A 63,241-nucleotide genomic window follows, 5' to 3' on the forward strand; every position below is an offset into this window, starting at 1 on the left:
GTCTCCCTAATGATGTGGTGATTCCCCAATCATAAAATTATTTTTATTGCTACTTCATAACTGTAATTTTGATGCTGTTATAAATCAAAATGTAAATATCTGTTTTCCAATGGTTTTAGGTGGCCCCTGTGGAAGGGTTGTTAAACCGTCAAAGAGGTCTTGACCCTTAATTTGAGAACCACTGCCCTAAGGTGGTGGTGAACTTTAGCAGTCTGAATTTCTTGCTCTTGAAAACTTTTTTTTTTCTTTTACTTGCAGTGTTTCTTACCTCCACCCTATTCAGTCCTTCTCAAATTCATATTAGATACATTTTAGGCAAGTGTTCTACTATTGAGTTAACCACTTGACCCAGGGCAGTGGCATATTGGAGACCAGACATCTTGTCTGTGCTCCTGTATTATTTCCAAGAAAGGCAGAAATGAAATCTGTTATTTGCCTTTCCCAAAGAAGGCAGTGTGTAAAAATCCACATCTACATTACATTGCTCTGAGTGTTTTGTTTTGTTGTTTGTTTTGTTTTGTTTTGTTTATTATTGCTTTGGAGCCTGTCTTGGACCACTCTGTAGACCAGGCTGGCCTCAAACTCAACAGAGATCCTCCTGCCTCTGCCTCCCAAGTGCTGGGACTAAATGCGTGTGCCACCAACACCCAGCTTACATTGCTCCTTTTAATGTGAAATCCCCAATTAATCTGTCTTCTGCTATTCATGTTTCTTGGTTCACTCCCACCTTTGTTTCCCACACAGTGTCTGTGGGTAGTTTGATGCCTTGCCTTCTGTCTTTGAGTTCCAGGTGTAGAGAGTAACTCTTAACTTTCACCATGATTGTGGATTTCCTGTATCATTTCTAGGGATCAGGAGGAAGACAAGGCTGCAGCGTGTATTTGCAGTTTGTAGCAGAGTTTGAACTTTGCTTTCCTAGCTTGGTATTGTAAGTGATTGTGTCATTTCTCTTAGTCTCAGTTTACCATGCTGCACACCTGTAATCCCAACACTACAGAGGCCAAGGTAGTGAGAGCCTGGGTTAGAGGCCGGCCTGGGATACACTGTAAAACCTTGTCTCCAAAGCCTGACCCTGTGATATTAACTATTTAAACTTTGTTTTAAAGATGAAAATAGTTTAAGTGCCTAGCTTGGTGCTTGACACGTGGTAGAAGTGCAGTGAGTTGTGTATATATTACTACAGGAGGACCCTCCCTGTATACAGTCACTACCATCATTAATTATTAGTTGTTTGGGCTGGCTCCATCCCACTTTGTGTTTGGTAATAATTAGTAGCCTGGCTTTTTTTGTGGCCTTTGAATTTTAATTTCCAGTTTGGTCTGTAGCTATTATCTAGGAGGCATTATATTAGAAATTTTTCACAAGTAAGTAACTAATATTCATAGTTACTTTTTGGAATTAGTACTGTTTTATTGAGTTTATATACAAGCTTATTGCCTCTTTCTAACTTATCCTATTTAACTGACAATTTTTAAATAGAAGCCAGTAAAATTTTTCCTTCTTAATTTTCAGAGTTAGATAACAAAATTAGTTCTTTTTTATTTGTCTAAAACTGTATACATCTTCATATACTATACTGACAGGCTTTGATATTGCTTATTTCAGCTTTACCATAAAAATCATTTTTACAAAGCTTTTCCCTTTTTTTAATGACATGTCTCAGTGTTTATAGTCAGACAAAAAGTAATAATCCCACATCTCACTCTTGGACTTATCAAAAGCTCAAAATAAAATAGATCAGATCACTTTCTGAAACAAAATTACTTTATTAGTTTAGTAATAATTTGAGGTTACTTTAAAGATAAGAAGCAGCATTTGGGAGGAGATTCATTTCCTGCCTCCCGGCTTTATCTGCAAGAACTACATCTTTAGTGTCAAGAGACTCTGTATTTATAACAGAACTCTAATAAAGTCTGTCCTGGGCACACTGCACACCTGACTTGGTCATTGCTATTATCTATGGGGTCCCAAACTATTTCTTGTCTTTAAAAAGAGAAATACATTGCCAAGTATATTTCATTAAAATTGGGCTCACACAGGAAAGATAATAAGACCTTTGACTCTTTTGAGTGTGCTGGCTGTTGCCAGCATGGTTTATATTGATGCTTTTGAAAACAACTGTATGTTAACTGAAAAAACACAGAATTTTTATTTTATTGGTAAGCTAAAGAAAGTTGGAAGAGCTACCTTTCTGCACACATGTTTTCATTAAACTTATAAAATATTTGGGTTTCCATCGCTTATTTTGGTTGATATAGTGAGATATAGAAAATACAGTCTGAGTTTTTTTTTTTTTTTTTTTTTTTTCCTTTAGTCAGGTTCTTATACTATATGTATTAGAGAAGTGTACTTTTTTCATTATGAGCAATGATCCAAAACTGATCTTATACATTCCTTTTATGCTGCTCACATTTGGTTTTTCAAGACAGGGTTTCTCTGTATTGGTTTGGAGCCAGTCCTGGAACTAGCTCTATAGACCAGGCTGTTCTCGAATTCACAGAGATCCACCTGCCTCTGATCCCAGCACTCGGGATCAAAGGCGTTCACCACCAGCGCCTGGGTGCTGCTCACACTTTTTGATATGATCTTTTATCTCAGAGCAATTTTCATACAAAGCAGGTAAGGTAGTAATTTCAGAACTACATCCTTTGTGATGTTAGCACATGCAATGTGTAGAAATGTCTGTCTGGTATTGCTTCAACAAAGGCAAGCGCCATTACACACACAGCAGACTTCTTCTGAGTAGTTTCTGACAACTGTCATTCCAAGGCATACTAAATCATGACTTTTGTCCTAAGTTATCTATTAGTTCCCTATCTACTACATCCCTGATTATCTCTTGCTTTAGTCTTTAAACATACAATGCTGTGATTGATACATAATATATTATTTTTGTCTAGATAGGTTTTTTTTGTATGTTTATTTCGAGATAGGGTTTCTCTATGTAGCCCTAGAGCGAAGGCCGTCTTTGAACTCAGATCCACGTGCCTCTGCCCCCCAAGTGCTGGGATTAAAGGCGTGCACTGCCATGTCCAGCTTGTAGTTTTTTAAGTTTTACTTCACTTGTTGTATTAGAGTTTGACCCAGGACCTGATACATGTTAGGTGAGTCTTCTACCACTTAGCATATCCCAAATACCCTTATAGTATTTGAAAGTTTGAATTATAGATCTTATTTTCAGTTAACTACAACATACATATTGTGTAGAGGCCAGAAGTATATGTCAGGAATCATCCTGATTACCTTTATGCCTTATTCATTCAACCAATTCCCTCTGGATCCCCTGCACCTGGCTTATGGTGACTATTTTAAAGTAAGGGGGATGTTGGTTATCACAATCAAGTGAATGAGGTGAACCAATGATAAAAGTAATGGGCCAGTTCTTAGGAGTATTGGTTGCAGAGAAACCTCAGTTGTTCAGAAGAACAGAATTAAAGACATAATTCAGAAACAGAAGTCAGAACTAGAACATGTAAAGTCAAGCTAATAGGGTGTAAAAATCAGAAGTGTAATCTACTAATAAAAGACAAATTATAGTATAGCAGCTGAGTCTAAGCATTGTAAATAAGTTAAATTATGTCTAGATGGAGACACTGCAGTATGACTGTTTTTTTTTTTTTTTTTTTTTAAAGACCAGAAAGCAGGTAACCAAAAATAGGTGAATCTAGAGTGTGTAGCCAGAAATAGGTCAAAGTCAAATGTATGTACTACAGAGTGAATAAAAGAAGCAAAGTTGTGCACAAAATAGGAGCTCATACAAAATTCCTCACAGGGAAAGCCAGTTATTTCTATTCTTGGTTGCTCAGTGAGAAATGACCTTAGTCCTATCAAATCACTTCTAGTATATTCTGGGGGAAAATGCATATTTAATGAAACAGGGTTTCCCTGTATAGTTCTGTCTGGCCTGGGATTCCCTATGTAGTCCATACTGGCCTTGAACACACAGACATCTGCCTGCCTCTGCTTTTCCAGTGTTGGGGCTTGGATTAAAGGTGGGCAGTTTCTGACATTTTAACTGGATAATTTTTGAAATTTAGTTTCTTGGGAGTGACTCACCATATATGTGTGTATGTATGTATGTGTATATGTGTATATATTCATTTTCATGTTATAAGCATCTGAGTGGAGATGTTTTATTAGGTGTCTGTTTACTTGCAGTAGTGCCCAGGATGGTGTCTTCTACACAGCAAGATCCTCAAATGATGATTTAAAAGTGTTAAAGTAATTAAGCCATTTGAAAAATTAAGTTGAAATCTTAATTCTCTACTTCTGAAATATTACAGTATTTAATAAATTTGTGTGCTTGATCTGTCCAGGCACCAGAAACTTGAATAATTTTAAGCCAAAATTTCTTCCTCTTTTGGTGTTCTATAGGACAATTGGCTTTGTCTTTGGTCTGAGCTCATAAAAATCTTACACATTCTTCACAACTCTCAGGCTGGAGAGATGGCTCAACCATTAAAGGCTAGACTCACAACCAGGTTAATATCTATAAAAATGAAAATCTTTAGTACAGCTAAAGATTATGATTGGGAAAAAATTAATATAAATGGTGGCTTGGTGTCCTTAAGTGTTTTAGTTACACAGCCTCTTGGTGAAAGCCAGCAGCATTTGCAGAGATGTTTCTCTCACGAATCATCATGGTCCAGAAGGCAGATCAACTAAATAGTGACCAAAATGTCTCCCTTATAGGCCAGATTTCACTAAGTTCAATGTAGCAAACATTGGGTTGATTGAATCATTTTTATTCTCAAAGAATAAAATGACCATACTTGACTACATCTGTTTGTTTTTTGTTTGTTTGTTTGTTTTTTGAGACAGGGTTTCTCTGTGTACCTCTGTAGACCACACTGGCCTTAAACTCACAGAGATCCACCTGCCTCTGCCTCCCAAGTGCTGGGTCTAAAGGTGTGAGCCACCACTGCCCGGTATCATCTTTTGTCTTTAACCCTTAGAATTGTGTGATGGGTACTTGTAGAATAGGTGCTAATTTTTTATTTGAAACAAAAAGAAACAAAACCCTACTTACTTAGATGCTGTCTAAAGTGTCCGTGAGTTAAAACATTTGCAAGGTTTCAGGTTCCTTAGAGAATAATTTTTGTCTTCCTAAATTTAAAATGAGTGGTAATCTGTGGTTCGACCAAAAAAAAAAAAGTACCATTACTGAATTTTCAATTTTCTCTTGAGATTTATTGTGAAGTGGTCTTGGGCAGAATTAGAATTGTTTGTGTGCTGATGTGTTGACAGTAGTTATATATCATGGTTTTTTGTTTTCTGTATGTATAAAATCCATTTCTTCCCTTAATGGTTTGTTGTTGCTGTCTCTGATTTGTGGAAGGAAGATAAAAATCCATTTGATTTGCACTAATTAGAAAAATAGGTGTAAAATACATTGGAAGTACATATTATTCCTATAAATGTTTTAAATTGATAATCTGACAAAATATAAGGGTGTACACCTTTAATCCCAGCATTTAGGAGGCAGGGTCAGGCAGATCTATTGAGTTCAAGGCCAGCCTGGTGTACATGGCAAGATCCAGGCTAACCAGGGCTACTGTGGAGAGACTATCTCAAAAGACAAACAAGAATTTTATTAAAAGTGTTGCTTACCAGGGAAATCTGGATTCAGTGACCAATACATTTGACCACGCTCTGGTAGTGTTCCAACATTCTGGTTCCATTCTGTCTGGCTGAATCCCCAATAGTAAGATTACTGGATTACATTGTAGTTCTGTTTCTGATTCACTGAAACCTCCACCCTGTTTCCCCAAGTGACTTCTTGGCAGGACTCTGTTCCTTACATCCTTGCAGCATTTGTCTTAGATAGTAGGTAGCTATTTCAACTGGGTTGCAGCAGTATCTTGTAGCTTCAATTCACACTTTCTTGATATTTGTAATGCCGAGCATGCTTGGTGCCGGGGTGGGGGGTGATTTGGTTTGGTTTAATTTTTTTTTTTTTTTTTTGTTGAGACAGGATCTCTAGGTAACAGCTCTAGCTGTCCTAGAATTCACTCTGTAGACCAGGCTGGCCTCGAACTCATGGAGATCCTCCTATGTCTATAGCTCATTATTGTGTATTAACCACTTCAGATATATTATGTACAAAATTCATAGCCAGATTTTCTTTTCTTTTTCTTTTTTCTTCTTTTTTTAGTAACTTAGAGTCTGTTCTGATACATTACAATGGAAATGAATTTGTCTCCTGACATTTAGGGGGAAGACCCTGTTGTTAATTAATATTACCTTTTTATTTTTAACTCTTAAGAAACCATTTGCTGATCAGAATACTGGGAAAGGAATTTAAAGTAGGTAAACAATGACATTTTTCTGTCTTGCAGACCTCCGTGAGTGAGAGCCTTCAGAGGGAAGCCGCTAAGAAGCAGGCCATGAAACAGGTAGGGATGACAGCGGGAAACCTGTTTTACCAAGGGTCTTGGTACCTAGTACTGAGAGGAGAACAGAATAAATGTGTGTAATGAAGTTATTTCATTTCTTAAAATGTACAATGTTTCTCAATTTAAATAGATTGCAGACTTTATAAATTTTAAAGGAAGATACACTTAACTCTATATTACAGGCTGTAGATGAAACCAGCTTTTTGCTTTTGACTGACCAGGAGTCTGGTAATAGATTGTTGAATTGCTGGAATTTGTTTCTTTATTGAATTTTGCTTGGAACTTAACTTGTCAGAAGAAAAGCTCTAGCCGTAGCCAAAGCGATTGCCCAATTACTTCAAATCCATCTGCCAGGAAGTGGGGAGTAGTAAGGTTCCAATTGACAGTGGTCTTGTTAGGAGCACCTAGTAGCTCTACGCACATCTTCCCAGGCATCCATTTCCTTTTAAAATTCCGAGAACTCACCCATGCTTCTGACTAAGAAAGTATCAGTTGCCCTTTTGTTGATACAACTAGATCTGAAAATGTTCTGATTTCTGCTTTTAGAATAATAGCGTATCTCAGATTTTGGTGTCCAGAGATTAATGCAGAGAGCAAAATTGAGAGAGCTACCCTAGTGCGCCGTTCCCTCCTGCCGTGCTGTTTTCCCCACTTGACTGCCTCTGCTTCCTTTTGTTCCCACTTTTACCTCTGCTGCTTTAATTCCAAACTAACTTTATCATGAAGTTTGATAGCATTTACTAAATTGTAAAGAAAATATGTACTAGGAAATGAATGATACTTTGATAGTCTTTTTTTTTTTTTTCCTTTTTATTTGGACCTGAATTATACAGAACTGAAGGTAAAATGTTTGTCCTTTACCTATTTCACTAGAAAAATGCTGTATGTCATTATTAAGTGCAGCAGTTTAGTGTAATTATCTAAGTTGAAAAAAGTCTAATGCCAAGATTGTTAGCACTTATTGAATGAGTTAGTAATATATATACTTTGTGAATTTATTTCTAAAGACATGCCTGTGTGCATGAGTGAGAGAGAGACATGCCCCTGCGAGTGTGAGGTCAGAAGTTGGTCCTCTTCCTCACCACCTTGGGTGTCTTTCTAGGCTTTATCTCTAGTTCCTGCCAATGTTTCCTGTGTCTGCCTCCTACCCTGTTGTGGCAGTACTGGGCTTAGAGATGTGCACCACCACATCCCACTCCCCGTGGTGCGAGGGAGGGGAGTAAGGGGATGTCAGCTTTGCTCATCAAGTGCTTTTAGCTGCTGAGCCATTTCTCCTGTCCTACATTGTGTTTGTTTTAGTATATTTATTTAGAATTAATGTCTTGCCTATCATGTGGGCTAGAATTTTTAATGCCCCTGCCTCAGCCTCCCAAGTGCTGGGATAATAGATGTGTATACATACTACCATGCACTGCCTCATACTGCTTTTTCCAGGTTTGGTTTGGTTTGGTTTTTGTAAGGAGTATGATTTTTCCCCCACTGCCTGGTCTGGTCCTGCTACGGCGCCAGCCCCAGTTAATACACCGAGACTCTGTATTTGATATAATGCTGTTGTCCAGTTACTAGTTTCTTATCGGCTAGCTCTGTCTTAAGTATTAACCCATTTCTATTAATCTCCACGTGGTCTTATCTTACCGAGGAGTGGACCCAGACTTCTGTTCTCTCCAGTCTCCAGTCTCCATCTTGACTCCTCCTTCCTACTTCCTTTTTCCTCCTTGTCTCCTATCTTTTTCCTTCCTTTTTCCTCCTTGTCCCGCCTATCTTGCTTTCCTATTGGCCAACAGTGCTTTATTCATTAACCAGTATGAGAAACGTTTACCGAATGACATCTCCCATCAGGTTTTGGGGTTTTTTTGGTTTGTTTGTTTGTTTTTGTTTTGTTTTGTTATTTTAGTTACTACATTTGTTTTTAAATTGTAGAGTGATATGGTGTGTTTGGAGATCAGAAGCTAGCCTCCAGGACTGCTCTCCCCGTCATCTTAGTTGTCAGGCTAGGTGTCACTGAGCCCTTTCAGCTGCTCCTTTTCAGAGACTTTGTTGTTGTTATTTTTATGTAATTTACCAGCTTTTTTCAAGTTTAAGTTCTAAGAATTAGTTACAGTAAAATTTTAATTAAAAGCCCTACAAAAATGCATCCAGTTTTATAATGTAGCCATTTTCAGGGACCTTAATGACTGTCGTTGTCCTCAAGACTTATAATATGGTATTATTGCCAGCTTTTTCTAAATTTCTATAGGAGCATTGTAAGAGACAAATTAATTGTCTGGCTTTATTTTTATTACTTTTAATTATGTTTGACTGAGAATATCTGTATGTGGATATATGCATATCCTTGGGTGCTATAAATACCTAAGGAAGCCAGGACCATTTGACCTCTGGAGCTGGAGTGATGGGTGGTTGTGAGCTGCCAAATGTAGGAACTGGGAACTAAGCAGGGGTCTTCTGCAAGAACAGTGTGCACCCCTAACCACTGAGATGTCTCTCCAGCTCCTCTTGATATAATTCCTGTTTGGTTCGTTTGTTCGTTTGTTTGGTCTCTCTCTCTCTCTCTCTCTCTCTCTCTCTCTCTCTCTCTCTCTCTCTCTCTCTCTCCCCTTTTCTTTTTTTGTATTTTTATGTGCTTTGGTGTTTTGCCTGCATGTATAGCTATCTGTGTGAGGGTGTTGGGTACTCTGGAAATGGAGTTGTAGACAGTTGAGAGCTGCCATATGGGTGCTGGGAAGTGAACCCAGGTCCTCTGGAAGAGCAGCCAGTGCTCTTAACCCCTGAGCCATCTCTTTAGCCCCCAGCCCTCACTACTCCCCACCCCCACCAATATAATTTTTGTTGTTGTTTTGGTTTTTGAGACAGTTTCTTTGTGTAGCTTTGGAGCCTGTCTAGGGACTCTTTGTAGACCAGGCTAGCCTTGAATTCTCTGTAGGCTAGGCTAGCCTCAAATTCACATTTGCTTGTCTCTGTCTCCGAGTACTGGGAATAAAGGTGTGTGCCACCACTACCTGGCCCTGATATAAGTCTTTAAAGCGATTTATTTACCTCAGAGCACTCCTGTCTTTTGTTGCTTTTTTGAGACAGGGTCTTTTTATAGTCCTGGCTAGCCTGAAACTCACTACGTAGCCAACCCTGTTCTTGAACTCCAATTCTCCTGCCTCCACTCCCAAATATTGTGATTACATGTGCCACCACTTCCAAATGTTGTGTTGTAGGGTTTGGATTCTCCTGGCTAGCTTGTGGAGGGAGCAGCAGTTCACTATCATTCATTTTCTGAATATTGAGAGGTTCAGGGTGTAGGATTCTTGGTATTTTCAACAATATTGCAGATAAAATTTATTCATTTATATGTACATTATTCTAGATTCTTAAGGTTTATTGTAGAAATGTAGGAAAGACTGAGGCTGTAGCTCAGTGGTGGTGGATTTGTTTGTCTTGTATATGGCCTTGGGGTTCAATCCTTAGTGCTTCAAAGAAACCTGAAGACAACCATATAGGTTCTTCTGAATAATTATATCTCTCTTCCTTAAAAAGGACCACTCTTAACATCTGTATTAAACAAGTCAGTATAGCAGTTCAAGAAAAAATAAATATGTACAGCTCTACATTTCAGAAGCTAATGAGTTGAATCAAAAAATTATAATTGTGGAGCAGTAAAAAGGTGGTAACATTAAACATACTATTAGGAGTTCAGGGGCTAGAGAGTTGGCAGTTCAGAGTACTGGCTATTCTTACAGAAGGCCAGGGTCTGGTCCAATACACATGGATGCTCACAACCACATATTCATTATTGTTGTAGGGAATTGGGCTCCCTCTTCTGGCCTGCCGGGCACTATGTAGTGCGCAGACATGCATATAAGCAAAATAAATCTAAAAAAGAAAGTCAAATACCGCCCTGTACAGTGTTTTATCAGACTCGAACACAATGTTGGTAGTTAAATTTCTCAGAGATGGCCTCATTTGAAAGGTAGGGGTTGAGCTAGCTCTGATATTCGTTAAGTTTCTTTTTTTAAAAGATTTATTCATATGTATAAGTTTACCTGTGTGTATGTATGTGTCCATGTATGTGTACTACTTGTCTGCCTGAAGTCCTCAGAAGCTGGAAGACCATCAGATCTCCTGAACTGGAGTTACTGTATGATTGTGAGCCAACATATGGCACACGCTAGGAATAGAACCAAAGTCACTGTAAGAGTAGCCAGTGCTCTTAACGCCTGAGCATTGTTCCATCCTCTGGATAAGATTTTGATATGCCATAAGAGGAAGAACAAGATACAAACATGATATAAGCATAGTCATTGTATGATTGGTAATGTAAAAATTAATAATAATGTGGCTCCCATTTATTGCTTGTTTGGATTTTTTTTTTTTTAATGTTAGGAACTTTAATTTTTTTCAATTTGTTAGGAAACCTAGTTTATTAAGCATAACATAAAAAGCCAGGGCTGCATGTTGCTCAGTCGTGCCTATGACTTTTTAAATTTTTGATGTGGATAATTGTATATAATTCAAGATGTCATAGTGTTTATTGAGCACTTACTTCCTGTGTTATCACAACTTAGAAGACAAATATAATAAACATTCTTCTAGGTGAGGAAAATTAAAACACACAAATTGCTCAAAGCTTATGGAGCCAGGTTTTAAACCCAGGTGGTCTGCTGTAGAGTTCATATTCATGTTCCCATCTTGAAATGTGATTGTACAGTTTCTATGACACATTTCTAATGTATGAACCTTTCTAGGTTTGGGGAGGAGGGAGACATTTTTAGTGGTATTTGTTGGCTGGTGCATATTCTTTAAACCTTTTCCTTTTTTTTTTTAAAGACAAAACTGGAAATTCAGAAAGCTCTTGCAGAAGATTCTACAGTGTATGAATATGACAGCATTTATGATGAAATGCAGAAAAAAAAGGAAGAAAGTAATCCTAAACTGCTTCTGGGGAAAGACCGAAAGGTTAGTAGCTAAAATACAGCTTTTTAGAATCTAGACCTTAGCAGATATCAACTGAATTATTCGGTATTTTTTTTTTTTACCTTGAAATATTTGAAAATAATTTTTGGAAGTTTTTCTTTAGCAATTCTGTATACTAGATTTAAACTGTTCCTGGTTTGTTTTCTGATTCATTCATTTGTTGAATTAAGACTATCAAATAGCCAGGCATGGTGGACTTTAAATCCCAGTACTTGAGAGGCAGGTAGGTACAAGTTCATGGACAGCCAGGGTTAACATAATAAGATCCTGTTTCAGAAAATAATTTTTTTGGAACCAGGCATGGTGGCATATACCATTGGGAGACTAAGGCAGGAGGGTCCAAAGGTGAGAGCCATCCTTGGATATATAGCAAGTTCAAGGCCAGCTTGTACTGTGTCATGCACTATCTCAATAAAACAAAGTAAAAAGAAAAGTAGGAGCTGGGAACTAAACGTGATGGCACTGAGGAAGCTGAGGCGGGAGTATTGCCAAGAGTCTGAGGCCAGTCTGGACTGTGCACCTCGTGGGGTTGGGGCAGGTTTCTTTAGCTCTCATCTGCCTTGAACTGGCTATTAGACTGACTGACTTTGAACTTGGTATGACTGTCCTGCCTTTGACTCCCAGGGCTAGGATTACAAGTATGTGCCACCATTCCCTCTACTACACTTCAATTTATAGTAGAAACCATTTCAGTAGTAGTTTCACTAGCAAATTTATTCTGAGTTTTGTAAAGACACGCTATTTAGATTTAATATTTCTATATTAACGGATGCGACATTGTTTCCTCTTTTTAAAATTATTTTTCCCTAGCCCAAATATATCCACAATTTACTAAAAGCAGTGGAGATCAGAAAAAAGGAACAGGAAAAAAGAATGGAAAAGAAAATACAAAGAGAACGAGAGATGGAAAAGGGAGAATTTGATGACAAAGAGGCATTTGTGACATCTGCTTATAAAAAAAAACTTGAAGAAAGAGCTGAAGAGGAGGAAAGGGAAAAGAGGGCGGCTGCCCTGGAAGGTAAAAGGAGGAGGGTACGACATACAGCCTATGTGTCAGTGAACGGCAGTGTTAAACCAGACACAGCCGAACCCTTAAGTAACTGTTACTCCTTTGGGGCTTTTCATTTAGTTCTCACTTTATTACTTAAACTATGATCATTACAAGCCATTGTCTTAGAAATTCCAGATGTAAAAACGTTTGCAAGGCATAACAACATTACATTTGCCAGAAACATAAATACATTTTAAAATCTTAATTCCATATTCTAAATGAGAAAATGTTTAACACCACTCAAGGAATATTAACTGGTCAGTTAGAAAAAGAATGTCATTAATCATCAGAGGTTAAGGAATATCTTAGCCATTGAATTGAGTGCTCTCATGGTCAGTTTCTCAAGGTCAAACTATGATGTGTACTATCACGAATTTAATTGGCAAGTTCTCTTCGATTTCAAGTGAAAGAAAACTAAATCTGTAAGGTTGTATCTGAGCCAGGGAGATGGCTCAGCAGGTATGGGAGCTTGCCACCAAACCCGACAACCTGAGTTTGATCCCTCGGGCCTACATGATGGCAAGAGAGAACCAGCTCCCACAGGTTATCCAGTGACCTCCACATGCATGTGCAGAGACACACAAATCGGTTAAAAACATTGAACCTGGTCATGTATGACATATCTTCCTGCATGTGTAAAATGAAGCTGCTCTATGCTTTGCTGAATCCGTATTCTCAGTTTGTCTTTGCTTCCCCCCAGCACAATTGGATGTGACCAAGCAGAAAGATCTTAGTGGATTTTATAGGCACCTGTTAAATCAAGCAGTTGGTGAAGAGGCAGTTCCTAAGTCCAGCTTCCGTGAAGCCAGGTAAGAGGTGGCAAGTGGGATGGTTAGAAAAAAGATACCCTTGACAGTCTGGTTATGCAGTCTGACGGTCATTTTAAACCCTTGAGTAGAAGGGTACAGCATTGGGTATTTATTGTGTTGCCAGCCAAAATGATCTAATTGGGCGAGTGAGTGGAGTTTGCAGTTTCCTAACTTAAAAGCCTAAAGATTCTGTTTAGTGTGGTTTTTATTTTACAGCTCATAAAGAATTATTATTTTATATCAAAACATTTTAGTGTACAAATGTTTCTGAATATGTAAGTGCTTGATAGGATATATATAGCTTAAAGGAGGAACCAAACAAAAGTGTGGTCAACTAAAAACATTTACAGCCCTGGTGCTTGAGAACAGTAACTGCAAGAAGTGGGAGAGATTGGTGATGGATTGGTCATACAGCCCGTGACCCTACATGATCGTTAGATAGCATAAAATATGAACGTGGCTCATTTTCTTGAGTAGAACCCAGCCTCCTTAAAGGTCATATTCACTATCAGAGCCTGAAACTACCTTGTCTAATATCAGCAGGAGTCACAGGTTGAGTATTCTGATAACTTAAAAGTAAAGAAAATCTAAAATTTTAATCTTAATTCTACATTTCAAGTACTGTGTTGCTCTTTTTGGCTAATGACTGCCATACCAAACAGCTCAAATGTAGTTATTATTTCTATAGACATTTTCGTTATCCATCTCTGACCTGGTAAAAGCAAAGGATTAGAAGACTCTTAGATAAAATTTTAACATATTATAGGAATGGTAAGGTAATTATGTCATATGTACAGTATAGCTAAATGTAAATGGGAATTTGCAGAGGACATGGATATTTTAGAACACTTGACTAGCATGCTTAACTCCATCCAGTCCTCCAGGACTAGGAACAATGATGTGTGAGTGTTATCAATGAGTTAATCACCCAGCTGGAAAAGTGTAGTGATATAATTTTAGGGTCGCTGATGGCAACAGTCAGGAAGATTGAGCAGTTTCTTTTCTGTTGTGATGGGCACTGAGATACACTATATCAAGTCCACAATGCCTTTCTAGTCTTGGAAAAGTTTAATTAGTAATGTTTAGAATTAGGTTTGGTACTGTTTTCTGTTGGAGATTATCCTCATATATTTCTAGGACTTTAAAGAACAAAATGAAAAAAAATCTAATAATCACAACTTGAACTTCATGTTGTGAAAATAGAACTTAGAGCCATGACATTCCTTACTTTCCCCAATTATTCTTTGTCTAGAACTAGAAAGAAAAATGAGACCTTGTACAGACCCTTTCCTAAAGGTTGTAGTGACCTTAGAGAGAAGGACTGTATTCTTTATTTTACTTTTATCAATATTAAAATGTTCTCAACTGTTTGAAAGTACTAATTGGAAAGATAAATAGACATCACTTCTGCATGGCATGATCAAACAGGACATACTTAGTTGTAAAGTGTTGAGAAAATTCAAATGAGAATTCCTTTGCTTTCGACAATTAACAAAGTAGTATTTTATATTTACATGATTTTTCTTTTTTTCCTTTTTTAGGACTAGAATAAAGGAAGAGCAGCCCAGGGGTTACTCTGATGAGGCAAATTCAGAGGACAGACGGCAACAGAAGGGCCTTCTCCAACCTGGTGAAGAGGAGGGAAACCCAGATGCTGACAGCGATTTTGACACTAAGAGTAGTGACGATGATGAAAGGGGAGAAAATGAAGTAAACCACAGAAGGGAAGAAGACGCGGAAGCCTCCAAGAAGTACCCCAAGCATCACAAGAATCAGACCCGCTCGCGGTCGTCTAGTGAAGAGAGAGGACATGGTGCCAAGCACCATTCCAGGAGTCCCAAGTCAAGAGGACATGAGCAGAAGGGAGGTCAACACCAGGACAGGCAGGCCAGAGACCAGGAGAGCTGTCACACGGACCACGGCCACCGGAAAGAAAAGAGTTCTCCCAGGCACAGAGAAACCGATCATAAAGATCACTACCGGAAGAGGCATGAGCAAGAAGATAACCTGAGGGTACGAGGACAGAGAGAAAGACAGGACAGAGACTGGAGGAGGGACAAATACTCCTCTAGAGAACAAGAGAAAAACAGACAGCACAATGACCACGACCGACACAGTGAGAAAGCAAAGCAAAGCAAAGAAAAAGAGGAGCATGTGAAAGGAAGAAAGGAAAGGCATGAAAGTAACGGTAAATACAGAGAGAAGGAAAAACAAGAAAGAAATCGAGACAGGAGGGAAAGCAGCCCAAGATCTAGACCAAAGGATGAGTTTCTTGACCAGGAAAGATCCAACAAAATAAGAAGCATGGAAAAGGACCGTGGGGACCAAGAGAAGCCCTCTCATTCTGAAACATCACTAGCAACAAAACACAGACTGACAGAGGAAAGGCAGGAGACGGGCGGTGAGCAAGCGAGGCCCCCTGAGGCTTTGAGCAAGTTTGCAAAGCGGAGCAATGAAGAAACTGTGATGTCAGCTAGAGACAGGTACTTGGCCAGGCAGATGGCACGGATTAATGCAAAGACTTACATTGAGAAAGAGGAGGACTAATGATTGCCGGGATCTGGAATTCCATGGAAGCAGAGAGCATTCTGTTCCCTGGAACTTGCTTTAAGAAAGCAAAATGGGTGTTTTAAGTGTATCTTCAAAATTTGTGAGGTCTAAAGCTACTTCTTTCAGCTTTGGTGCTTGGTGGGACTTGTGAGATAGTTCCTAATCTGTAGCACTTTGTTGGTTGTACTCAAGAATCATACAGTGTTAAATCTTCCTGTAGATTCTTTGTGAAGAAAATTGGCTTCATTATAACCATTAAAAATAACTCTGCTGATGTTGCTTTTGAGATTTTTTTCTTGCTTTTGTGTTAACTATTTATTTTATCCAAATGGGTGTCTTTCCTACATGTGAGTCAGTGCACCAAGTGGGTGCCTGGTACCCACAGAGACAGCCATAAGGAAGCGTGGGACCCCTGGAACTGAGTTACAGATGGGTTCCGCCACCATGTGAGTTCTGGGCATCGAACTTGGGTCTGAAAACTGAGCCATCTCCATCTCTCCAGCCCAGAGGTTTTTGATTTTATTATGTTCTGCTTTTGTTTGAGGGGTTGAATTTTGGGTTGGGGGAAGGGTTATTGTTTTTGTTGAGACAAGGTCCCACTCTTGTTGCCCAGGCTGCTTTGGAACTCCTGTGATTCTCCTGTCTCAGCCTCCCGCGTGTTAGAACCAGAGGCACACAGCTGACCCCATGTCCAGTTTGTTGTGTTGCTCTTGTTGCAGAAACTATTTTGTAAATGCTGCCTTTTAAGTTAAAATACATGAATTTTGGAAGTAGAAAAAAAATGATATATGTTCTGAAATTTGCGTTAAAATACAACATACAGATAATGCATGTTGTCTAAATAACTTTTTGATCCACACCATACTTGGCTTAAATAAAAATAAAGATAGTGATGTATTCCTGCATTTAATTCACCTTTCAGTTTATTGTAAAAGTGATTTCCAGGTTAGAGATAAGGCTCAATAATATAGTTCTTGCCTAACATGCACAAGGCCCCGGAATTGATGCCCTGGATTTTTAAAAAGGCAGTAATTTCACTCATGTTTAATTCTTTGTTGTTTAGAAGATGTCACTTTATTTTGTAAGTTTGTATTTTGCAAGTTACTATGTATAAATAAATCTGTCAACTGAGAATGGAAAGATGTTTTATATACTCCAACAAGGAGACTGACACCTGTTAAAACTCCATTTCTCTGTTCAAATAAAACTACAATTTTTGAGCTAAGTCGTTGAAACCCGACACTGGCAGTAGCATACTGTAAGTTTTTTCATGGGTAAAGAAAGGATGACCACCAGACATGTTTTCCCATTACAGAAAGACCATTTGTCTCATAATACTATATAATGAAGAGTTTACCATTTTAGAAGAATAAACTTGGTCTAGTGGCAAGTTGGCTTAGATGAAAAACCATTGTATATTGAGAGACATGCTTAATATTTATTATTTTACTATATTCTTAGTCCTAAAAGAAAACATTACAAATTGAGTGTCTATATCCCTGGCTGACTTAGTAAATGTTACATTCTTGTAGATCCTTGACAAGCCTTAAAAAGCACTGATTTATACAGGGGAGCAACGTAAGTGGAAAGATGAGATCATGGAAGAGCAGGCATGATCTCAAACTTTTAACCTACAGAGAGTGAGCGAGCACATCGTTCTTTAAGATTATTCCATATGCTTGGAAAAGTTTATTATGGTATGCAATAGTCTGAGGGGGGAGAGATTATATCAAAGAGATCTGATAACTCTTTTTCCCTCTCCCTTAAGTTCAAATACTTGCACAAAGCACATTGGCTACTTTGGATAGGAAAAGATACCAATCTTTTCCTTAATCAGTTAAGATACATAAATTGTCCCTGAATAAGCAGAAGCTTTTATTTCTGCCTTTTAGTTCCCCTTTTCTGGGAACAGTATCCTGATTCTCCTTTGGAAAGCACCCAGCACCCTTTCATCTTTGTTTTCTGTGTGTGTTTATGTCCATACATCATGTGTGCTATGTGTATGAGAATACTCATAGAGGCTGTGGGTGCTGGAGACCAACCCCTGCAAGAGCTTTGGGCACAACTCAACCCCTGGGCCATCACTCCGGCCACCTTTTCATTCTGTGGTTTTTCGAGACAGGGTTTCTCTGTGTAGCTTTCTTTGGGGCCTGTCCTAGAACTCTTGTAGACCAGGCTGGCCTCACACTCACAGAGATCCTCCTGCCTCTGCCTCCCAAGTGCTGGGACTAAAGGTGTGTTCCACCATCACCCAGCCAACCTTTTCATTCTTGATCATGATGTTCAAACAGGACAAAATGGTTTGTTTCCAAGCAGTGTGTGACTCAAGCAGGCAGATCTGAAATTATGAGAACTTTCTGAAGATGTTCTCTAATAGCATCACTGCTTGAAGATGAGGCAAGCCTGAAATTCTGCAACAGAGTGCCCAGACAGAAATTCTGCAGCAGAGTGACAAACGTCTGGGCCACAAGCAATGGTGAAATGGTGAGAAGTGGAAAGGACCTCCATCTGGCGGCTTTTCGGTCTGTTCTGGGGTAGGTTGGGGTTTTTTGTTTTGTTTTTTGTTTGTTTGTTTGTTTGTTTTGTTTTTTAATATTTAGGCCAGTACTTTTCCTTTTTCTCTTAAATTAGTTTCAATTAGACTTCTTTCAGTACAACCAGAAAAAGACTATTTAACACATTGTTTCATTTACAATAATCCCATGCCAAGAGTTAAAGGTAGGCTTTTACTAAACCCTGTCTGGTCTGGAACTTCTCTGCAAAATTTTGGCTCACTAAGCCATCTCACCATTCCTACAGATGTTACTTTAACCTTTACTTTTTTTTTTTTTTTTTAAGACAGGGTTTCTCTGTAGCTTTCTTTGGAGTCTGTCCTGTCCTGGTGCTTGCTCTGTAGAGCAGGCTGGCCTTGAACTCAGAGATCTGCCTGCCTCTGCTTCCCAAGTGCTGGGAATAAGGGTGTGCACCATCACGGCTTGGCTAAAACTTAAAAATTTTAATGTGTGAATTGAAAGAACTTTTGGCCATCCTGAGCATCACAATGTTAGATTACATTTCACAGAATAAGATATGACTTTATTTTTAAAAATGAATTGTGGGGACTGGAGAGATGGCCCAGGCCCTCCTGAGGCTGGGTTCAGTTCCCTGTGGAGATACTTTGTTTATGATTTAACAAATAAAGCTTGCCTGAAGATCAAACTGCAAAGCTACCCACACTACTCTCCATAGACGCCACCTACACACCTTTAATCCCAGCACTTGGGAGGCAGAGGCAGATGGATCTTTGTGAGTTCAAGGCCACCCTGGGCTACATGAAATTGATTCAGTCTAAAAGAGAAACAGAGCTCACACAAAAGTGATCTCAGCACTTGTAATGCCAAGCCTTTAATTCCAGCACTAGAGAGGAATGTAAGGCGGGAGGAGACAGGAGCTCAGTGCAGTCTGAGGTTTGGTGGATAGCCCCTTTGGTCTGAGCATTGGTAGAGGTGACAACTCTCTAGTGGCTGGCCACTTTGCTTCTCTGATCTTCAGCTTGAATCCCCATATCTGTCACTGGGTTTTTATTATTTGTGCTACAGTTTCCTTTGCCCACATGGCCACTATAGCCACCTGTGACTCCAGCCCCAGATGATCTGATGGCCTCTTCTGACTTCCAAGAGCAATGCATGCTCCTGGAACACAGACATGCAGGTAGAACACCCATTCACAGAAAAATACATTTTAAAAAATGAACTTCACTTTTGATGAATAGAGTATTTGCAGTCTCAGAAGCCCCCCTTGTTAATAAGACAAAAAGAGAACCTTTAGTAGTCTTTGCAAACTTGAAAGCCTTAGTCAAGATTGAAGTTGACATCAATGTTGAGTGAACAAATGAAAAGAACCATGCTCCACCTGATAGGGTGTGACAGAAACAACGTAGCACAGGTCCTGAGATATGCCTAACAGAAACATAGCTAGACCTGGGTGCAAAATCAGTCGTCAAGTCAGTTCACCAAGTATTGAGTTGATTATCCAAAATCACTGCTCATAATCTCCCAAAGCACCAAGGCCATGAAAGATGGAAACTCCTAGAGTGGAGACAAAGGATCTGAAACAAATCGACAAGTATTGTTCTGGGTAGATCTATTTGTATAAAGGTCATCAATGAGGTCAGGATGAGACAGCAGAAAGTAAGGGTATTGCTCTCCTGATATGATAGTTGTATTGTGGCCAAGGAATAGTGTTGTTTGTAGGAAGCAAGTCCCTTATCATCCTTATTTTTTGTAGTTAAGATCTGTGTTTTAAGATTTTTTTTTAATCCAGACCCACTCAGACCTCAGCATTATCATCTCCATTTACCCCATTTTATATGGTTTATAAAAACCATATAGTTAGAAACAATAAATACAGGTGATCATTTTGAGATCCTCAGAGATATATATTGCCTAGTGATGTGTCCCTAAAGAAAATCCTGCAATTGAAACGTCGCACTCAGTCCTGGCCAGGCTTGTGGCACATCAAGCTGTCACATGGAGCCATGCATGACATGTAGCCTCAATTCCGGAGCATTTGTCTTTTCATTTCTGCCACCCCCACACCTGTTGCTTATATTTTCTTTTACTTTGAGAACTGTTCTGGGTAGTTTTTTGTAAGCCTGGCACACACTAGAGTCATCTGAGAGGAGGGAAGCAGTTGAGAAAATGCCTTTATAAGATCAGGTGAATGGCAAGCCTGCAGGGCATTTTATTAATTAGTGATTGATAGAGGAGAGCCCAGCCCTTTGTAGGTGGATCCACCCTAGGCACGTGGTCCTGGGTTCTATAAGAAAGCAAGCTAAATAAGCCACGTGGATCAGGCCAGTAAGCAGCTCCTGCCTCTGGGGTTTGCCCTGCTTGTGTTCCTGCTCTGACTTCCTTCAGTGATAAACAGAGATATGGAAGTGTAAGCCCCATAAGCCCTTTCCTCCACAAGTTGCTTAGGTCATGGTGTTTCATCACTAAATAGTAAACCTAACTGAGCCAAGTTGGTACCGCGATAATGGATATTGCTATGACAGACCTGACTGTAGTTTTGGGGAGGATTGTGGAAGGACTTTGGAATTTTAGGGCTAGAAAAGCTATTGAGTGTTGAGGACTCAGTGAAGTGTTCTGTGGGACCTTGGAAGATAAGAATGTTGAGAGCAGCACAGATGATAGAACCTGGCTTGTGAAGTTTCAGAGGGAAACAGACTCTACTGGGATATTTGTATTAAGATTCTGTAGTTCTGGAGCCAGGTGGGGTGGCACATGCTTTTAATCCCAGCACACGGGAGGCAGAGACAGGTGGACCTCTGAGTTCAAGGCCAGCCTGGTCTACAGATCAAGTTACAGGACAGCCAGAGCTACACAGAGAAACTGTCTTGAAAAACCAAACCATAACAAAACAAAACAAAAAAAAAAAAAAAAAATCTGGTGTCTGGTCAGCTAGAGCGAAGAGTCCGTTGTGATTAAGAAGAGGCCAGCATCACTGAGGTGACATCTTCTGAGAAGTGTTTCTTCTGGATCAGCACGAAGAAGCTGTGGTCAGTCCAGAAGTGGCCACAGTTGTAGCTCCCGTTGGCAGCTGAACTTGGTAGTGTAAGACTCACCCAGGTGCTGCTGGTTTTAAAGGTGTGAAGGGATCATGGAGAGCAGCTGAGGCTTGGCACTGAGCAGCAGGGCTTGGAGTCCCTGAAGAGAGCCCAGGGAGAGGCTGCCCCTGAAAATACAGCCCAGTTGCAGCATAAGACCCCAGCATTTTTGAGATACCAGTACCATGGGGCAACTACCAAGAAGAGCAGCAGAGGAATGGAGCCGCCCTGAGCCTAGGAGACAAGCTGAGTGTGCTTCAGGGGGCAGAGCTGGAGACCCTGTGCAGGAGCCCAGAAGACTGAGTGGGTCCCAGGTAACTCCCTTCACAATGCTACTTAGTTGGAGTTTGGCTTTGCTTTGTTCAGATTGTGACTGTGATCTGGTTATTCCCTCAGATGTAAGAAAATACTTCGTTTAGTTTTGATTTTTTTTTTTTATAGGAGCCCACAGCTGGGAGATTTTTAGACTAAAAAAAGTATTTTGGAATTACTGGAATTTTACAGAGAATTATTTGGATTTTAAAAGAGACAGTATTTTTAAAGAGACAACTAGTAAAGTGTTAGAAATGTGAAGGCTGGGTAACCTTTAGTTTGTAAAATGTTTTTTATATGATACTTTTATTAATGTGTGACCTTGGGGATGAGCAAAAAAAAAGGTTGTGGCTTAAAAGCCGTGTGTGTGTGTGTGTGTGTGTGTGTGTGAGAGAGAGAGAGAGAGAGAGAGAGAGAGAGAGAGAGAGAGAGAGAACGAACTTAAGGAATTCAGCTTTCCCGAGCCTCAGTTCCTCCTATGCAGACGTGGGAGACTGTTAGGCCAAATGAAACAGCACATGATAGATTAGAACTTGTCACAGACTACAAAGAACCCACCTAGCTTTCCTGAAATGTATTATTCATAGTTCAAGTGGTGGTTTTTTTTTTTGTTTGTTTGTTTGTTTGTTTGGGGTCTGTTTGTTGAGACAGGTTTATCTGTATAGCCCTGGCTGTTCTGGAACTCATTCTGGAGACCAGGCCGACCTGGAACTCTCAAGAGATCTGTAACACAAATTCTAATTTGTCTTAATAATAAAAACCTGCTGGGTGGTGGCGGTGGTGCACACCTTTAATCCCAGCACTCAGGAGGCAGAGGCAGGTGGATCTCCATGAGTTTGAGGCCAGTTTGATCTACAAGAGCTAGCCCCAGGACAGCTAGGGCTACACAGAGAAACCCTGTCTCTAAAGACAAAACAATAACAACAATACAAACAAACAAACAAAAAACCCCAGAGTTAGATATTGGGGAGGGGGGGGGAGGAGAAGCTGAAGGATCAGAGAAGCAGAGCAGCCAGTATCTAGACTTTGTTCTCAGACCAAAGGGATGAGCCTGTCCTCAGACTGTTTCAGACTGACTGCTCCTCAAACTGCCTAGACTGCCCTGAGCTCTTGTCTCCTCCCGTCTTATATTCCTCTCTCTGTCCAGCCATATCCCTTTCTGTCTCCACCTCCTTGGTACTGGGATTAAAGGCATGTGATCTCAAGTGCTCGGATCACCTTTGTGTGAGCTCTGTTTCTTTTAGACAGATTCAATCTCATGTAGCCCAGGGTGGCCTTGAATGCACAGAGATGCATCTGCCTCTGTCTCCAGAGTACTGGGATTAAAGGTGTGTACCACCACTGCCTGGCCTCTATGGATAACTAGTGTGGATAGCTTTGCAGTTTGATCTTCAGGCAAGCTTTATTTGTTAGATAATAAAATATCACCTGTGCCTCCCAAGTGCTGGGATTAAAGGCGTGCACTACCACTGCCAGGCTCAAGGTGGGGTTTTTTAAAAATTTTTTTTATAGATTTATGTATTTATATAAAAAAGATTTATGTATTTATTATGTATACAGTGTTCTGTTTGCATGTATCCCTGCAGGCCGGAAAAGGGCACCAGATCTCATTATAGATGGTTGTGAGCCATTATGTGGGTGCTGGGAATTGAACTCAGGACCTCTGGAAGAGCAGCCAGTGCTCTTAACCTCTGAGCCATCTCTCCAGCCCCTTCAAGGTGGTTTTTATATTAAATATTTGTAAATGATATGCCTGAGGGACTATTTAAATGTTTGACAATATACAGTTAATACTTTTATCTTAACCTAAGAGTTTGAATTTTGAAATAAAAGTTTTAATATAAAATGTCACATCATGACAAATCAACGGTAGAGTAATAAAATTTCTTTTTCTTGAGTCAACCTTTACAGTCTTTCCTATTCTGATTTATCTTGCCATTCTCCTCTCCCAGGGTTTCTATTGCTTTTCCTATCTAAGATTACATTGACAAGATTCCTCCCTGCACTCTGAAGGCTACATGGTTAAAGCTTTTAAACATAATCCTTCTTATCATTGACCTTTCTTTCTGCTCTTACCAAATAGCTAACAAAGCACCTTAAAGAAGGGAGGGTTTATTTTGGCTCATAATGTGAGAGAGCAGTGGGGGAGGCGGCATGGTAGAGAGCCTGGTCCATAGTAGTAGGGGAGGCATGGCGGTGCCGACAGCTTCCGGTGTGAAGAAACGGGGCTCCCTGCATTCACAGCCCAGGAAGCATCGAGATGGATGCTGGTTGGTTCTTGGCTTTTCTCCTTTTTATTCAGATTGGCTCCCAAGCAAAAGGAATGGTTCTGCCCATGCAAAGGGTGGGTCTTCATCACTGCCCCTTGCCAGGCGTTTGTCTTCTAGACGATTCTAAATCCTATCAAGTTGAGCCGTCATGCTTTTAATGTGACCATCGACTATTCTATTCTACACATCCCCAAATGTGAGATATGAAGTTCATTTTCCAATTTTACTTGGTTTTTTTTTGGGGGGGGGGTTATTTTGGTGAAAAACTTCTTTTTCTATTAGCAATATTGCATGCCAGTCTGGCTGGATACAGGACTCTAGGCTGGAAGCTTTCTCTCTGAGTGTCATGTTTCTCTGTGTCCCTTAAAGTCAGGATGTCGTAGGGGAACACTTGAATTTGTACATGAGTACTTTATATATAAGATCACCATTCTGTATTGCTAGTGATGATGAGAGAGAAGCCAAGAGCCAGCCAGGTTAGGCTGGGTGCTCCAATCCCTGTTTTTCTTCCCTCTGGGTTTCGTGTCCCTTCTGCCTCTTTGTCAACGTTTTCTTCTCAGAGTCCAAACCAAATAACTAGAGGCAACGTCTTTAAATTCATGTAAGGTCACTTTTTCCTTAGCCTGAGAAATAGCCTTTGCCTTTCTGCCCCTTCTCCATCTTCCTCCCCCTCCCCCACCTTCTCTCCCTCCTCCTCTTTCCTCCTGCCCCTCCTTCCCGGACTGAGAATTCATTATCAAATCAATTAATCTCCTAGCCATCCCTGGTTGTTTCAATTGCATGCTTGGTTATCTTCCACACCCAGAGGCTGAGAAGTTGCGTCCTGTTTCACATAATACTGAGATCCCCTTCCCTCTGTGGTTCTCTCCATCCTCCTGCCTATTTTCTTCTTCATCTTGCACTGAGGGGTTCTTCCCCTCACCCTCCAGTTCTGAATTGTCTGTTTCCTCCTCTAGCTCAGAGGCCTCATGGTCCTCTGATTTGGGGGTCTCTTTCTCCTTCCATGTCAAAGATTACTCACTCCTTACTTAGTCTCTGAGTTCTCCACATCTAGCCAGCAATTACCTTTCATAATCAGAAGGTTCAGTTCGTCACTTTTGTGTTCCTCCAGCTTATGAGTCTGAGTTTTACTTTTTTTTTAATCCCATTTTTTCTTATTGTTTGATTTGTTTCATGATTTGTTTCATCATATGGGGAGCATCTTCAAGTAATTATTAATGAGTGTGTGTACATGATAGGGAGCAAACATGCAGTGTGTTTGGAGAGCAGAGACAAGTTAGTGGGGTTGTTTCCTCCCACCTTTATGTGGGTTCCAGTGATTGGACCCAGGCCACCAGGCGTGTACCATGTGCCTTTATCTGCCGAGCATCCCACTGGTCTCTCCATAATTGTTTAGAGTTTTACATACTAAGTTTTCCGAGACCTATAGCTAGCTCAGATTCTCTATTGTTCCTGAGTAGAGAAGACGTGCTCTCAGCTCATAGAATTAATGTATGCACCCCAGAGCCAAATGGAAGTTATATTTTCCCTGTGTCCACTCAAACCCCTCATCCATTTGAAGTAGAGCTAACACCAGATATCCAGCTGAACATGGAAGTTGCATCTGGCCACAACCATCTTGAAAATATTTGCCCACAAAACATTAGCCTCAATGGTTTCCGTGTGTGTGTGTGTGTGTGTGTGTGTGTGTGTGTGTGTGTGTGTGTAGAGAACATGTGGCCAAACACTGATTGTCACTAGAAAAAATGGTATTAGAGCATGTTTCTAATAATAACACATACACAATGCTACACATGGAGTAGGTAGAATTTGTTTAATGTAAGAAAAATTAGAGAATGCATATAGTTTGTAATAGACCCAGAATACCGGGTCTATGAATTCACAGACACAATGTACAGACACAAAAGCTCACACATACACATCATTTATTCAGTTTATCATCTTTACATCTTCCTTTCTTGACTTCACAGCAGCATGTGGGTTGGAAAGTTCTAGTAGATTCCAGCTATAGAATTCTATGCTACTGAGAAAATATATGGCTAGCAAGACATCCCTGTTTTCTCTTGGATGGTTTATGCATTCATGGACAATGATGGCTTTAGAGGCAAACAGATGTGAGATAATATGATCATACAAAATAATGATACAAGAGACTTTCACAGACTTAATTCTAAACCTAATGCTAACTGATGACTTCATCACCCCCCACACACACCCTCACATGTCCCAAAAGAGGCCAGTTCAGCTGTGTCACATCCATGTGGCAGTATGTCCAAGAGATTTCATGGAAAGAAGTGGCTGGAATCCACAAGAGGCTGGCACCATAGTCCTTTAAGACCGTGTCTCCCAGGAAGAAAGACCTTGCTTTATCAGGCTTGGCTGAGAGGGGAGAAGAGGAGGTGAAGCCTGTCATAGCTAAGAGACGTGACTGGGAAGGCGTTTCCACTCTGGTGTGTTACACAGCGTTCAAGCGGATGTCCCCACAGGGAATTTCTGTTGGTGTTTCAGGAGTGATACTTTTAATAATGCGCTGTTGGGAAGACAATACGATGTTATGTGAAGTCTTGTTTGAAAAGATATTTCAACATTAATGTTAAAATATTGAACAGTGTTGTAATGGCGTTTCATAATAAGTTGGAACAGCTTCATTGGCCTTTAAAAGAGAAATCCCCAACTCATCTAATATGGGTAAAAAATGGCAGAGTGGAGAACCGCAACTGTCTATAGAGCCCGGGAGGATGGCATTGTGACAGTAATGGAGGAAATAATCCTTGCTGGCCATAGCATGACAGACTTTAAAGAGACAACAAGGCTTGTGAGAGCCACACTGAGCTTGGGGACAGACGAGCCACTGAAACCCACCCTTTATCATCTTGTAAACTATTGCTGACAAAAACATTAGGATTAGGCTTAAGTGGAGTTATGACATGCAGGAAAGAGCTAATTAAAGTGTGTGGGAGAGCAAGTGCAGTAAATAGCATTATAAAGAAAAGTGTTGGGCTTTTATGCTCCACTCCTTCCTATATGTACTGCTGTCCCTTTGGCCGACTCCCCCCAAGTTAACAGCTTAGATATTAATTTTTGTGTGTAGGTGCATGGATTCCAGTGCATGTGTGGAGGCTGGAAGATGATGACTTGCAAGAGTCCGCTTTCTGCTGTGTAAGTTCCTGCAATTTAACTCATCTAGCTTGGTGGTAAAAGCCATTTTGCCAGACCACCAGACTACAATTGACTCAAACTGTGCCAGGCCCCAGCCTTGTGCAAGACGGTAACCAGCTAATCTAAGAATGAGTTATTGCTGACATCTTCACAAACATGCTTATTAGAGACCCATCTCCCATCATGTTTGTGTGGCTCAAAGGCTTCCTCTAATGAGGACTTTAGCTAGTGACTGACCCCAACCTTGAGCCTTCCAGGTTGCTAGTGCCTGTGAGATCTTCCCAAATTAGACCAGTAAATAGATCTTATTCTGCACACTGCAGACAGGTGGTCACTACAACCCATTTTTCCTTTATGATGATGCAAAAGTGACATACGTTCAGTAGAAACTGTTCTGAATTCTGATCTTTTCCCAAGCTAGTGACATTGCTCTCTCCTGACGCTAGGCAGTGGCAACAAGTTCCAGGTCCCCTTGCCAGCCAAGTGGCCATGAGACTAACTGTTCTGTACTGTGTTGCTAGGCTAGGATGTTCAGGAGGCTAGGATATTCACTGCATTTTTATTTAGTGATATTTTCAATTTATGATGGGTTAATCAGGACCTAATCTCAAAGCTCAGAGCATCTGGATATGACCAGTACCCACCACAGTTCAGCCATCCACTTCTCTTAAATTTATCTTTTGGGTTTTTTTTTTTTTTAACCAAGCCAAAATTTTATATGGAACCCCCACTTCCAGAGTGCTTCTGTCAAATCTAGAAATTAATGAATAATCACTTAAAAACTCCTAAATAGGTAGGTATGGTGGCACAGTCTTGGCAATGCCAGCCCTTGGGAGGCAAGAGGTCACTTGAGATTAAGGCTAGTCTGAGATGCACAGTGAGATTTTTGTTTTAGAATAAAAATCCTCCCTCCCCAAAAAAACAATTTTCTATTCTTCCAGAAGTACTTGTGGGGGGAAAAAGTCCATGGTATGCTTTATCACTTGCATTAAGTACACATAAGAATAGTAAAGGTCTCTGAGACTTCTCCCATAAAGAAGGGGGGGTTGGATTTTCCTTAATCCAGTGTTCTCTAGATTTCTCTACCTGCTGGTGTCACTGTTGCTACTCATAGAACTACATACTCTGGTCCGATGAGTACATTTTACTGATGCAGAAACCAAGGCCCAGAGGCAAATGCTTTTCATGGCTGACTAGGTCCTGTCCTTAAGATTTCCTGGGCTTTATTAGCTGCTTCCTGGAAACTGTCTCCCATCTGGTGGCCTTTGGTACAAATGGCCCTGTCATCTCACCTCCTGCCACTGGGTTTGAGCTCTGTCACACTTTTTTGGGGGTGATATTTCCTTGGAACTAACTGAAAATTTGCAAGAAAGACAAGGATTTGAGGGGCAGCCTGTGACAAAATACTGACATTTTGTTAACCTAGAGTTCCCACTTGTGATTCTGGCCTCTGGGTTTGTAGCAAAAGAGGTGGTGGACCTTCTCAGCCATCATTAAAGGGTAGCCTGGAGGAATGAACTTAGTGACTCTAGGTCTAAGAATGTATTGCAGTAAAACAACTGTCTGGTCTCTTAGGGAGGAAAGGTGATAAAGGTTGGTTTGGTTTGATTATAGCACTTTTCAAGAGCTGAGTTTTCTCTGCCTTGAGTTTAGTTTTCCTACTTAGAAAAAGGAATGGATCCAGTTGGTCTCAGAAAAGGATGTTTGTCTCGTGCTCTTAACGTAGTGTGACGGCCTATTCAGTATAGATGTTTTTCTTATTAGAAGCCACAGTCTAGTCCACCTGCTTCCCCTGATGCCACCATTTACCTCTGTAAACACAACAGGGGACCTAAGACTGTACGGTGTGACACTCGTTACTGCGTGTAAGAAATACTGACTACTGTGGCAGAAACCCACCTGAACAATAACAATTGAAACTTCAGGTCTGTGGAAACGAAGTGATCTTGTCATGAGTCCTAGTAGTAGAGCCACCAACTCCGGCAGCAGGGCATGGAAATGGCTGTTATTCTGTCCCTAGCCTTTAAACACCAGTTTCTACACTGGTCGGCTCAGAAGAGGAAAACTGTACCCCAAAATGCAAAGCCACTGGCCAAAGAGTCAGAAGATCTGGAGAGTCCCTGGACTGTGCTGCCTTCAGACAAGTCACAGAAACAATGCCTTTGTTGACCTTACTCCCATTCTCCATGTTCTTGTACCTGTGCCCATCCACCGCCAAGGTCTCTAGAGAGCCAACCGAGATGACCTAAGGGCAGACACTTGGGCAAGTTTGCATCTTATAGAAATGGTTAGGGACTTAAAACTTATAAAGTCAGACATCATCATTTCTTCTAATATGGGGGGAAATGACTCCAGTGGTCTGAGCTACAACTTTGATATCCAACTTTGTTGGGAGGGTGACAGTTTTTAAGCGAAACTGATACTGTAACAACCTTATTTTTAATGTCCTTCAAGACACCACTTAACACATTGATGTCAGAAAAATGACCTTGGCACCAGGCATGGTGGCCACACCTTTTAATCCCAGCACTCAAGAGGCAGAGAGGCAGGTGAATCTGAGTTTGAGGCCAGCCTGGCCTACAGAGTGAGTCCCTGTCTCAGAACAGAGCAAAGAAAAAGGACCATGGCACTTTTAGACCACAATCTTCACTTCTCTGTGCGCTGGATGTCACACATGTGCAGTCTCTGCCAATGGCAAGCAGCATGAAAAGGGGTTGGTAAGCGTAGAAAGCCCAACACAGCCCAGACAGAACCCTGCAGAGCACCCAACCACTTTATACAGGGTCTCATGTGACCCAGGCTGGCCCCCAAATCAGTGTCAAAGAAGACCTCTACCTCCCAAGCATTGTGACACATCAGGCTCAGCTCACTCTTGTCACTGTTTATGAGTTGTCTTGTAATGAAAAAGGCAGCCATTTAACTGACTCAACCTTCAATGAGGTTAGTGAAACTATGTAAGACAAAGAGCCTTCTGGTAGATTATCTTTTGGATAAAACATAACAAGAGAATGACTTTCTTCCCAATTATCCTACTAGTGCGTTCTCTCTCTCCTCTCTCTCTCTCTCTCTCTCTCTCTCTCTCTCTCTCTCTCTCTCTCTCTCATTAGCTGGCACTTACCTCCTTAAGTGTCCCCGGAGTGCTGATCAGCCGATAAATGATGTACATGGGGATGCAGATGACAGATGACATCCCTATGCAGTAGCCCAAGATGATACTCCAGTGAGGATAATTATATTGGAAAAGCCGCAGTTGGGGTGGGCTCATCAAAAAACTGCAAATGATGAACTAAGACAAATTCCAAGAAACATTGAAAATCTTGAGACCATAAATGCCAAAGACCAAATCAAAGATTCTACTAGGGTATATCCTAGATTGAATTTATTACCAAGTAAACACCAAAAACAAAACAACAAAAAAATGGTATGTTCCTTGTATGGGTTTCTTCACCTCATTGCATCCCTACCATTCCTCTAAAGGCAGGGAGGTGTAGCATCTCCTTCTGCCAAGGAGAAGAGGCTGGTACCCAGCAAACAGACAACCTGGGCAGCCCCTCTGTATCCAGCATTTCACTACTTTTTGGGTGCTATGGAAGGTGCCTTCCATCTGGGAGAGAGAAACTGAAGAGTATCTTCTCTGGGAATGTTCCTTCCCATCTCTGCTCTCCGTGTTAGGCTGTGCATCCTGGGGTTTCAGTAAGAATGACTACAAGGATGCATCTCAACACTTGTGGCAGTCTGCGATGAGCCGCATGGGAAAGGATAGTGAAGTGGGGAAAGCAGCTTAACACATTTTTCACTTGAAAATCCTGTTAAGTTTTTGATGAAAAATTCAAATCTCTTAACACCCAACTTAGATTTTCTTATTTTTCAGTTTGGTTTCCAGAATGGTTTTGGCCTAGGAACCACTGTGCTGAAATCACAATTGCTCTTGACTTAATTTTATTTTAGTGCTTCATGCTCAGAAAGAAGACACTAATGTAAGTTATTCGTGGAGTTAAGCATCTATTTATATCTGTTTTTCCATTTGTCTGCAGGTAATAAAGTGGGGAACTGTTAGGTGCACACCCTTCTTCGGGGCAGTGCTAGCCTGTGTCCAGGAGGAGGGCTTCACAAACAGAGCCCCGTCAGCCACAAACCTGTCCCTAACAGAGGCTCCTCAACCCGAGCCCTGGCTACTGAGGAAGGTAACCAGGAATAGAGAGAGGCAAAGAAGATCCAGTCAGGAGCCATCCTTGACGGAACTGGGCTCTCAGCTGTCAGGTTTGGGAGCTCTGCCAGGCCCAAGCTTGTCACTCAGGGGCTCACTACTGAACCCAACCTCTTTTCTCATGCAAACTACTTTTTTTTTGTTGTTGTTGTTGTAATTTCATTTCAGTGAAAAAGAATGTTTTTAGTATGTTACTTGTTTATCTAAAGCACTGGATAGGGGAACCTCTGTTCATTCAACATAGACTCAGGCAGATTTGCTTCCTCTCAATACTGCAAAAGCACTGGCCCTTGGAAGAGGACATGAGCATCCCTGAGATGGTGAGTAATGTGCCTGCACTTGTCTCTACAGGGGTGTTGACCATGAACTTCCAGAAACAAAAAAACAAGGCCTCCAGACAAGAATGACACATGATGTGTTCACCTAACTCACCTATACTAAAATAGTTTAAGTATAATCTGTCAAATAGGACCCATGGGGACAGACTAGGGTCAGGCGAGTGAGGGGAGTCACACATGTTCAGGGGCCAGGCCCAGTGTTGTGACAAAATGTTTTTCATATTAGCCACTGTATTAAAATAGTATTTATCTTGAGTACTTGTGTGTTTGTCTCACTTGGCCTCACCCCAGTCTGGGCCTGGACACTGCTTCCTTGCTGGGTAGGGATATGAAAGCAATAAGCAAAATGCCTCTACCCTGGAAGCATTAATCTACCATGCCTTCGTCTGTGAAAAACAAATGAAAGGGTTTAAGTGGATTATCAAGAAGCACAGATATTATTAATACAAGTGAATAACCTATTTACGGCAGGACTTGTAGCTTCTGGTCACAGTGGACCAAGAGCTCAGCCCAAGCCTCTGAATAGAGAAGCACTAAACTCTGCCAGGTGTGTGAACACTTGCCTTCAATCCCAGCACTCCAGAGGCAGGGGGATCGTTGTGAGTCTGAGGCTAATGTGGATTTATATACCAAGTTCCAGGCCAGCCAGGACTACAGAGTGATGCCCTACGTGAGCTAACAAACAGAAAAATACTGACTTCTGGATTTAAAAGAAAGAGACAAGCAGCATGGTGGCGCACACCTGTAGTCCCCACTGCTTGAAAAACTGAGGTGAGAAGAGCTCTTGGGTTGAGTTCAAGACCAGCAAACTTTGTTTTAAAAAATATAGTTTTGGTTTAGGCTAACAGTACCAAGGGACCAATGAGCTAGCAAAGCAAGATGAACACTGGACTGCAACCTGAAGTACACAGCCAGGGCCCACACGAGAGTCACCGCGTCTACTCCAGAGACTGTGCCTGCCCTGGAGCCACTGTGCCAGTAAGTTCGCGGCCTGGGGAGAATGTTCATGAAAGCTTCTGGCATCCGGAGCAGTCAGGAAGGGCTTCTGGGAACAGTGACGCATGCAGTGCCACAGAAACAAAGGTAGTAATTGAGCCATCACATAAAACTTACTGGAGCCAGGCATGGTGGCTCACGCCTTTAATCCCAGCACTCAGCCTGGTCTACAAAGCAAGTTCCAGGACAGTCAGGCTGTTAGAGAAACTGTCTCAAAGAAATAAAATACTTAATCCTGAGATGTGTTATGGTAGTGAGGGGTCTGTCTCAAGAAAGTCAGAACACAGATGAACGGAGACTGTTTGCTAAAGGCATCTGGGATGGCCCAGATGCTCTCAAGAACATGAGGTGGATTAATGGAATCATATAACCTGCTTTTTTTTTTTTTTCCCTCTCTAAAGGATCAAAAATGATCCTTCCCAACAAAGTTACAATGAAAACACTGAGAAACTGTCCTGTTGCTGGGCACAGCTTGGGTTTAGCCCAGGCTGTCCCACTTGAGAGGATAAGTAGGGTAGTATCCATCTGTGGGCAATAGAAAGATACTTGGAAAGAAGGTAGCCTGGGCATACACCAAGGTGCAGTGACTGTTAAACACATCACGAGTCACCCTTAGAACTCAACTTTGTTTTTTTGAGACAGGGTTTCTCAGTAGCTATGGAGTCTGTCCTGGAACTCACTCTGTAGAACAGGCTGGCCTTGAACCTAGGCAGATCACCCAAGATCTGCCTGCCTCCTGAGTGCTGGCATTAAAGGCGTGTGCCACCACTGCCCAGCTAGAACAAGTCTCTTACCCAGATCCTTTGACAATAAATGAATGCTATTTTCAACTTGTCCTAAACTTGGGGACCTTTGTGTGTGCTCCCTTCAAGATGCATCTAAAATTAAGTACGAAATTGATAGGACCCCTCTTAGGGCTTTCCCAGCAATACAGTAGTACATCTTTCCTTGGTCTTGAATAATGTTTGTCACATGATTTTAATGACACCAAGCCTCAGTTTCCTTAAATGCTAATGAGAAGAAACAAAGTCAGCTCATGCCTGTGGTAGCTGCACGTGAGAGGCAGGAGGATGTCACAGGTGAGGCCAGCCTGGGCTACGTATAGAGTTCCAGGCCAACTCAATCTACATAAGGAGACTGTCTTTAAAAACAAACAGAACCCCACCCCCACCCCCTTTCTGAATCATCGTAAAGATTAAAAGGGCAATGGGTGTGAACTGGGTGCAGAGTCAGCTTTGGCACTCAGTGCCCAGGAAATGTTATCGTCTTTGTTAGTGGTGATGCTGCTCCCCTGGGTAGCAGGATTCCTCATGCTCAGTGGTGGGCTCAGCTGCTGGGAGGCCACCGACAGAGGGCTTTCTTGTAGTGCTAGCTTATTTTTGTCTTTTGGTATGATTTTGTCCACGTAGAAGTGCTGGGTTTATAACTAAGATGCACAGCCTGGGCTCTGCATGTTCTTCTGGCTGTTACAACACCTCAGTAGCACCCCCCCTTTTTTAAGAGAGGGTTTCTCTGTGTAGTGCTTGCGGTCGTAGAGACCAGGCTAACCTTGAACTCAGTTTCTCCTATTGATGCCTCCTGAATGCTGGGATTAAAGGCATGCACCACCATTGTCTGGCCTTATAATACCTGGAACAACAAAACAGAAGTGACAACTCACCAGGAGAAACAGAGGGCTGATGGCTACCCAGCAGATCCTCCAGAACCAACCCGGGCTGAAGCCAAGCATTTCCTTCACGTCACTGCAGAACTGAGTGATACCTAGAATTGCCCAAAGGAGAATTTGACTGAGACGACATCCTGAGTCTCAGAATCACTGGCGACGGCAAGAATGGGAGTGGGAATTCCTGAGCTGGTGGAGTCACTCCGGTACTTCTCCACATGATGGGGCAGTGTGTGCCTGTGTGTGTGTGTGTGTGTGTGTGTGTGTGTCAGGGGTGTATTACAAATCTGACTCATTTCTACAGCAAGCAAAATTCAGAGCCAGAAAGCTGATGGACACCTCGGCAGACAGCCAGGTGCCCACACTGTCATCCTAAGATCTCAGCCTGGATTTGATTATAGTGTTAACAGTAGGAAGGAAGTCATTTTATTTAGGAATGGTGAGCCTGCCTTGCAGAGACCAACTTGGACTATGCAATGGCAACTTTCAAGGAGATTCTTTTAAAGATTTATTGTATGTGTATGAGTGTTTTGCCTCCGTGTGTCTGCGCACCCTGTGTGTGCAGGGTGCCCACCGTGGAGGGCAGGAGAGGGTGTCAGACCCGCTAGGACTGGAGTTAACAGATGGTTGTGAGCCACTATGGGTGCTGGGAATCAAACCCAGGTCCTCTGGGAGAGCAACCGGGGCTCTTAACCACTGAGCCACCTCTCTAGCTCTTCCAGGGAATTTTTTTAACCACAGTATTGCTTCATATGCCAGGTCAAGATCCAGATTCTTCCATAAAAGATCACTGGCACTTAAGTGGCAACGCCCAAGGACAAGTGAGGGCCTGAGGAGTGGAAGTTTCCAGTTGCTTCTCCAGAAGTCTGCCGTCCCTAGGGCAGGTCTACACGGTGATTTTGAACTCTGTCCTCTGAATTAGGCCCTGAATTCAGTTCCCAGGACCCACAACAGGTGACTCACAGCCTCCTACAAGTCCAGCTTCAGGGGATCCAGTACTCTCCTCCAGCCTCTGCAGGCTGCTACACTCACACACACACATGCAATTGAAATCATTAGTTCATGTCTCGCCCCATTCTCTTTACACCGTGCATAATGACTACCATGACAAAGCAATTGAGCAGAGAGACTGGAAAGCAGATGCATTTCCAGAATGAGATGTTTGCTTCTGGGTCATACAGACACGTCTCTGGACGTATGTTCTTCGTATCAGTGCCTGTGCCCTCCCCTCCCCCTATCCAGGGCTTGTGGCAGCTCAGCTCACTTCCTGTACCTCCTCTCACCCTTGCCAAAGTCCATCCCAGGACCAGAGGGAGTCACCGGGGCATTTGCCAACGCAGAGGCAGCAAGGACATTCTTTTCTTATTAGTAGATAAGGACCTAAGCTCTATCTCAGTGCTCTGGAAAGGGGTCCTGCACAAGAAGCTTAAACCCGGGGCACTCTCAAAGCAGTACTCTCCGGGGCACTCTCAAAGCAGTACTCTGTACATCAGGTCCTAAACTGCCACTGTGAGTGAACTCGCTGACTTTAGCTGTTCTCTCCTTCGTAAATGTAAAAAAAAAAAAAAAATATCCGGGTACAGTGCAGAGGAAATGATGGACAGCTATAGAGAGCCCTCCGCTGAGATTATCTTAGACTTGTCAGGAGATCACACTTAGCCAGCTGCCCCTTCCTGTCCTCCTGATGAAATCAGTGCCCGGCTCCATGCAGACTGACAGCAATCAAGAATGAGTCCTCCCTGGAAGCGGCTCCTTACCGTAGAACCAAGACACGGCAACTGCTTCTATGAGTGCCACTGTGAGCACTGCGGGCCCTGTGGCATACTCCTCCAGCAGTGTCACCACATATGCCCCTCCCTAGGAACGAGATTACAGATGTGGTTAACAGTCTCCTGAGGCACAACCCCCCTCGTTACGAATACAAAGGCCTGCAGAAACTTCTGAATGGAGGGTACCCCAGGGCTGTCCTCATCTGACACCTTAGATGACACTGAACCCACAGCCAGGGGCATGTGAGGCTCTACCACTGAGCCCTCAGCCCCTTAACTCATCCTTGTTTTACCTACTACCCTGTGAGATAAACTCTGAACAGACTCTACTTCCCACTTACTGACCATTTCATAGACTCAAACTCGGAGAACCCACAACTGTAATACTGAATCTGGATGTTGGGCATGGCAGTACATGCCCTTAGTCCCAGCACTAGGGAGGCAGAGGCAGGAGGATCTCTGAGTTTGTGACCAGTCTGGTCTACATCGCGTAAGTTCCAGGACAGCATAGAGAAACCCTGCCTAGAAAAAGAAAAGACAAACTCTGAAAGTGGAATGACCAACATGACACAAAAGCATGCAGGTCACTGTTGTGTGCCTTTGTGTCTAACTTCTGACCCCTCCAAGACCTGTGCACTGCCCTGCCCTGCCCTGGGAAATTGCTGAAGTCACTGAGGTCATGGCTTGAGCCAGGAAGCCCATGATGTCACACTAACTGATGTGTACTTTACTATACTTGCCTTGGCTACTAAACAAAGACAGGGAATGGGAGAGGGGAGACTGGAAAGGCTCTGACTTCTTCAGAGAGAGCTCTAAAGGAGACAGTAGCATTGCACCCAAGACACCAGCCTGCAGACCAGGCCCCCAGGACAAAGCACCCCTGAAAAGTGGAAAAGGCTGGAAATGCAAATCCTAACTTCTCCCCAGGTATTTCTTCAAGCCTGAAACATAACTGGGTCTGTTGTGAAACACTAAGCACTCCCATCCTGCATGCCATGCACAGATCTCACAGAAGGTAATGCAGAAATAACTTCTCGTTGGTGACAAAGTTTTCATTGCTGAAAATTGAACCCAGAGCCTCACATTATGCCAAGCAAGCAACCTCATACTAAGTTGAATCCTCAGCCCCTGTTTTTAATAGTGCTAGCAACACCCCTTGAGGCCCTCAAGTGAGCACACTGTGGAAGTGGGGGGGGGGAGGATCCACTCTGCTTGTGGAGTATTGGAGCCCGATAGAGGCCACCAGTAGCCAAAGGCCCTAGGACTCACGGAAGTCAGTGTGAGCAGGGATCCCAAGATGCAAGTAATGACCACGATGAGCACAAACCACTCCCGACGCTTGGCCCAGATGTGTGGAAACTCATCCAGCACCGCTGTTATCACGCCTTCCAGGCCTGCAAACTAAAAACATACATGCAGATGGTCACAATGCAGTCTTGGGACAAGCCTGTGCTTTAAGGACAGTGGACAGGAAGAGAGATAAGACCACCAAGTGAACAGTCAAGCTGGTCAAGCCCAGTTCGCCCACTCACTGGCCTGTGAACATGGCTGGAAACCTACTTCCATCTGATACCATCATCAGAAACCATCACTTGGGCCATGCAGGCAAGAAAATACAGCACACAAAACTTCAGCATTTGGTGTGTCTGGGAGAGACTGTCTGCTCCAAGGCCAGCTCAATGCTCTCTATACTAACAGTTACAAGTCTCTGAGCTGAGCCCTTAGGTGCCAGCAGGGGGAAAGAAGGAAAATAATTTATATATGCTGAGCCCTTTGTGCCAGGCACTTTCCCTACATTATACCAGTAATAACTCTCTATTGTACCCAGTGCAAAAGGTGCCTTGCTGAGAGGAATGGACTGGGGGACACAATGGGGAGGATCAGAGGAGGAAGAAGGGAATTACCAGGAGATAGCAAACAGTACCACGTGAGGGCCTGGGTGCGAGGAAGTGAGTCTAGCCATTTCCTGATCCCTTTTCCTCTCATCCTCCCAGACCCATTTTTCTGTCTCTACTCACCGTGCTATCCAAACCCAATGTGATTAACATGAGGAAGAAGATGATGGCAAAGAATGTAGATGCTGGCATGTTGGCTATAGCCTCTGCATACGTGATGAAGAGGAGGCTGGGGCCTAAAACAGGGAGAGGGAGGAAGAGGAGAAGGTGGATGCTGAGACCCATCCTGCCATGTAGAACTGGGCTACACAGAAGTTTGTGGTTCTCACCACAGGCCTCTGTGGGGAATCAGCTTTTGTCAGTATCAAAGGCTGCTTCATCCACCACACCTGACACTTTGCAAAGCTGGGGGAAGATTATTCACCTTGAAAACTGTGTCTTTCAACCCAGGATCTAGAAGAGACTTAAGACTGGGACCCAACAAGCCCCAGTATGTGATGACTCTGTTTTGTCAGGGCCAGGACTGCTACAGTTGAAGTACCCTGCGCTGTCCTCAGCACCAGAATAGCAGGAGAGGGACTGAGGACCCCAGCCATTCATTTTTAAGTCACCCCTTCTTTTTACATTTGGGGGTGCTATGATATGAACTCCAGCATCTGAACACCATAGGTAAGTGCTTTACCACTGACCTACAACCTACCCCTCCAGCTCTTAAAATTCTTTTGACAATGTGACAAGTTCTCAAACCCTCATGGCTAGCTAGGGATGCTGTCATTTGGTCCAAGCACTACATCTGGCCAAAATACCTGGGGCTTTAACTACTTGGTCTCGTTGCTTTAAATATCTGTTATGCTACTTCCCATGAAAACATGAAGCAACATGGCCGGCCATATCAGTTAAATCTTATCTCTCTGCAAGGGAAGTCCTGAGGACTGGACCATTCCACGAGATTATCCCAGTGCCCAAACCCACTGATTTTAAAGCTATCATACAAGTCATATTTTTAATCCCATCATGCACTGGGCACAGAGAACTGAATGCATGGGTGGGCTGAGATCACCAGGGCAATTAAGTTTCTTTCAAATTGTTGAAAATTTAAAAGAACAGTTGAAAAGTATTTCTAGAGAGCCAACGTGTATCAATTCCATACACAGAGCCCTGGATCCTACCTGCATCTTTGGCCACCTCGGATACGTCCTCATTCCTCATCTCTGCCATGTAGCCAAGCACCGTGAAGATGACAAAGCCAGAAACAAAGCTTGTCATGCAATTCACCACACTGGTCACCAGGGCGTCTCTGGAGTGGAAAACCCAGGATGCCTGAGACACTTCTGGGGTAGGGAGTCTAAGAAACCCTTCTCTGTGTCTCGATTCCCCATGCCCATCCTACCCCCCACCTCCCCCAGAGCTCTACTCCCAAATGCTGTGGCCGCCACACAGAGCATGGGGAAGGCAGGTCAGGGATGTTTTAAGACATAAACCAGGTACAGTAGTAGCATGTGCCTTAATTCCATCTCTTGGAAGGCTGAGTGAGGCAGGAGGATTGTGAGCTCAAAGCCACAGAGCTATGAGCTACAGAGTAAGAGGGGAACAGGGAGAGCTTCTTGCTGTGAAAACAGAGTACCATGGACTTTAACCAGGAGAGGCAGTGCCCTGGAGTGGGGCCTTAGCCAGAGGGGTCCCAGAAGGGGCTTCGACCTCACGTTCGTGAAACTGGAATTTCAATACTATCTTTAAATCACACGACTGCTGAGGAGAAACCTTGAAAGTTTTAAGATTTCATTACATAGCTTTAGATGGTATCTCAGAACAAGGCCACAGTCCTTAGAGGGTGTGGGAACTCCTCCCCCACCTTCAGAAAGAACAGATTCCATAATTATATCAATAATGGTATAAATGGACTGCTGGACATTGCCATCTGTACAGGAAGATTTAATCTCTAAAGATGATCAGTGGCATTCAAGCCACCATCAATGCAATAGTCCTGTTTAACATATGGAAGCATGATTTTTGAGACAGGGTTTCTCTGTGTAGTCCTAGCCATCCTAGAACTTGCTTTGTAGGCCAGGTGAACTCAGAGATCTGTCTCTGTCTCTGCTTCCCAAATGCTAGGATTAAAGGTGTATACACTACCATGCCTAGCTAATTATAAAGTATATTAACTATGGTATACTGCATTTTTTAATAACCTTGTTATAAAACATTTCCTTGTTCTAGGAGTGATCTTGTGTGGCTCAACACAACATTGAACTCAGTCTGTAGTTGAGGCTGGCCTTGAACTCATCACTTCCGTCTCTACCTCCCAAGTGCTGAGACTATAGGAATGCACCATCATCCCCTGAATTTCTTATTTCATATATATGACTCTCATAAAACACAAGTAGCTTGGAGACTTTCTCAACTTCTGAATAGACTGGGTAAAGATATGGGTTGGATGGGCACTAAGGCCATGGATGAATGGCCAAGGACCTGTGATACCCCTGAGGGACAGTGCCCTCATGGTCGGGTTTGAGACCATTGCCTTCCTTGGACTGTCTGTCTCTCCATTTCCAAGCTTGCCCAACAGTTCCACGTACTCACTGGTAACAGTTGTTGTTGAACTTGTTGTAGCTAGCAAAAGCCAGGAGAACCCCAAAGCCCGGGCCAAGAGAGAAGAAGATCTGAGCAGCAGCATCCACCCACACCTGGAACACAGCAGGGGAGGCACAGGGTATGCGTGAGACCTGGGCTGCAGCAGAGCAAAGCAGCACCCCTCAGGCCTCTGTGCGGCCATTCGCTGGGCACAAGCCAGTTTCCAGGCCCATTGCAGGGATGGCCACTTCTCTGGTGAAATATAAGTGATTTCTCTTCCTACCGTTCAGTGGCCTCAAGACACTGTGTTCTTAGTGCTTGTATTTCTGATCTAAAGTATCGTTGCTGACTTGTACATTAAATTTGAGTTGTCCCTGCTGTCCTATTTGAAAGAGAGTTGGCTTCATCTAGTGAAAATCAGGCCCTCAATGTCTTACCCCTGTCTCCAAGAGTTTCTGCCAGTTGGGTTTTAAGTAGAAGACAACCCCTCTCCAGGCTCCAGGAAGGGTGGCCCCCCTCACCAGCAGGACAGACAGGACGATGTAAGGAAAGGTGGCTGTCACCCACACCACCTAGAATGAAGAATAGAAACATGGGTTACTACCAAACTGTCCCAGAGACAGCAAAGAGAGGAGACAGGTGGTGGCACTGTCTTTCTACTGATGACCTCTGGGAATGGGGGTCCATTTATTCTGTCACTGTAGGAAGCAGCGTGGGGGGCAGGAGGATCCATATCTCCAAGCCTGAGGCTGGGTGTAACATACTGCTGTAATTCTGCCATTTCAGACACTGAGGCAGGAGGATTCCTATGAGTTCATGGCCAGCATGGGCCGCATAGTGAAATGCTGTTCTGAAAAAGCAGACAGACAGTAAGCAGCAGTAACAAAACTCCACTGCCTTCAGGGATCTGACTGCTTGCCAGTACTCCCTACCTTTAAGTCTGCTCCACATCTGACAGAATCTAGCGGCAAGCAATAGAATTAGCCAGTGTAGAAAAGCTCTGGGTTTGGCTCTTGAGTAGCTTCCAGTAAATTATGGCCAATATTGGCAACCCACAAGGCTAAAAGAATTTATACACACACACACACACACACACACACACACAGTGCATGCATGTATGTGTGGAAGCCAGAGGTTGACACACTGGGTGTCTTCCTCAGGTGGTATTCACCTGACTGTGCTCTCCAAGCCTGAAGTTCACCCACTCAGTTAACCTGACTGGCCAGCAAGCCAAGGGTCCCCCATCTCTGCCTCCTGCTCCCCCCATGCTGGGATTGCAGCCACACACTATGCACTATGTGCAGCTTTTTACATGAGTGCTGGTGACACACACTCCAGTCTTCATGCTTCTGTGACAAGCACTTTGCCTACTCCAGCCCCTATACATTTTCTAATATAATGTACCTTCATTTAATTAGATGCACTTACATGTAGAGGATATCAGTTAATTTCTAGAACCTTCTAACAGATGTGATGAAGAAAGTATCACAGAATGTGTTTGGTGTTGAGGCAAACTGATTTTCTCCTGCTCAGTAGCTGTCCGGGGTAATGGTCTTGAGTTTGTGTGACACTGTGGGGTCCTGGGCAGTTCAGGACAAGCAGCAGCAGAGTCCTCCTCACCTTGCCAGATGTTTTAACTCCTTTCCAGATGCTAAAGTAGATAATGGTGAAGATGAGAATGATGCAGAGAGCAAGCTGCCAGCTGATGGTCCCCAGGTCCTGGAGTCCTTTAGACTGGTGGATCTGCAGGACATGGCGCCTGGAGTGACAGACAGAGGAAGGACCTGTGAGAGCCACCTGGGCACACGACAGATGCCACCAGAGGACAGTGCACACCAGCAGGGGCCTCAGGAGGGGCTGGAATGGGCCTTGCTCCTTCTGAAAGAACCCTGGATGGCCCTAGGAGGAGCATTCAGCCCACAGCCAGGCCTGATCTCTCCTCATCCACTGTCTAGAACCAGAACCTCTCAGCTGGCATGACCAGCTTTGCACTACATGGTAATCTGTGTGTGACAATGAGCCCTTCACTCAAAATTAGCTCTGTATTTGGGCTACTATTGCCTAAAAGTCCCATGTTAAAAATACTACTGTGCTGGGGGAATAGCATACTAGAAGAGCAACTGCCTAGCATGTGTAAGACCCTAGGTTTAATCCTTAATACCATAAGGAAAAAAATCCTAGATTCTACAAGTATTTTCCAAAGGGCAGGTCCCACTCACATAGTCAGCACACCAGATCAGAAACAAGTTTTGAACAACTGAAGTAATAGGGTGTTTGTTTCCATGGCAACCAGCTGGAGGAGGAGAAGCCAACAAAAAGGATAGCTTTAATGCAGAGGAGTAACTCTGGGGAGTGAAGGTAGGGTCAGTGTGGACATGGTGGAGCGGTTTGGCCTGATGTATGGCGTGTAGAGACAAGGAGGGGTCAGTTTATGGAGCAGTCGGGATAGAGTCCCAACTCCAAATCCCGGAGAGGGCAATGCTGCCGTCCCTACACTCACATTTGTTCCCTAATCTTGACAGGCTTCACCTCTCAAATCTCAGGAGACCTGGAAGGGGTCACGAGATCCCACCCATCCCTGACTATAGGCAGTCAAAGTTTGCTGGGATAAGATATTTTCTCCAGTGGTGTAGCACTGGTAAGTTGCCCATGTTCCTGACAGCAATCATCAGACAGCATAGAAAAACAAAACCAAACAAACAATGACCATAGAAGGGGAATGAGTTAGGAAGGTGGTGAGTGGGAGATAATAGTGAATGTAAGCAAGATATATATCCATGTGTGTAACTGTCACAATGGGACCTGTTTTGTATAACTACTATCTGCTAATGAAACACTTTAAAAGAAGTCTGACAGGAGAAGGGTGAAGAGTTTTTGGTTCCTAAGATGCCAAGATGGGGCATATGGCCTGTCCTTAACAGACCACACCCCCCCTCACATGTACTTACAAGTAAAACTCCTCAGCAGGTGACGTGGAATGGAGTGTCCAGGTGACGTTGTCCTGGGAGAAGTAGTTGGTGCAATTGTCCGTGTTCCAAGAGTTCTTGCAGCTTGTCCAGGGCAGCTGGTCGGTGAAGGAGGAGATGAGGTAGTAGAGGGCCCAGGCTATAATGGTGTTGTAGTAGGAGGCGATATAGAAGGCAATGATGCAGATGGCATAGCCAATCCCTAGGCAGTGGGTGAGAAAGGCAAGTTCACAGGGCAACTCAGACCCATAAAGCCTAAGAGACTAAAGAACTAGGTCCCGGCCGTTTATGTGCCTTGTCAGGCACCTCCTCCCGACCCTCAGGCCATTCAGTTGTTACCTTTGAAGATCGGGCAGATTTTCCTCCATATAGAAATGCACCCATTTCGGTGGTACTGGCCCAGTACAAGCTCCATGTAAAAAAGCGGGATTCCCCCAAAGATGGCCATGATGGTGTAGGGGAGGAGGAAGGCACCTGTGGCAGAAAGGAGACAATTTTACTTCCTGCCCACATCTGTCCCCAGATGGGCCTGCTGATGTGGAGATGAGTTCACAGTAGGCGGCCTGGTCTTGTGCTTTGTGAGAGGTCCCACTAGACAAAGTCCCAGGGGTACTATCAAGTGTGAACCCCTGGTTGAGTTGGTGAGCATGACTGTTGACATTGTTAATTTGGTATAACTTGGTGGGTATAACCTGGGAAGGGCTCCCAATGGAGGAAGTCTTTTTGTTTGTTTGGATTTCTGCTTTTTGAGACAGGGTTTCTCAAGTACCAGCCCTGGCTGTCCTGGAACTCACTTTGTAGACCAGGTTGGCCTCAAACTCACAGAGATCTGCCTGCCGCTGCCTTGAAAGTACTGGGATTAAAGGCATGGCCACCACACCCAGAAATCTTGATTGGGTTGGCCCATGAGAGACTTTAACTGTGTTAATGGACATGGGAAGCCCCATCCAGAATGTAGGCAGCACTACCTCACGGGTCGGGCCCTGGACTGAATGAAAAGGAGAAGGAGACCCTCAGCTGAGCCAGCATGTACGCATGCATGTGACTAGCTGCTTGGAGTTCCTGCCATCTAGAACTTTCAGTGTGATGGACTGTAGCCTGGCACTATGAGCCAAATAACTCTCTTTAAGCTGTTTTTGTCTTGGTATTTCACTGAAGCAACAAGAAATGAAACTAAGTGTTTCAGGGCAGATCAAAGCAAAAACAAGCAAGCAAAAGACAAACAAACCCAGTGAACAACACAGAAAGAGGTGCCTGAGGGGGTAAGGGGAAAGAGGCTGGGCTAGAGTCAACAGAGCAGGTGCCAGCACTGTTGTAGGTCTGGGGTGGTTCAGAGAGTCACCAATCTGACTCAAGTTTGGGTTTTAGTAAATTAGAGGCCAGGACCAAACCAGAAAGAGTTCTCTAGGCAAAGCCCCGGTTATTGTTAGCCAAAGGATTGTAAAGGCAAAACCCACCAAGTTATACCAAATTAACTCATATGCTGTTTGGGTGAGGGAGAGGCTTGGTTTTACCGCCAACGTCCAAGCCTCAGCCATCCAAGCAAGCAAGCATTTTATACAAAAGTAGAACTTAGCAACTAGCCTATTTAATTTTGTGGCCCTAACCTTGTAAGAGTAGTGGAGGCAGTGAAATATTTTGCAATAATCAGCATTTTTTTTTTTTTTTTAAGACTAGCCTAACTGCACCAGGAAGCAGGTCATCTTGGGCCAGCTGACTGGGTACACTCAAGGTAGGAGCAAATTCCTCATGACTTATACAATCAAAAAGAAACCCTTTTATTTCCATAAGCCTAGTACAGTAAATTTACCCTCTAAACATGATGTTCACCACTATGAACAAGGACCACCTCCCTCCCTCTTTGTCTGAGCTCTGATTTCCAATCCCAACAGATGATGGTGCCAGAGGGTCACGCACCACAGTCACAGGTGACTCTAAAAACTGACCTCCCGGAGGGTCCACCCTAGACCCCATGAAGATGTACAGCTGTGGGAACACTGTGGAACTATCTGATGATCCGCACAGATGCAACCAAGTGATTACAGTCACTGTGAGCAAACCTGACGTGAGAATCAAAACCTTGCTGGGTTTTTATGGTGACCCTCAACTCATCCAAAGGATTTACCCAATTGGCTTTACAGTAGGAAATGTCACCAAGGACCCAGCCTCTCACATAAGGCTCAGGCTAAACGTCCTGCCAAATGGGAGATAAGGAGAATATGATTTCCAGTCCTACCAGTGAAGAGGTGTGCAAACTCCCATGGCCCAAGGAGCTGCCTTCGTAGCCACAGAACAGCCATTAAAAGACAAAGAAACTGTGTCAGGTCACAGAAGTCTGGATGACATAAATGAATTACCTCCGGATCTCATTGTAGTTGTCTTTCATACAGTTTGTCAAAACACATGTCTACCGACTGACACCTATTTCTTCCTGCCCAGTATCCACACAGAGGGTCAGTACCTACTCACCCGTCTCCCAGTCTGCTCTGCATACTCTCATGCTCCCCAACTCATACTCACCCGTCTCCCAGTCTGCTCTGCATACTCTCATGCTCCCCAACTCACACATAACAGTCAACAACATAACTAGACCCTTAGGGTCACTAGGATGGACAAGACACGGCCTCTACAACACAAGAGATGTAAATGTGGCCATGAATGCTCTGAGGTTGGTGTGAATGTCACAGAGGCTGGGTTCAACTCTGGATCACATCAAGTCTCATAACTTAAAGACTTTGGACCTAAACTAGTACTGTTCTCTGATCTCACACAAGCCCAATGTCCCAGCAGGGTCTGGAGCCTTACAGCCAGCCACCTACTAAGGTTTCCTCCCATAGGCCTTATACCTCCCTGCTCTGCCAGCAGAACTTCAGCAGTGTGGGGCGTGTTTTCTTGCTTTTGACTCAACTAATAGAAGCTTGACTAACACAGGATGAGAAGGAAAGCTCTTCAGCAAATGAAAAACAGACAGTGCTGTAAACCCAAGGTCATGTGTTGGAGAGCGCAGGCCCAGCTTCACAGACTGAAAGCCCCATGCAGGCTACCTTAGGAATTGTGGTTGACTGGAGACTTGACTAGCATGAAAGCCTAGGTTTCACATTTCTCATACTCATGTCAGTCACACGGGACAGTAAAGATGTGTTTTGCCTTATGGCCTCCCATGAGGGTCATCGACCCACCCCTGGGTGAGAGCCTCTGCTGGTGGCCCATGGTACTAACCTCCGCCATTCTGGTAGCATATGTAGGGAAAACGCCAGATGTTGCCCAGGTCTACCGCATAGCCAATGACAGACAGGAGAAAATCCATCTTCTTGCCCCAGGTCTCCCGCTCCCCTTGGCGAATCTCAGCCACCAGGGTGGTGGTGGCAGCTGGCATAGAGTGTGTAGCTTCGTCTCCTGCACTCGTGCTGGGAACTGCAGAATACCCATTGGATATTTGGCCAGGCTCTGCCCTGTCCCCTGGGGTGGGGACACCCTTCTGTAGAACACCATTTTCTTGACAGTCCTCTCTGGCCTTGCATGCTGACAGCACTTGCTGAGAATTCAAGGGTGTGGTCTCCATTCTGTTGGTCAGTAAGTGACACTGATGCCCATCTAAGGACCCAAACTTGGCTTGACTCTCCTCCCAGTGTTATGACGACAAAGCAGAGCTCTGTTGGGAAAGCATACAGAGAAAGAGAGAAAGCAGGGGTCCGTTTGTTTGGAGTAGTAATCATCCATGTTTTATTTTTTAAGAAAGGTCTCACTCTGTACCCCAGGTTGGCCTTGAACTTGCAGCAGGATAGATAGCCCTTGTACTGGCAGCAGGCCTCCTTTTGCAGCTTCCTGAGTGCAGGGAATGGTCTTAGGTGACAGGGTTACAAATGTTCTTATCTGTAAGCCAGCCCATTTGCTCAGAGTCAATAAAATCAACTAAACCTTTCCACAAAGGGAGAGTGTCAAATCACCATCAAGCAATTTGAAAAGGAAACAAAACAAAAATAGCAAATCACCAAGACTGCTTGCACGGGCTCTTCTAAAGAACCAGCACTTGCGTCATTTAGAGGGACACCAATGTCCCCTGTAGTTTATCAGTAACCCAGAGGAATGTGAGGAGAGGTTCCCTGCAGAGCCAGAGAGCCCAGTCCTGGATGCCATGCCTAGAGACCGCAGCACAGCTGCAACTTCTGCCTGCCAGCAGGGACAGTCCTCTCCGTTTAAACAGCACCTGATGTCACAGTTTACATATGCTACCTAGGTGGTCTGAAGAAAAGAGAGACAAAATACCACCCTTGGGTGGTGTCCAATGCCCCTTATATCTGGGTCTTTTCTCACGCTCCCTGCCGGGCTCCAGAAAATTCCAGCTTCCTGCAGCTGTGTCCAGCCCAGCCATGCTCCTCCACCATTCAGCCTTCCCAGGTCCTCTGCAGGTCCCAGTGGGCCGTGTCTGTCACTGCTCCTCACCAGTCAGTCATACTTCTTGCCACTTGCCAGCAACTTCTGGGGCTAAGCCACCTGTGGCTGCAGCCATGAGCAGACTGGCTGGTGTGCTCCTCCAGCGGGTCAAGGAGAAGCGTGCAGCCCACTGGCCCCACACTTGCCTGGTGACCCTGTTCCCACGTGCCCCTGCAGAAGGCTGGGCCCTGGCAGCCACACCTTTATTGTACTGCCATGATGGGTGCAGGGGAGCAGTTGGGCTCTCTTCAGGACTGAGGGTGAGATTTCTACACATGGAGTAGAAATCTGAGCCCTTTTGGACTTTAAACCTTCTGCCTGCTATAAACTTGGAAGCAGCCAAAGCCTTCTAGGTCACTCTCCATTTCTTTCAAGCTCTTGACAGTTTGGGAATTAGACTATGCCTCTGCTTCGTTAAGGTCATGTCATTCTAGAAATGGACTCTTACACTGCTCACAATGGCAGAGATCCCATGCCAGCCTCAAAGCCAAACCATGGGAGGAGGGCAAATGCTCAGCTCCTTCCTACTAGCGTTTTCAGGAAACCCCATATGTTCCCTTTCTTTTTGCTTCGTCGATGGGATCAACAAGCCCAGGCTGGCCTTGAACTTACCATGTAGGTAAGGATGAATGTGAATTTGTCTGATTTTTCCGCTTCCACCTCTGAGTGCGAGGATCACGTGAGTGTACCACCGTGCCTGGGTTCATGCAGGTGATTGAATGTAGGACTCTGCACACTGGCACTCTACCAACCAAGCTACATCATAGCTCTATACAGCCCATAACTCTCGATACAGACGGGTGTGAAGACAAAAATATCGTGAGGGCCTAGGCATATATCTAAGTGGTAAGGCATTTATTTGTTTAGCATACACAGAGTTCCCACACACATACACAGAATAAAAAACCTGAACACACTGTGGATATAAATATTGGCAAAGAAGAGAGCAATTAGAGTTTTGTGTTCAATGTTTTTTTTTTTTTAACTGTAAAGTAGAAAGTTTGGGTTTTAAAAGGATTGGCTGTTTCCAAAAATATTTAGAGAAACAAGAGGTAATTTGGTTACATGTAGATAGGGTATACATGCATATAAGTATGAACATGTCCTTGGGCCTACCCTGCCCAGCTGTTTGGCCCCCATCCTACCTCAGAATCAAGGATGCAAATGCTGAAAAGAATAGGGGATTCTGACACAAGTGTAGTGAGATACTCACTCACCTGTTGCACGGACCACGCCCACTGGTGGTGGGGACAGGAGCAGACATGACCTGGGGTCTGGGTAAGTAAGTGGCCAGGGGAACTAGGTCTGGGGAACTAGGTCTGGAGAAGCGGCCCTGAGCACTCTCTTGCTTGCTGGATGGGGACAGAGAGCATCCAGAGGCATTCTTGGGACCAGGAACCATCTGTCTCTGTTGTAAGTTATTTCTCCCTGAATAGACATGTGTTCCGCCTATCTGTTTTTTCCCTGATCCTTATTAATCCACGATACAAATCAGTGTAGACAGAGCCTCATTCTGCTTGATTGTTGTGCCAGCATCCAGACTCTGCCAGCTCTCCACTGTGTGACCTAGACTGGCCCTTTTTTTTGTGGTGCTTGAGATCAAACCATGGCTTCTCATGTGCTACATACCTGCCTTACCACTGAGCTGGAGCCCCAGCCCCGATAAACTTTAAACATAGCCACATGCTCCCTCACCTGCCATGAGTTAACACCTATGTTTATATGTTTACATTTAATATGTATTACATATATATTTATATAATATACATTTATGTTTAAATGTATTTAACACATGTGTACGTGTGTGCGCGCACATGTGGGGTGGGGTGATGCTGATATATCAATATAGTTAAAGAGAGAACTATGTTGAATTTGAACATGATTGTTCACACTAAACACAGGAAAGCCTGACAACCAAACAGTGGGTGTGGAAAGTGTCCCCAAGGGTGAGGATGGCCTACAGTGGACAGTGACGGATCAAGCATGGTTCCTTACTCTCTTCTCTGTCTTGCCTGAAGGAACTGCTCCCCAGCTCCAATATCAGAACTTTCCTCACACTTAAATTGTGGGATGGAGGGTGGATCAACTCAGAGGACAGACCTTGGGGAAGGGAAGAGGCCACAGCCTCAGGAGCCAAAGAGTGTGTTCCAGATTCCGTGTTTTAGTTTCTGTCCCTTGGGCATCTTGCAGCAAGGATGGAAATTTGTGTGGGTTGGTGCTCTCAGGGGCACTGTGTATTTCCCAGGGTGCCAGGGGCTCAGCCCCTAAGATATGGTCTTCATTTCTTGGCAGCTATGATGAGCGGCCCCTGAAAGGACAATATCCTAGTCTCTATTTTTATCGCAATCATCATAAAGCTCTGGTTTCCTGAAATATCTTCCCAGTGCTTTCTAACTTGATAAAACTAAAATAAACCTGGTCTGAGCATCCCTCAGGCAACAAGAGACGCCAGGTTGCTTCTCCACAGCGGTCTGTCTCTATCCGTCAGCTTTACTTTCTAGGGTTCTATCACACCCCCCACTTTTGATCACAGCACCCAGCATACAACCCGGTGAAACCACAACACAAGCTCCCATCAATTCAGTCCCCCTGCCTTTCCCTGTTAGAGGAAAACTCCTCCCAGCTACCAGTCTGTCTCCAGAAGGTGCCTGGCCTGAACTCCCTCCTGGTGGTCTCCTGACTCCCTTCTAACCTCACTGGTGGTCCAGAGCCCCACTCTGGCTTTCCTGACACCTGCCTCCCAAACAATGGTGGAGAAGTACAGGTCGTTAAGAAGGTTGGTTTCTAAGAATCCTCTACTGAAAGCTTTTCTAAAAGATATTTTTATCCTGCGGGGTAGGAAGACGGCAAAGGAGGTCAGTATTACAGCTCAGACCTCCTCCTGGCAGGCTTTGCATTTATCCATGGGCAGAAAGTGCCCCAGCAGCTGCCCTCAGCACACAAACACTGTTATCCCAGGCTGAGAAGCTAGCTAGTTGTGTGTGGCACCCCAGCACCCAACTGTGCTGTGAGGCTGCAGTCTGCTCCCATCTCCCACCCTCATCCCCCACCTCCTCCCCACCCCAGGGGCAGCTTGGCTGCTAGCTGATAGTTCGCGTTCTGTTCACATTCTCATTCCCCACTAATTCTCTCAATTTGTCCCTGGCTAGTTAAAAAGAAGTGTTTCTAGGCTGGGGGCCATGCTAAGTGGCAGAGTGTCTGCCTGGTAAGAGCCTTGAGGCCCTGATTCCATCCCCAGAACTGAAAGAAACTGGGAGAGCCTGGGAGGAGAGAAAAAACATGTTCCTGTTTAAATTTCCCTGGTCAAATCTCTATTTTTTTTTTTTTTTTTCTTTTCACAAACCGTCTCTGTAGCCAGGGGAGCTGGTGTCTGAACAAGCAAATAATTATAACCATTAGTCATAAAATACCCGACCCTCTGGAAATACCCGTGGCTCTTATGTTTAACGCCCATTGGCACAGTCTAAAGAAATATTCTGGGAGTTTTGTGCTCTGACTTTACCTGTCAAGATCAAAGCGAGCTCACTTCTCAGGATACTCCATTTCCATTTCCAAAACCAAAACAAATCTCCAGCATGAATTATGGGTTGAACACTGAGATAAGATTAATTACAGGTCATCAAGCCAAGTGGCAATTTGCATTCTCTGTGAGGGAGGAGGTGCTTACCAAGGTTGGCAGAACTGTGGGGCTTTAGCAGCAATAAACATTGAACCTACTCTAGAGAGGCATGGACTCTGACCAGCAGTACAGTCCTACCGTCCTCTAAAATATAAGGCCATGTTCAGAGGGAAGCTGGCACTTCCTGAAGAAGCCGAGGAGCCTGGAGTTCCTGCCCACTGGCCACACAAATGGCATGAGGCTGTCCCTCATGCTAACTCGCAGTCACTCAGGAGTTTGTGCCACAGGACCTCGGAACTTCTTTGATTCCCCTTCTCAGGCTCTGTGGTGTATAGTGCTGGCTTGCATTTGTATCTGTCCAGGGCTGAGGAGCATGCTAAGGTGGGTAGCATCAACACTGGAATCCATAAGGACCCCAGCTTCCTCCTCAAGTGAAGTAAAGAGACGTGGGGTATAAACAAAATCTGGTTTAGATAGGACCTCCACGCTCACTGCCATGCCCTATGCAAAGGAGCCCTTGTTTGAGAGATACCTTTGTTTTCTGGAATGGAAAGAATAGGAACATTCCTCCAGTGTTTTGGGACAGTTACTGGGAAAATCAAAAGGTTCTGTACTGACAGCAGAGAAGAGGCATCCCAATTTCTCCACACAGAGTACAGTCTAGAGGAGCAGAACAGCAGAATGGATCCAGATGTGTCCAAGGGCAGCCAAAAATGTAATGGGTTTTTATATACATTAAAAAAAAAAAAAGAAATAGGTTTGATGCAAACAGGCAAGCATAGCCTCAGTGAGCATGAGCAACCATGCTCAGACAGCCACCATCTCCAGTCATTTAACAGGTCTGGGGCCCAGGGTGTTCCTTTCTGTCTCACACATCTACGCTGACAACCCAGAGACATCACTTATTGGCTGTGTGACTTTGACCAGGCCACTTAACATCTCTGAGCCTCTTATTAGTTTCTCCAGTTTAGAAGCAGAACATAGGAAGTAAAAGGCTCTTGGGATTATAGTGTGACAACTGCTGGCTTTAGCACTAACAGCACATAGGCAACAACAAATAACGACAGGTGTTTCTGTGCCACCAACACACAGGACACCCATTCTGCTCTCTACTTCACACTCCAAGTAGGGAAACTAAGGCCCACAGGGCTTGTGACTTGGGGAACTGGAGCTCACTGGCTTTGTGCCTCTCATTCAAGACATGTGGTCATCTGGGAAACTTGTAAACAGGTACTGGGGCTGTGCTCCCAAGGTCTGTGTTGGAAGGCAGATAAACGAGCACCCCAAATTATTTCAGGGTGAGCCCTTAAACATGCCCATACATCTCATCACACTGTATTCTGGGAGGCCTGTGGAGAGATCTCCTCCTCCAAGAGGCTTCCTCTTTGCAGCCTGGCTCAAGATTAGCTCGGAACAATTACTCATCACTGTGTGCTTGCTTCAGGTCCCTCTGGAAGCAGGCCCTGTGGCCTCAGGTCTGCACTCCAGAACCTGCTCACTGGAGCCTTATCCGGCTCTCCAGCTGGAGGGACTGCAGCTCCTTGCTGTGCTGACCTGAAGCCCACTGGAGCCCAGAAGAGATGAGAGTTTCTTCCCCCAAGGTAACTCACACAGGCCCAGGGTCCCGCCCTAAGGGCCCTGTCCCTCCCACCCCTCCCCCATAGGGTAGACCCACTGTGCACCCCTAGGTGGAGGAGGGAACATCTCAGCAACAATTCCAAGATTCCAACAGAGTTGGGCTTAAAGAGGAGCCTGGAGGCTCTGGCTTTTTGAGCCAGGCATAGGCAAGGTAAAGCCTCCACTGCAGAACGCCCTCTTGCCACTTAACTTAAATTTCAAACTGGCCCTGGTGGCTCACATCTGTAATCTCAGCACCTTGGTGGCTGAAGCAGGAAGAGCCGACAGAGTGAAGGGCCAGGCTGGGCTAGCAGGAGACCTAGCTTTAAAGAACAAAAGGGGGATAAGATTCCCTCCACAACACACAGCTTTTAGCAGAACACTGTCCATACTGCATGTATGTGGACAAGGACAAAGGAAGACAAGTGAGGTGTGAAGGGCTGGAATGTCACTTTAAATCGGGTTTGCTTTCCAGTGCTGGAGATGGACCAGGGCCTTTGGTATGCCAGCCTAGCCCTCTGTCACCGACTCTCACCCTACCTAGAAATCAATAGAAAATAGGGATACCCATCGCAGCTTTGCTTTTCCTCCATAGGAGCATATTAAAGACACTGTCATGTGGCACAGACACGATAAAATGTACAAGCCAGGGGAGGGAGATAGGAGATGACAGCTGAGCAAGGAGCTAGGGAAATGCTCAGTGAGTCACACACATGGGATCCCCAGCACACACACATGAGCGGGGCAGGGTGGCAGTCTAACTCTAGCACTGCGTTGGTAATAGTGGGAGGTGAGCTCACACAAGCAAGTGCATCCCCACACATTCATGCACGCGGTGGAAAAAGAGGAAAGAAAGACAAAACTCAAGTGACACCGGTCCCACAGACAAGTAGTTTACAATCAAAGAGTAACCCCACCCACTAATGAGGATACCTTTGAGACAGGCAAGTGAATACCAGCTGAATTACGGTATTGTGCCTAATACTCCTATAGCACGACAGAGAAACGTGCTCATGGAGGGCAACTTCAGGAAATCACACTGAAATATTTAGGGGTAAATGTTCAGCCAAAAGCATTATATCTGAATATATAACTTGCATAATCACGTTAATGATATTATGACCAATGTCACATTCTACATACTTGGCAAACATAGATGCTTTTCCTTTTTTTTTTTTTTTTTTTTTTTTTTTTGGTCTTTTTGTTTGAAAAAGAGTCTCACTATGGAACCCAGGTTAGCTTCAAACTCCTAATCCTCTAGACTCTGTTTCCCCATGTTTGGGATCCGAGTCACCAAATCCAGCCTCAGTTGAAATCAGCAAGAAGATCAGGCTGGTGCTCCCAGGGCTGGGGACAGGGAATGCTCAGAATTGCTAACCCCACCTGGGATCTTCCCTACTTTTCCTCCATCCAGCTCTGTTCCTTCAAAACAAGGCAATGGCAACTATAATCAATGAAACACTTAGCCAGGGGACAAGTTCTAGGCCTGGCGGGGTCCTGAGAACCATGACAAAAGACAGCTTCTCATCTAGGGTTTTCTGGATGCTCTACTCCCTCATTTTGGGGCCCTTCCTTGGGGGTGGGGGTATTTAGTTGAAGAACTCAGTTTACTCCTATTTTATTCACACGTCAGAAACAAAGGGAATAAACTGTTTGGGCTTTCCCCGCTTGAGCATGTCCCAGAAGACCATACAAACACGGAATGACCATACAAACATGGAATGACAATAGCCCGGGACTCCACACTCCTGCCACCTTTCACCTGGCCTGGGCTCTAGAGTCTCTCAGAGCACCCAGCTGTTTCCTGAGCTTGCCTAGAAGAAGCACCTTCGGGTCATCACCTGACCTATGCAGCCCCTCTCACCTCTTTCTCCCTACTGCAAACACTGTCAGGAAGAGCTGGGCCTTGGGACCCCAGACCTCCTTCACTTGTCAGGGCCTGGGAAACAGACACCTCCAAAAATCCATGTGGCAAGGGTGCTTCTCGGGCTTTGCACATTCATGGAATTCATCCACTTGTGGAGTTTAACTTATGACTTCTTACCTAATAAGTCCCCGAGTCCAGCAGGGTTGGGTGGGAGCTTGCTAGCTGCTGCCAGCATCTAGGGGAAGCCAAAGCAGAGGGGGGAATGACAAAGGCATTCGGAAGCCTCACACCCACCTCAGCTCTACTGATTTTGGTCGTCCTGTTAGACACAGACTGGGGGGAAAAAAACAAAAACACTTGCTGGTTTGTATTGTTAATGTTCAGTAAACAAGTATCCAACTTCTCAGTTACCACCTAGAGGAAAACACACACACACACACACACACACACACACACACACACACACACACACACACCTGAGGTGTTACTCACAGATTGGCACTTTTTTTTAATGTGGACCAACGTCACTGCCAAGAGTTCATCCTGGAAATAAAGTGGCTGTGTCGGCCCATGGTGGGTCCAATGCCCACTCTAGCAAAATACTGCTCCTCTCTGCTCTGGGACAATCAGGCATGCCAGGTTTCATTTTAAAGACTAACTTGATCTATTTTTCCACCTGGGTTTCTCCTGGGACGATGTATTTTCTTTAGGATGCTGCTTAGTCTGAGAAGGAAGCAGTTTCCTTGAAGTGACCCCCCATACACACACAAGCTGCAGCTGTACACTTCAAGTAGGAATAAGCAGGTGTCTCATCAAATGTGGGTCTCCTACCTATGCCTGCGGCCGGACACTGAAAACCTTGAAGGGAGGGGCCCAACCTGAAGACCAGCAGAGGAGTCAGCCTGGAGGTCAGCTAGCATGGGTTCAGGAACTCCATCCACTAGCTGGGTGTGGTTTAGGCACTGAACCTAACTTACAAGTATCTGAGCATCCAAAGGCTCTGCCCTTGCTGAAGCACAAGGAGATCCCCAGAAGGCCTCCATCTCACAGCCCTGGTAGGGTCTCAGCCCTTAGGGATTTTGCATCATGATTACAGTTTGCTCTTTCTTCAAAAAGGAAGGTTAGGAACTCCGCCTCAGACATCACAGTTCCCAGGTCCCCCACTCCCCTTCCTCAACAGCCTGGTTCATGAGCCCCAAAGGACTGTCAATGTTACTGAAAACTGAAGCCCTATTTGTGTCCTCCACATGAAATGACTGCGTAATTTCCCATCTGGCCATTGGCATCTGAAGTTAAGAGTTAAGTCATGACCACATCCTGCTAATGCAGTAATCCAAAGTAAAATTCAGGCAGCCTGGGGACCCAAATGATGTGACAAGGAAGGGCCTGCCACAAACCGGCTTCACTTCCAGAATCACCAGTTTCTCTTGGGCAGGGCACCCAGGCTATTTGCAAGCCTGCCATGGACAGTGCCCAACCCAGCTACCTGACCCCTGCTATTCACTCAGCACCCTCATTCCACAGTCACCACCCACCCATCAGGGGAATTCTTCCATGTGCAATGCCCCCTGTTCTGTCCCCTGAAAGTTTCATCAAAACGCTCGTAAGATTCTAAAACTCCCCCCAAGAGGAATTTTTGAGATCTTGGATTCCATTAAGGTGTCAGCATAGTCCATCTCCCCTTCCTCACCCTGGAGATACATATATAATGGAAACTAAAACAGGCTTGAAGGCACAGGCTGGGAGTTTGCACTCTGAAATGACCTTCGAGGGCCACCAGAGTGTAATGGATCCCAAGTCCGTGGAGGAGTTTCAATCTCCTCTTGTTCAGGGATAGTAAGGAAAGTTCCACACCCAACTGAACAAGCCACTTGGGGGTTAGGGCTCTGTTTTGTTTTTGAGGCAAGTCTCATGTAACCAAGGCTAGCCTTGAATCAGCTAAGCAGGGGAAGATGACCTTGCACCAGGCAGAGCCAGTCATTATTCTGTCTACTTTACCATGCAAAGTCCCCACAGAGCTGCACCTAGAGCATTTCAGGGTTTAACTGCCAGCCTAGATATGTAAACCCCTTCCTTTCCATGATGCTTAGTGGTAGGATGCCTGTTCAGGGCACAAAAGACACCAGGGCCAAGCCTCACAGCTGCCCCAAATAATGAAGTTAAGATGGCCTGAACTGCAGAACCCTCCCATTAGCCCTGGCTGGAGCAGTCAGTGACTCTCACCTGGGGGCCAGGCTGGGAGAGGAAGAAGCACCTTCAGGTGTCAGCAGTACCGCACAAAAGGGACGGGCCATAGTCTGAGCTCTTCCCCCTCCCCTCCATTCCTGCCTTCCAGCCACTGATGCTACCCAGCTCCCTACATTTAAACAAACCCCAGTGTTATCTTCTTAGACATTTTTCCTATGTAACTGAAAACACATTAAATATTTGATCTCCCCTTACTACGATAAGAGCTAGCAGGTCCATAAATAATCCATTGACCTGGTTCATTTTTCTGGACAAAATTGATCATAAAAATACACACAGGCGTATTGTGTTGTCTGACTCTTAGAAATTCTACCCTTCAATATTTTGAGCACTCTGAACTGAAAAAAAGAATAATTCAATACACTCCCCTCCCCTGTGTAAAAAAGAAAATCTCCTTCGTGGCCACCAGCTTTTTAGAAACAATTTGAATGTACATCCCAGCCCCCACTAACTGCTGGTTACACACTTCGGTGTGCGACACAGCCCACTGGCGTTCCCATAAATTCTGAATGGCCTGTGAGCTGTCTGAGTTGGCACGCGCTCACCAGCAAGGCCATCCGAGCGCAAAGAGGCTTGGACCTCTAAGTGTCAAAGGTTTTTCTGGTTATTTGTATCTGCCAGCGTCTTTGCATAAAGCCACCAGCCTTTGTCCCAAAAGTAAAGCCCAAGCACGAACCACCACTAGAAACTACAGCAACTTTTGCCGAAGAGCGAGGCTGGGCGAGGCCAGTGCTGGGGGGGTCCCCCCAGGTCTCCATCGGGTCCCTCCCAAGGACATTGTGCCGGGAAGACAAAGGCGCCCTAAGCCCAGAGAGTCAAGCGCAGGACCGAGAGCTTCTGAAAAGGAGCGTAGGTTAGAGACAAAAAAAGGAAAAAAATTAAAAATTAAAAATGGAAAGCAACCCACCTGCGGGAGGCGCGGCGGCGGGTCCCGGGCGGAGGCGGCGCGACCCTCGCGCCCTCGAGGCACCGGCGCGGCCGCTGGAGTGGCGCCGCCCGCCGCGCTATTTGTACTCGCGGCCCCTCACATGGTCTGATCTCTAGATAGCCGCCGCCAAAGAGCTCCGCAAGAATTTTTGCGTCACTTTGAGACCGAAGAACTTTGTGTTTTCAGCGGGGCCGCAGCTCAGCTCTAGCTGGAGGCGGGGGAGGGGCGGGGGTCCGTGCGTCCTGGCCGGTGGGAGGACAGAACCCCCATCTCATTCACACTCACATACTCATCCACACTCATACACTTGTCCAGACTCGCGCACACACGCGGAACAGGGCCAGGCAAAGCAAATATGATTCTTCTGCTCTTGGACTTGGGGCGGGAGGATGCTCCACTAACCGAAGTTAATTTCTTCCTTTACCAAATCTGCCCCAAATTGTGTTTAGATCCTGTTCCGTGTCATTTCCAAAGAGCGCTTGTTCTTGACCACAATCGGGCACCACACAGATCCAGACCGTCCTTCCAAGGACTTGGAGGACCCCTGACATTGTTCTGGGTTCTCTAGATGGGACGTGAGCTCAGCCGGGAACCTCCCCATGCTGGGAGCCGCAGCTGTCTCCAATAAGTACTCGGGAGGAACCGAGGGTGCTGCGGTCTTGCTACCTAGCCACAGATGAAAACAATTTTGCAGAGAAAATCGGTGCTAGTCAGCGGACTCGCCTGTGCCCGTGGGGCTGGGCACCCGACAAACGACCAGACTTTGAAGGTGCTCAGCGTTTCAACGGGAGCACATTGTTTTCTAGTGTGTATGGATTGTTTTGTTCACACACACAGTCTTGAGCATGAATTTAATGTTGCTACATTTTTTTTCCTTTTTTTTTTTTTTTTTTTTAAAGCAGGTGCAGTACTTGTTTTGGACTGTACCTGAGGCAGAGAGGCCAGGACCTGGGGTGTCCAGCCCTATCTATCTCTCCTCATTTAGCCAGGAAACAGAGGGAGCAACATCACAGCTGGGAAGGAGTCTGTGGCTGCGAGAAAGCTTCGGCCCCTTTGTTCCAGAGGGACTTGAATCTAGACCTCAGAACCCCCAGCTGGATTGAGGAAGACTTGGATGGCTCTCTGTCCGCAGGTGTGGGCGGCTCCCGGCCGCAGGGATCATCAACACGAGCCTTTGGTGCCACCTAGGCGCCAGGGTGGGGGACTGCAAGGAGAGGCCGGAGCCTTTCCGAGCTCTGGTCGTTTTGAGGAGGGTTTCAGGCAGGTAGAGGAGCAGGGGTGACTTCAGCAGCAGTTAAGGTCCTTGTGTCCACTCTGGCTGTCCACATGTAGATTCGCTCTCACGAGCTCATTTCTTGCCTTCCTAGGTCCTGCCTCCTCCTGCCCGGTGGCTTCCCACTTCTTGGTACTGCCGCCTTGTGTGTGCTGGGTGTTGGCGACATTCCTCCGAAATGGGGGAGACGGGACTGCAAACCCTCTACTGTTGGGGGTTGGGCCAGGCCCTTAGCCACGGAATCCTAGGTCTTATCGCAGAGAATGATAGCAATGTTGGTCCAGTCAGGTTGTGGGGAAGGAGAAGCTCTCTCCTCCGGTGCTCAGTGCTTCTTCATTCAGCTGGGACCAATCCCAGGTGGTCTCACTTCTGACTCCTGGCTGAGGGCTGTAAGAAAGGCAACTCTGCTGTGCACATGGTGCCCTCACTCTCTACAGCTCCCCTGGCCAGTGGGCATTCATATCCTCTCTCCAAGTGTTTTCTTTCCTCTCACCCGGAGGCCAACCTGCAGGAGCAACTGTCTAGCAGGCCTCTCAGCAGGCCCCTCTCCCTGCAGAGCCCTGTTTGGCTATGCCCTCCTGCCTTCCCACACATCCTGCCTTCCTCCCCCAACAACAGCCCTGTTTCTGACATGTGGTGGGGATACATGGAGGAAATGCAAGCCAGGAGCCCACAAAGGCATTGCACTGAGCTGGTACTCGGGGAGAACTGTAGGAAGGACCGAGGGGCTGAGGAGACCGATGCAGGGGAGGAACGCCAGGCATTCCTCTTTGCTCACTTGCTTTATCCCAAAGACATGCTGCTCAGCTGCTAGGTGCAGCCATCTTCCACAGCAACCGACGCCACCACCATCATCACCACTATAACCTAGAAGACTAGCTGGAATTCCAAAGCCCAACAATGACCCACTGAGGATATGGCCAGGACAAAGCCATATGATTGCCAGCCGTTCCCTCAGGAGGCTCCCAGTGCCATGTCTCTCTGTCTGTCTGTGTTGTTTACACAGTGTCAGAAGACAGAAGCCCTCTCTTCCTCCCAGGCTTCTTCTTCTCCCTTCCTTGTGTGTTTCTTCTCTGGCCCAGGAAACGGCAAGCAGCACCACCTGTCAGGGAATCTCCTGCTTCAGAGTCCTCCTCATGGTGGCCTGGGATCTCCACAGTAGCTACCTGAGGCTGACGCAGCTGATAATATGGAGCCAGATGAAGGCATGCCAGGGAAGGCTGCCCATGTTAGGGTGTAGGGAGGGCCAGGCACAGCTCTGACAATGTAAATAGACTTTGTCTTGGTCACTTTTTTTCTGAGACTCAAGCCTCTGAGGAATACAACCTCCTCCAAATACCATACCACCCTGCCTGCCACCTCTTGCCTGTGCCTCACCGGCTGCCCTCCCTCCCACTTGAGTGTCCGTTATTTTAATTCCTCTCAGGGCTTCCTTATGGAAGCGGCCCTACCTCACAGGAACAATGGTAATAAAGCTGGATTGTGCTCTCCCACCACTAACTAACCCCGTATCAGGAGCAACTTTGAAATCACAAAACGAAGTACTTATCACACCGATTGACACTTGCTACTCAGGTTTTTTAAGATGGGGAAGGGTGGATGCAGCTAAGGTGGAAGGTGGGGGGTTATACACAAGGATGGGGGGGTTGAAACATCTCCCTCTGTAGTCCAGGCTGACCTTAACTTTTAAGTTTCTTGCCAGGCTGAGGCAGCCTCCCTCATGCTGGACTTAGACACGAACTGCCTGGCTTTGAACCAGGTTTTTTTTTGTGTGTATGGGGGGCGGGTGGTGGCAATGGAGGCCAGAGGTTGATGTTGGTCTTTCCCAATTGCTCTCCACAGGTTTTAGAGAGAGCATCTCTCTCCTATTTGACTAACTGGTGTTCCAGGGACCCCGTCCTCCCAGCATTGGAGTTACAAGCATGTTTGTTTTCACCCGACTTTATTTATTTTTAATATAGATTCTGGGAATTCAACTCTTGGTCCCCTTGCTTGTGTAGCAACCAATTTGCTGACTGAGCCATCCCTCCATTTCCTGAGCCAAGGTTTTTCTGTTTTTATACCCATCCTGCTAGATCCCCTCCCCTATTTGTAAGCACCCCTAGTTAGGGTCACATTCTGGTAGCAGCTGGTTTCCTACTCCACCTTGGTAGAAAAGCCAGAAGCACCGTGTTCCAGGAGGGCCCTGTGCCTGTGTGTACAGATGTGTACAGCACTGTCTCTAGAAGCCCCAGCCCCCCACCAAGCTTGGAGCCCCTTCTGCAGAGCATTGTCTGCAGGCTGCAGATGCCTAGGAGACAGGAATGTCAGGAGCCGTGGGGCAGCTACTTGGGAGTCTGATGCGGTAATCAAAACCAGCCTTTAGGGCTGGAGGGGAAACCATGGCAGATTAATAGTCATCCTGGGGTCAGGGCTGGGGTGGTGATGCCTTTAGACCCAGCCTAGAGTCTGGGGTTAGGAGCTGCACAGAGACACCATGTGTTCTATAAAGAAGAAAGAGGAGAGAAAAGGGGGAAGAAATCCCATACAGTGGTTAAAACTTGACATAGGAGTACCCCGAGATTTACTGGTGTGTGTGGGGGTGAAGGCAAACGATAGGGGCAATGTGCACTCACTCATAACTAAATAGAAGAATCAAGACACAGTTGAGGCTTTGGTAAGAGAGAATGCTGGAGGTGAAAAGAGCTCACTCTTCATGGTACATATAAACAAATTTATGTCTGTGTGTTGGGGGGATAACTATACATCATCACATGTGGCAGGTGCCTATCACAGAGGCCAGCAGAGTGATCAGATTCCCAGGAGTTGGAGTTGCAGGTAGTTATGAGCTGCCTGATGTGGATGCTGGAAACCCACACATCTATAAGGGCCTCAAGTGCTCTTAAACCAATCTCTTTTCATACTATTAAGAATTTGCAGTAGGGGCTGGAGAGATGGTTCAGTGGTTAAAAGCACTTCCTATTTCAGAGGACTGGGGGGGGGGGTCCCCAGCATCCATCTATAACTACAGCCATCTATAACTACAGTTCTAAGGGATCCAATATCCTTCTGGCCTCTGCAGGCACCAGACACATTATAGTGCATATACATACATCCAGGCAAACACTCATACATGAAAATAAATTTTAAAAATTGCAGTAATGCTTTTATATTTTTTCCAGAAAAACAAGTTTTGCACCTGCTAAGCCAGCTTTCTACCAGCGTACAATGACCCCACCCTCAAAGCAGCCTTCTTTAGTTTAAATAATAAATAGTAAGAAAAATGGGGAGGAGAGAAAGGCATTCTAAGGGCCCAGACTTCTTACAAATCGAGCAAGCCCTGGAAAACTGTCCTCTTGCCACTACATAGACAATGGCCTTCTACATGGGCCAGTGACGCCTCACCTGCAGTGTGCCTGAGTGTGCTTGAATGCTTGCGTGAGAGCATGTATGTGTGTGGCTCTGTGAGCCTAGAGGGAAAAGCCAGAGCCCTGCTCAGCAGCTCAGGGCTGCATAAATGAGCAAGAGCCATTCCCCTGTCTCCCTCCCCTCTCCCGTCTGAGCTCTTTTGGACTCTTCTCCCTCCCCACCCCCAACCCCACTTCATGATAACCAGGGCTTGTGCATTTGGGGGGTTCCCCACAGCCCCTTCTTGGTAAGCTGGTTACCATCCTCCTGGAGGTCTGTGGTCTCTGTGGTCAGAAGTGGCCATGCTTTTGCGGCTGCAGCTTCAGGCTGTCACAGCCCCCTGGTGCTGCATGGAAGCCTCACACATAGTCA

At 44.8% G+C, this 63,241-nt stretch overlaps 2 protein-coding genes and 1 non-coding gene across 4 annotated transcripts in view; 1 reads left to right on the top strand and 2 right to left on the bottom strand.

The window, feature by feature from the left end:
• Positions 1 to 16,989, top strand: part of Nsrp1 (nuclear speckle splicing regulatory protein 1) — a 26,171-nt gene extending 9,182 nt beyond the window's left edge. For both annotated transcript variants that reach the window (XM_051179955.1, XM_051179956.1), the window contains exons 3-7: positions 6,339 to 6,395; positions 11,208 to 11,336; positions 12,165 to 12,372; positions 13,106 to 13,214; positions 14,756 to 16,989. In XM_051179955.1, the coding sequence (XP_051035912.1) occupies positions 6,339 to 6,395; positions 11,208 to 11,336; positions 12,165 to 12,372; positions 13,106 to 13,214; positions 14,756 to 15,761 (1,509 nt within the window). In that variant the 3' untranslated portion in view covers positions 15,762 to 16,989. The remainder of the gene's footprint in view (positions 1 to 6,338; positions 6,396 to 11,207; positions 11,337 to 12,164; positions 12,373 to 13,105; positions 13,215 to 14,755) is intronic.
• LOC127219877 (small nucleolar RNA SNORA33) lies at positions 8,540 to 8,665 on the bottom strand. The gene has a single exon (XR_007834309.1). It is a non-coding gene; the product is annotated as a small nucleolar RNA SNORA33 (small nucleolar RNA).
• An 8,852-nt stretch (positions 16,990 to 25,841) lies between the features above and the next one.
• On the bottom strand, positions 25,842 to 58,398 carry Slc6a4 (solute carrier family 6 member 4). Its single transcript, XM_051179957.1, has 14 exons — positions 58,189 to 58,398; positions 46,717 to 47,149; positions 43,837 to 43,971; positions 43,480 to 43,699; positions 42,152 to 42,290; positions 40,969 to 41,103; positions 40,541 to 40,644; positions 39,130 to 39,257; positions 38,084 to 38,196; positions 37,335 to 37,466; positions 36,054 to 36,153; positions 34,294 to 34,394; positions 30,211 to 30,378; positions 25,842 to 26,463 (listed from the first exon to the last, which is right to left on the bottom strand). The coding sequence occupies exons 2-14, from the start codon at positions 47,057 to 47,059 to the stop codon at positions 26,389 to 26,391; spliced, it is 1,893 nt and encodes a 630-aa protein (XP_051035914.1). The 5' UTR covers positions 47,060 to 47,149; positions 58,189 to 58,398; the 3' UTR covers positions 25,842 to 26,388.
• Positions 58,399 to 63,241: the final 4,843 nt, after the last annotated feature.

The sequence above is a fragment of the Phodopus roborovskii genome, unplaced genomic scaffold, assembly GCF_943737965.1.
Source record: "Phodopus roborovskii unplaced genomic scaffold, PHOROB, whole genome shotgun sequence".
NCBI classification, from domain to species: Eukaryota; Metazoa; Chordata; class Mammalia; order Rodentia; family Cricetidae; genus Phodopus; species Phodopus roborovskii.

What these genes read in the sequence shown, in the direction of transcription:
- Slc6a4 (XM_051179957.1), bottom strand. Translation starts at nt 47,059, where the DNA reads ATGGAGACCACACCCTTGAATTCTCAGCAAGTGCTGTCAGCATGCAAG. An exon ending in TTCAACAACAACTGTTACCA is followed by an intron (nt 39,258 to 40,540) that starts GTGAGTACGTGG and finishes TTTCCACTCCAG; the next exon opens with AGACGCCCTGGTGACCAGTG. An exon ending in CCCTGCTCACACTGACTTCC is followed by an intron (nt 36,154 to 37,334) that starts GTGAGTCCTAGG and finishes TCTCGTTCCTAG; the next exon opens with GGAGGGGCATATGTGGTGAC.